Raw genomic sequence first — 72,089 nt, 5'->3', positions numbered from 1 at the left:
TATATACATCTTACAGCTACATCTTTGCACTATTTTTCTACATAGTCTCCATAGCGATTGAGGCACTTATCGTATCTCTTCACAAGCTTTGAAATTCCTTCTGCATAAAAATCACCCGCTTGTGCCTGGAGCCAGCCTGTGACCGCATCTTTGAGCTCTTCGTCGTCATCAAACCGCTGTGACCCGAGCCATTTCTTCAAATGCATGAAGAGGTGATAATCACTTGGCGCCAGGTCTGGGCTGTAAGGTGGATGGTTGATAACGTCCCACTTGAAGGACTCAAGAAGGGCCGTTGTTCTGCGAGCAGAGTGAGGACGGGCGTTATCGAGCAAAAAAACGATACCGGAAGTCAGCATACCACGGCGTTTGTTCTGTATAGCCCGTCGTAACTTTTTTATTGTTTCACAGTACACGTCTTGATTAATGGTCGTACCACGTTCCATGAATTCAACCAACAACACCCCTTTGGCATCCCAAAACACAGTTGCCATCAGTTTTCTGGCAGAAAAATCTTGCGAGGCTTTTCTTGGTTTGGTAGGCGAATTTGAATGTGCCCACATCTTTGATTGTTCTTTTGTCTCAGGGTTCACGTACTTAATCCAGGTTTCGTCACCGGTCACGATTCTGTTTAACAATGGTTCTCCTTCGTCCTCATAACGTGACAGAAAGTCTAATGCAGAGGCCATTCTTTGAGTTTTGTGGTGGTCGGTAAGAATTTTGGGCACCCATCGTGCACAGAACTTACGGTAACCCAATCTTGCTGTCACTGTCTCGTACAAGAGAGTCTTAGAAATCTGTGGAAAACCAGTAGACAACTCCGACATTGAGAAACGTCGATTTTCACGAACTTTTGCATCAACTGTCTGAACGAGTTCGTCAGTCACCAATGATGGTCTACCACTCCTCTCTTCATCATGAACGTTTTCTCGTCCACTTTTAAATAAACGTACCCATTCACGGACAACTCCTTCACTCATAACTCTTGGTCCGTACACGGCACAAAGCTCACGATGAATAGCTGCTGCAGAATATCCTTTGGCTGTAAAAAACCTTATGACAGCACGCACTTCACATTTGGCGGGGTTTTCTATTGCAGCACACATTTCAAACTGCCACAAAAACTAAACTAGCGCAGGTACGACGTTCACTCGACCACGGCTTAATGCCGAGTGACCTGTTGAGTGCGTGAACGCGCAGATGGCGTCGCTACTCCCCCCACAACCCGCACTGTGACCAATCGGAGGTTACTTTCTGAACCGCCCTCGTATTTCGTACCACATTCACATTCAATACTGTATACGCCCGGAGTCTGCAGTCCTAGGTGGTCTTTGACTGAGCCAAGTATGTCCTTAATTTTACTTGGGGCATGAAAAATTGTCTTGATGTTGTGTTTCTCCAGAATGCGGGCAATCTTGGCTGTTGGCGGTCCCGCGTATGGTAGAAATGCCAGGTATCTGGTCTCATCTTCTTCTTCTGGTGTGTCTACCTTCCTGCTCTTGTGTAGGGCGCGCGAGATTTGCGTCTCATTATAACCGTTGCTGCGGAAGGTCTTCCTTAGGTGTTGTAACTCTGCAGGTAGGCTGTCATCATCACAGATAGACTTGGCCCTGTGCACAAGTGTGTTAAGCACTGAGTTGCGTTGTGCTGGGTGGTGGCAACTCTGTGCATGAAGGTATAAATCCGTATGTGTCTTCTTCCTATACACAGCGTGACCCAAGGTGCCATCAGGGTGCCTCTTGATTAGAATGTCAAGGAAGGGCAAGCTTCCGTTTTCTTCCACCTCCATGGTGAATTGTATGTTGCTGTGTATGCTGTTGAGATGTCGCAGGAAGTCTTGCAGGTTCTCTCTGCCATGTGGCCACACGACAAAAGTGTCATCCACATATCTGTAAAAGGCTTTAGGTTTCAATGGGGCGGTGTCCAAGGCTATGTCTTCAAAGTGCTCCATGTAAAGATTAGCGATGCCTGGAGCTAAGGGGGACCCCATGGCTACACCATCCACTTGTTCATAAAATTTGCCTCCACACTTGAAGTAGGTGTTTGTTAACACCTGCCGGAACAGCTTTATTGTGTCCTCACTAAAGCGGCGCTAGGGAGTCTTCCAGCGGTACACGTGTGAAGAGTGCCTTGGTCAGACAGAAAAATCGGCGGTAGCGGAACATAGCCTTAACGAAGGACACACCTTCCTCTTTGAGGGTACGAAGAAGCTGTGTGACGCTAAAGGATTTTGGGATTCAGTTTTCAAAGAGGCTGTAGAAATTCGGTTGAACAGCAACCTGATCAATCGAGACACTGGTTTCCAACTTAGTACAGCTTGGAATCCCGCAATAACTAAAATTAGAAGAGAACGCTCCGGCACGAAGACGGTAGCGGCCACAGACGTATTAGGAACCGGCAGGGACTCGACGCCCGGTCCGCGCCGCGAACCCCCCACCACTGGCGCGGCGGCCGATTCCGCAGGTACCTGATTGGTCGGCGCCCGGAATCAGTCACTGGTCCAGGAGCCGTTATAGGACCGCGCAACACAGCATCTCAGGTGTGCAGTGCTACAGGTGCCAGCAGTTGGGGCACGTGGCGGGTGTCTGCCGGAATGCAGTCGCGTGTTTAAAATGCGCGGCGGCACACGACACCCGTAGCTGCCCCAAACCACGTGGAGCGGCCAGCAGATGCGCGAACTGCGGCGGTCCACACGCCGCCAACTCGCGCAGCTGCAGCTACCGCCGGCAGCACACCACAGCAAGCTCTGAGGTGCCTGCCGCCGAGTCGGCCGCACTGCCTCCCCGCTCCGGCGAGGGGCGCGCGTCGTGCCGCGTCGAAGCGGCAACCGACCAAGCGCTGGCCGACTTACAAGCTGCCATCGCGGCCGAAAGGGCCGCAACTAAGGACGAACTGGTGGCTGTCCACCGACAGCTTCAACAGCTGCGGGAGGAGCTGCGGCTTCTCAAGAAGGCGCCGCCTGTGCCAGCTCCCCCCGCCCCTGTGAAGCAGCCATCGCGGGTGGATGCCGCCACCCAGACGTCCACCCCGACGTCCACCGACTCGCCTCCTGCAGCAATGCAGGCAGCGACTCGCATGGAAGTGGACGTCGGGACGCCTGCACCGTCTTCTGGCCTGGAGACGGATGCAGAAGAAGAACAAACTGATGACGACTTGCCGCCCGCTTCTTCGCACGATGAAGAAGAAGCGGCAACCGACGAAGGACTGCCCCTCCCGCTCCCTGACGAGCGGAGCGTGCAGCCCTTCCTGAAGAAGATCGTGGCGTCGCTGAAGGACGGGACGTACCCTCACGGGGACAACCCGTACCCCTTCACGCCGGCGCACGCGAAGCCACCTCTTCCGCACGTACCGTGCGACCATCACCACAGGCGTGGCTTGTTGTGCGAGGCCGTAACACGGAAGGAGCTGAAACTGCTGAACAGCCGCCCCATCTTCACCCCCTCGGACTGGGACCACATCACTGAGGTCACAGTGAAGTGGGTGAATGAAGAGTGGCGCACCGGCAGGCGGCAGCCTGCCCCAGAAGACCTACCAGCAATAAACTACTTCGCTAGTCTACACTAGCGAAGTAGCCAGAGGCCAATTCGAACGAGAGGCCACCACACACCACCAGAGCTGACAACGGAGGAATAGCAGCACTGCTGCTTAGCCTCCCCCTACTCCAGACAGAGGATGTCTGCGATTTAGCGAGTTCGAGTTCATCTCGACACTTCGCTTGAAGATGATGGGTACGAAACCCTTCGAAACGTTGCGAGAAGACGACGCCTTTACTCGGCTGATCACCCGAGAAGATTTCACGAATGGAATACGCCGAGAAAGTCTCAAATCACATTTAATGAACGTGTTAAAAGGGAAGTTGAGGCATTACGAAAGCAAGTCAAACAAATCGAAGGCGAAATTATAGGAAAAGACAGTAGAAGAAATTTAGAATCACAGATACCAGAGGGGTTTGAAGAAAATAATTTGTTTCATTTACGGGATGCAACAAGAGAGCGCCAGGCGCGTGAACTTGACAATAATCGACATTCGGACTGGGACAGATGCGGTAGGTCTTTGTCGCCACGAGGCGAAAACGTTGACTATAAACTCTTCTTGACTGTTCGGAAGATTAAGATCTTTCGCAATTCTAAGAATGACATACATCCATGTTCATGGTTAGATCAATTTATGTACGCACTTCCGCCAAATTTGCCACTAAGTCACAAACTGAAATTTATGTGCAGCTATTAATGTCCTCAGGGGATTCACTACACTAAGTGAATATGTGCCGTAGCGTTCACAGGGCCCCAAGCTGTAGTGGTGCTATTTCCCTTTTAGTTTTCTGCACCGCTGCCTACTCTTTCACTATTCTTTGCATCTATAATAACAACTCTTCTACTATCCATCTATTTACACAGTAGGTAAAGAATAACCGGATTTGACTGTTTTACCCAAAAGTGACTTTGGAAATTACCGTTTAGACTTACTATATTTTCTACAGCATTCATTCGTAATTTAAACGAAATTTTACCCGATTATCTTCGTGACAATATTACTTCATATGTTGACGATATTCTTATTGCTAAACGTTCTTGGAGTGAGCATAACAAAATTTTGGATTCATTAATACGTATTTTAGCAAGAGTTGCCATTACAGAGAACTTGGAAAAATCTGAATTTGGTCGTTCACAGGTGAAATTTCTCGGTCGCATTATTTCTACAGACGGTATTCTTCCTGATCCAGAGAAGCTAGACGCAATTCTTAATTATGCTGTTCCTACCACAAAACGTGATGTTCATAGTTTCCTTGGTGTCCGTAATTTTCTTAGACGCTTTGTTAGATTGGATGATTTGGCCACACCTCGTTTACACATTTCAGTTATGCACACTTTGGTCCCAGAAAATGCTTTCATAAATTACGAGAAAATTGCTACTTCAGTAATATGGAAAAACGTATTCGTTCTGTTCTTGCCAAATGCAAATTATGTCAAAAGGCTAAGCCGCCAACTGTTTCTCACAGAGCACCGTTGTTTCCTATCATTCCAGCGAAATTAAAGGACATGGCTGCAGTCGATTTGTTCGGTCCAGTGGTTCGTTCTACTAATGGTTTTGCGTACATTTTCGTAGCGCTGGAATTGACATCAAAATATGTGTGTTTTACACCTTTACGCAAAGCAACAGCTCGTTCAGTATCTAATGCTTTCATCAAACATTTTCTTAAAGAAGTTCGTCATGTTGATAAAGTTATATCAGATAATGGATCTCAGTTTCGCTCTAAAATTTGGCTTCGTACTCTACGGCGTCGTAAGATTAAACCAATTTTTATTTCACTTTTTCACCCTCAATCTAGTGCTTCAGAGAGATGGATGAAGGAAATCAATAAATTGTGCCGTCTTTATTGTCATCAGAATCACAGAACTTGGGATCAGTATCTTCATATTTTTCAAAACATTCTGAATGAACTTCCTAATGACTCAACTTCTTTACCGCCTCTATTGATATTAAAAAAACAAAGCACCGTCAATTCGCATTTCTGAAATTGTTCCTTTTCTGCCTTCACGGAAACTGCGGCATTCTGAAGTTGTCAACCTGGCTCTACAAAATATTGCATCTGCGGCTGCTAGAAGAGAGAAATCAGCTAAACGTCCTGGTCGTTTAAAAACTTTGTCAGTTGGTCAAAAGGTATTAATTAAGTCCCACCGTTTGTCTCACAAAGGAAAGGGATTGTGTCGCAAATTTTTTCTGCTTTATAACGGTCCATATAGAATTCGCAAAATTATTCATGATAACACTATTGAAGTAGAAACTCTTAAATCTCGGCGCTCTAAGGGAATACATCACATATCTAACGTTAAAATTTTTGTGGAATGAGATACTTTTGAGAAACCAACAGTTATACGTAAACATGCGGAGAGTACAAGGATACCGCGCTGTGTTTTGGCGGCGGCACATACTCAAAGCAACAGTCAATCTGCGCGCCGCACAAGGCAGTCGTTAACCGCAAACAATCACTTTCTAAGTCACGCGTCTACAGCTGATCGAGCGCTCAGTGCGAATGCACTGACAGACGTAAACAAATACACAGTCTAATTTCTCCGACTAAATTCTGTATAAAGCTATGGTGACTTTATAAATTATGTTATTAACGTTCAGTATTTTTCAGGATACGGTTGTATAAAATATTTAAGACCTTCAGGTAAATTCTGTGTGTGTCCGACGTTAAGAGGACTTGCTATCGAGAAAATTTCAGGAAGAATGTAATTTCGAAGAAAAAAGTAATAAACTAGAAAAAGGTAACTGTTAATTGAGTTTATTTTTCAGGTAACATAGTTCCACTTAGGTACGTACTTTAGACGTAATTTGCTGCTTGCGATTACGTGACTCATACTTTGTGCTAAATTTCATGTTCTATGAATTTACTTGTGAAGCGACGTGCTTGCGTACAGTAACTGATTTTGACAATGATTGATTAATGAATAGGGTTGTTACTTGTGTATATTATGCATCGCTTGGCTGCACTGCTTTTTCACTGATGTTATATTTTTTTATTATGTGCCTGCTGTGCTTATTTATTTAAATTGTAATTGTCAACTGATTAATTGTGCTGACTGTGGTTATGTATGTAAGTTATACTTTGTGATTTATCTGCTTGCGCCTTCATGTTTACTTATTAAGATGACACACGAACATTTATTTGCTTATGCTGATATGATGCTAATGACCTGTTTATTGTGTAAGGTATATATTTGCTGCTTTGCGTATGGATTGCATATTTACACATTTCTGTTTATGTTGTCATAACTACTCTTCAATTTAGAATATAGCAATGCTGATGTACAGTGTACGAACATAGAGTTTAGGTTACACTATAGTATTAATTATTGTTCGCTTGGCAGAGCCTCGTTGTTCTCTACTGGTGTATTTACTCGCTATTGCATGTTTTGCTTACGCTCAGTGCCTTATATTTTTTAAGATAAGAAAATGAACTGCTATAATTCGACGAACGACATTAGTACAAGAAACTTCATAGAAGTCACATGAGCTTAAGGTTTTATGGAAGCTGTATAAATTTATGCTAATAGGAAGGAAGCTAACGACATGACATACCAACACTAGGTTTAGACCATTGACAGTTATTACACTGCATTTTTCGTGAGTAATTGAAATAGGAAGTGACACTTGACACAAGAAATACTCCACATGTTTGCTTCTGTTTGCCATAATTTTTGAAGTGGTGTACACACTGTGAAATATTATGATCATTAACACTCCGTAATCGTACTTAATTACTGAAAGTTCTTTGAACTAAAGGCTGTTAGAGGTCATGTATGCATTTCTTTTATTTAAGGATGGACAAGGAACCAAAATGTATCTTATAATTTATAATGAGTAGAAAATTTGGGTCAGATGGATTACACAGAGGTTGTGTGTGTTGACACTGTGTCTTCGGATTGTATGGGATGATGAACTGAAGTTTGCACTAGGATTTTGTCTGTACTTGTTCGAGGAGACTGACTAGAGGAAAGAGTTGTTATGGAAGTGAAATGATATTGGTAATAAGGTTTATATGTATCGACGTATTGAAGAGGTATTATTGAAGTATTGAGATTATGTGATGCTGATGATTATTGGAGTTTTGGTGGATAAGAGGTAAAGTAAGTGAGGAGCATATTTTTTTGTTGGTCTATATGGAACAAGGAGGATGAAGATGGCAGACTAGAACACTCAAGTAGAAAGAAGATTGTCTACACACACACACTTTGTTAAATCACTTAGCAGTATAAATTTTTTTTTGGAGAGAGGAAGTAATTGCATATCTTGGCTCACTGACAGTTGTTCAGCAACCGTACATTTGATCTGGCTTGGCAAACATTGGTCTTGACATGATGACTATGACGTTGACTAACTATTATACATTGCTGCCACTACTACTTGATACACATGATGAACATAAAATTTTGACAGAATTGCATTTACACAGTTAACACTATTCAATTACACAGTAGCACTAAATGTGGATGAAAGATGAGTGAGTGTGTTTTTTGTGTTTTCCTTTTATAATCCCAGAGAAGTGATCCCAACCTATCTCCTAAATATTATTTTACTTGTTTGTTGTGGCTTGCACTGACACCCATAAATATTATAGGTTTACTGCTATTTGTGTATTGTAATAGTTAATATGACAACTACCTGATATTATTTGTGCGTTTATTATGATTTGTATGTTTAGTGTAAGAGCATTGATAATAATTTTGTTAATTGTGTGTGCACTCAAACTATTGCTCATGACTGAACTGTCTCATTAGTGATAGTGAATATTATGGACTGTTACCTGCACTTGTTCAACATAATGGGTGCCACTTGGAAATGTTTAATTTGTGCTAATGAACTTTGAGTAACTGACTAATTAGTGATAGGGAATATTAAGGACTGTTATTTGCACTTTTTCTACATGATTGGTGCCACTAGAACATGTTTAATTTCTGCTGGTGAACTGTGTGATTAGTGATAGTGAATATTATGGACTGTTACTTGCACTTTTTCTACATGATTCGTGCCACTAGGACATGTTTAATTTCTGCTGATGAACAGTGTGATTAGTGAAAGTGAATATTATGGACTGCGGTCAGCACCTGTTCAACACTGCTGGGTGCCACTGATGGACTGCTTCTACTGAAATGAAGTCACTTGTTGGTGTCTGCACCTATTCAACATTACTGGGTGCCACTGATGGACTGTTTCTACTGAAAAAATGTCACTTGTTGGTTTTTGCACCTGTTGACCATTGCTGGGTGCTACTGCTGGAACTGTCAACTGCTTATTCCTGAGCTATGGAAAGCGTTTATGTGAATATTTGTATAAACTGATTTTTTGTGTATTACTGTTTGTGAAAAGTTATGAGACTCTTACCTGCACATATTCGTCATTGATGACGCTATTGATTGAACTGTTTAACCACATAATACTTGTGTAAACTATTATGTAAAGTCACATGTATGAAAGAATTTGTATTGCTTACTGTATTTTATATATTAGGTTATTGAAAGTTCAGTGCAAAGCCAAAATTTTATCTAGTTATATGATATTTACGCATTAATATTATCTTTTATTTTTGTCTGTATTTTTTTGACGAATTTGGTGGTATTTTCACCACCAATGCTGGCAAAAATACCATCAAATTCTAGCCCGTGGAGGAAGGGCATATGAAAGGTGGCTACACTGAGCCACAGCGCCAGAGATCGCGCTAGAGAGTATTGTTCCGCCGCCTCCACTGGCAGTGATTATTGAGATGTCGTAGTGGGCAGTGCTTGTCGAGGACTCGTAGTAGTCAGTGTGTGTTGAGATGTGCTAGTGGGCAGTGTTTGTCGAGATGTTGTTCCATGTTTTATGCAGTTGTTTGATGGGCTGGACAGCAGATGGTTCGAATGGAAATATTGTAATGATCAGAGTGCTTTTCGTCAATATATATGAAGGTAAAATATTCCGTGTTTTTTTTTTTTTCATTATTTCAGTGTCTTAAATAATGCGTCATTACACGTTCAGTCAATAAAGCATCTGGCTTGTGTTCTTGGATTAGAGTGTAATTCTGGTTCTCTTGAGTAATTATGGTATTTTTATTTTCTTTAATTAATTCAGTATAAATGATATTTAAAATTTCTTGTGTTATTGAAGAAGAACCGTGCCAGATGCGTACGTTGAGTCATACTTCCACACACAGAACAGTTACACTTGTGCTTTGGTTTCGTAGGTTTTATAGTTGCTGGGGACTTAATTAATTAATTGTGTTAATGAAAATTTCCATTTCATTCTTTGTTGTTGTTCTATGCAGTCAGATTGCGTAATAATACTAGTCAGGGCCAACCGTTTACGAGACTTCGTAATCGGACAGACAGCTATTAAATCAAAAAATTAAAATTATTTGCATTTTATATTAATTAAGCCCCCATGCAACGTACCAGCGATGCAATATTTTAACCTAATGTAAACTCTGTTATTCGACTATTACGAACTCAGATTTCATATTAGTACATGTTTTTCTTTCCATTATGAACTGTACTTTAAGCTCTCTGTAGGGTTTTAATTCTAACAATTTGGATAGGCATCACTGTTCATTTATAACGTTGCAGATGCATCTGAAGATTGGTCACAGGTCCCGAAAGCGAATTTTACTTTATTTCTAGGAAAAAAAAACACTTAACAGCTTGTCATTCATGATAAATATCAGCAGTTGTGGATGTCCCGTCAAGATAAGCTTGTGGTTTTCGAAGGCCTATTTTGCGTACGAGCATATGCCAATGAATTCTATCCAGCGGGCTTTGTGCAGAAAGAAGGTGCTTATAAATCACCCAGTGTTAGCGTGCCTGCAAAAACGTTTGTGAACAAAGAGTTCATTTAACCCGCGACAGTAAATCGTGCTGTCCAGTAGCTACAAGCCCTTGGGGCATTTGGCAGTCCCATAAAAGCGCAATTGTGCGTGCGAGGCCCTCTGTGTTACACGCAATTCAGGTTGCGCTGGAAGGAGGACAAACAGAAGCGACGAACAGTGCAGGCGGCAATACATCCGACGCAATGGCGTTCATTTGGTGTCGCAGGGAATTAGTGGCAAATAGTGGCCGACAATGCTCATTTTATTGCAGGCGACAATTAGGCGGCCAAACGGTTTCAGTGCGCCTGCTGGCATGCGTGCGGCTTGCTCGCGTAGCACACGGCCTTCAGACCTGCCTGCTATACACCTGCGCCGGGGCGGGAGGTAATTGCCAGAGCTACAGACAGGCGGCGCCACATTCGCGAGACAGAGAGAGAGAGAGAGAGAGAGAGAGAGAGAGAGAGGGGTGGAATAGGGGGGGGAGGCAGGAAGAGAGGGAAGGGGTCCTCGAGCACGGCACTCGAGCAGCCAAAGTGTGCGCCAATGCGCGATTGCACGGGCGCTGAACTTGTGTCGCGCCATCAAAGCGCTGGCTCTCCCCTGCGGCTTGGGAAAGGTACCGTGCAAACCTCAGGATTCACCTCTCCTCTCGCTACCTCAGTCAAGCACCCGGGGACCTCGTACGCTACAGGCTGTGCAGTTTCACACTGGTTCCCGTAACTCGAGGAAAAAGTCAGGAAAAAATGGATTTGTTACGTAGTGATCACTTTATGTATGTGACAGATTCGTTACTTTATTCAGCTGCTGTATCTACAATGTTGGCAATAAAATCTGCGACACCCAGAAGATTAGCGAAAAGCGAAGAACGAAATTTTATTAATTGGTCGTATATACTACACTTTACACCCAAAAAGTTCCGAGAATTATTTTACACTACTGGACATTAAAATTGCTACACCACGAAAATGACGTGCTACAGACGCGAAATTTAAACGACAGGAAGCAGATGCTGTGATATGCAAATGATTAGCTTTTCAGGGCATTCACACAAAGTTGGCGCCGGTGGCGACACCTACAACGTGCTCACATGAGGAAAGTTTCCAACCGATTTCTCATACACAAACAGCAGTTGACCGGCGTTACCTGGTGAAAAGTTGTTGTGATGCCCCGTGTAAGGAGGAGAAATGCGTACCATCATGTTTCCGACTTTGATAAAGGTCGCGTTGTAGCCTATCTCGATTGCGGTTTATCGTATCGCAACCAATGAGAGCCAATGACTGTTAGCAGAATATGGAATCGGTGGGTTCAGGAGGGTAATACGGAACGCCGTGCTGGATCCCAAAGACCTCGTATCGCTAGCAGTCGAGATGACAGGCATCTTATCCGCAAGGCTGTAACGGATCGTGCAGCCACGTCTCGATCCCTGAGTCAACAGATGGGGACGTTTACTAGACAACAGCCATCTGCACGAACAGTTCGACGACGTTTGCAGCAGCATGGACTATCAGCTCGGAGACCATGGCTGCGGTTACCCTTGACGCTGCATCACAGACAGGAGCGCCTGCGATGGTGTACTCAACGACGAACCCGGGTGCACGAATAGCAAAACGTCATTTTTTCGGATGAATCCAGGTTCTGTTTGCAGCATCATGATGGTCGCATCCGTGTTCGGCGACATCGCGGTGAACGCACATTGGCAGCGTGTATTCGTCATCGCCATACTGGCGTATCACCCGGCGTGATGGTATGGGGTGCCATTGGTTACATGTCTCGGTCACCTCTTGTTCGCATTGACGGCACTTTGAACAGTGGACGTTACATTTCAGATGTGTTACGACCCGTGGCTCTACCTTTCATTCGATCCCTGCGAAACACTGCAGTTCAGCCGGATAATGCAGGACCGCATGTTGCAGGTCCTGTACGGGCCTTTCTGGATAAAGAAAATGTTCGACTGCTGCCCTGGCCACCACATTCTTCGGATCTCTCACCAACTGAAAACGTCTGGTCAATGGTGGCCGAGCAACTGGCTAGTCACAATACGCCAGTCACTACTCTTGATGAACTGTGGTATCGTGTTGAAGCTGCATGGGCAGCTGTACCTGTACACGGCATCCTAGCTCTGTTTGACTCAATACCTAGGCGTACCAAGGCCGTTATTACGGCCAGAGGTGGTTGTGCTGGGTACTGATTTCTCAGGATCTATGCACCTAAATTGTGTGAAAATGTAATCACATGTCAGTTTTAGTATAATATATTTGTCCAATGAATACCCGTTTATCAACTGCATTTCTTCTTGGTGTAGCAATTCTAATGGCCAGTAGTGTATTTCTGTCGTATAAGCGACTTCAGCGCAGCAGTTACGGCGGCAACTTTAACTACTGTAAACAGCAGATGTACATTCGACAAGTTGTGAGCAGGTAGTGTTAACGAGGAGAACACGGCTAGTGCCACAATCCGATTTCCCAGAAGCTTCGCTCAGTGGAAGGGGGGTCAAAATAAGCGAACACGTTTCTCTACTTATCCGTAGATGCCGAATGTTTCTGGGAAACATATAATTTTGTGTCACACATGTTCAGAAATTTGAAACTTCTTAGCGAGTTTAAACTGTGTAAAAGACCAGGACTCCACCGTAAATCTTCCTTCTCATGGCCAGTGCTCTTATCGTGAAGCTATCCAGGTGCGAACCGCTACCTGCACTCAGACCTTCACTTCTGACAGCATCCCTGTCCCTCGAAAACCGTGGCCTGGTCAGGTGAGTCCCGTAGGAGGAATGGATGTTGCCAACGAATAGCTCATGCTGAATTAATCTTTCACTCCGCCCCTGAGTGTCTTCCTTTATCATTTCTACTAGAAGGTCAAATATGTGTGCCATCCGGATTCGAGCCTAGAATCCTGCGTTTCGCGATTAAGACAGTGTAATGAGTGGCAGGACAAAGTTGTACTTGGACCTACTAAATGGCACTCTCGGTGCAATGTTCACCTGCCCGCAGTTGTTAAAGCGGCCGCCTCAGTCTGAAGCACGACATATGCGAGCAGCCCGTAGTGGCTCGCTTTCCACACGTTTTACTTTAAACTGTGACTAAAGCTGTTTCGCTTTATATTTATATTATAAGTGATGTGTAAGTACTGCTTCTTTTTATACTGTTAATAAGATTTCAAAGTGTATTTCTATGCCTTTACATCAGCAAAATGTTAGCATGTCTGCTGTTGTCATATAAAACTTTGCCTGTTGAGTTCAAGTACTAAATACTGTTCATTTTAACATTCAGCTGTCTATATTTTAAATGTTAAGTAGCCTACTTGTGTTTACGGCTACGAGATGGCACTCTTTGTGTCATGTTAACCTGCCCGCACTTGTTAACGCGGGCGCCTCAGTCCGTTGCTACCTGTGGCTTTAGCCCGCAGCTCGTGGTCGTGCGGTAGCGTTCTCGCTTCCCACGCCCGGGTTCCCGGGTTCGATTCCCGGCGGGGTCAGGGATTTTCTCTGCCTCGTGATGGCTGGGTGTTGTGTGTTGTCCTTCGGTTAGTTAGGTTTAAGTAGTTCAAAGTTCTAGGGGACTTATGACCACAGCAGTTGAGTCCCATAGTGCTCAGAGCCATTTGAACCATTTTTGAACCTGTGGCTTTACGGATATGAACATTCCATAGTGGCTCGCCTTCATGCATTCTTTTCAAAACAATTTTGTGACTAAAGCCCTTCTGGCCTGTTATTTATTTTATACGTGACATATAGGTACTATTTCTGTCTTGTATTGTTAGTCAGTACTTACATTCTTATATAAAAGAATTTCTTTTCCTATAAATTTGTAATTATGTTATAGGCCACTTTAAACATTTAAATTCTGATGAAAGCACTCTTAGAAGTGTTGAAACCTGGTTGTTAAAAGTAAAAGTTGTGACCGAGGGCTCATTTGTTTCAACTTTATAAACGGTCACTGAATCAAGCAGCCGTGTCTAAAACCTTGCGATACGTGACCTTGTTGCGACTGAATATTATCGGAGCATTAACATCTGGAGCTGAAAGCTTGGGTCAAGATTCGCTCAAAGTCATAGTAATCAGACTACACTCTCCCCACAGAATTTACAGGAAAATAATCAAAATTAAGGAACCTCGGAACACTCTGACACAGATAAGTCTGAAAGAGGACGGACTAACTGATTCTACAACTAAATTTCTCATCCTGATACCTGACCCCAAATACGAGCAAGACGCTCTTACATAGCGACTGATCACTTACCAATCCGGAGACCAAATGCCTGTCATGGTGAATGTCGAGAAAACTGCTCCCCGCTCAAATAAGTGGTGGTGTGGGGGAGACCGGATCTGGTGTCTGTGACCAACAACGAGACGCCAAAATTGCAGCTCACTGTATATCTTTGACTTATCCCCTAGTCTCCGCCCTTTGAAAAACTTGACCATGAAGTCAGGTTCGCAGTAGTTCTGCGTTACTCATACGTGTGTGGTTACATCCCGCGAACATTCAAACTTACGATGCACCCACAGTCATTCATGAAGGTACGGAGAAGAGCGATACAAGGATCAGGATAGATGCTTAGAAATACGTACATGTGCTGCTTGACGCCGAACAGTTAAAATACACAGAAAGAAACTCAGTACTGAATATACGCACGTGGCTTCGCATGACTTCATGAATGAAGCGGTACACGTGATCCCGTTTCAATTTCATTTGCGAGAAGTTTCAAAACAACACGTACTCTGTTGCAGATTAGAGTTTCATTCTGATTCGAAACTTGTTTCATCATTAAAACCTGTTTTCAAAGACATTTATTCACAAAGAACAATGATATGAAACTTTTAACTGGCGAAAGGAGAACATATAAAAATTCGCCAGATGTAGCACGCGAAAGAAAATACAAACATCTAAAAACTGAAACTGGCAGAAGGTGCAAAACCGCTAAGCAGGAATTTCAAGACGGCAAATGCGTGCATTTGCTCCAGAAGCATGTGTAACTAGCGGAAAGATAAATAGTACCTATATGAAGATTAAGGGAACTTTTGGAAAGAACAGAAGAAGCAGTAAGAAAATCAATAGTTCAGATGGCAAGTCAGTACTATGAAAGAAGGGAAAGCAGGCAAGTGGAAGGAATGTATAGAGGGGCTCTACAAGTGAAATAAATTTGAAGACGAGATTAAAGAAAGGGAAGAAGAAGTAGATGAAGATAAAGTGCGAGATATGACAATGCGAGAAGAATCTGAAGGAAAAGGACATTAGGTTTAACAGCCTGTTGGAAAAGAATTTGAGAGTGTAGTGAAGATACTATTGTCTGTGTTTCGTGTCGTGAGATCAGCAGCCAACCGCATCGCGAAATGGTTACGGACACACTTGTGAAACTGTGCCAATTATCAAAGGCAGAACTGAATTTCAACTGATCGAGGCGCTGGTCAATGAACCGCGTGAGTGAACAGCACGACAACAGGTCGCAAGGTATCCCAAACATTCCAGTGGTGATTGAAGTGGTAACCGTAGCTTATAACTGTGCACTACTGAAACAGTTTGTGAACAGGGCAGCACACATTCGTGCGTTTCCTGATAGAATATGCATTATGTGATCAAAAATACAATTAGGTGACAGAGGTTATGGGACAACTCGTTTTTTTCTGCCGTAGTGCAGCAAATCGACGTGACAGGGAATCAACAAGTCGTTGGAAGTCTCCTGCAAAAATATTAATCCATGCTGCCTCTTGTAGCCTCCCATAACTGCGTAAGTGTTCCCGGTGCTAGATTTTGTGGACGAACTGCACTGTCGATTACGTCCCTTCGATGGGATTCATGTCGAGCGATCTGGGTGGCTAAATCATTCGCTCGAAATGTGCAGGAAGTTCATCAAACCAATCACGGAATTGGCGCATTGTTGTCCGTAAGAATTCCATCGTTCTTTGGGAACATGAGGTCCTAGTAGCCGAACATAAGCATTTCCAGTCAATTACCGGTCAAGGATCAATCCCTTTCATGTAAACACAGCCCACACCATTACAGATCCATCACCAGCTTGCACAGTGCCTTGTAGATATCTTGGGTCCGTGGATTCAAGAGGTCTGCACCATACTCGAACCCTACCACCATCTCTTACCCACTGAAATCGGGACTCATCTGACCAGGCCGCGGTTTTCAAGTCGTTTAGGATCCAACCGACATGGTCACGAGCCCTTGAGAGGCGTTGCAGGCGATGTCGTCCTGTTAGTACAGAAACGTCGGTCGTCTGCTGCCACAGCCAATTAACGTCAAATTCGCCGCCCTATCCTAACAGATACGTTCGTCCCACACTGATTTCAGCGGTTACTTCACGCAATCTGTTAGCACCCGGAATTGTGAATTTCCTGATGATTTCCGAAATGGATTATCCCATGCGTCTAGCTCCAGTTGCCTTCTCGCGTTCCAAGTCTGTTAATTCCCGTGGACATAAACACGTCGGACATGACAGCCCGGCCATTGCATTGCCCTTTTATACGTTGCGTATGTGGTATTACCGCCCTCCAAATATGTGCATATCGCTGTCCATGACTTTTGTCATGTGCCCAAGAGAACTGTTCATGATGTGATCCTACAGTGGAAAGGTGAAGGCACGAGAATAGCTAAACCTAGACAAGGCAGACCTCACGTACTGAGGCACATGGACCATCGAGCATTGCGGGAAGCGGTTGTAAAAGTATGAAATCAACAGTAGGAAACACTCGTGAGCTCCAAAGTGATGCTAGCAGTCAGGCCGACACATGGGCTGCCCACAGAGGTTTAAAACGAATCAGGTACAGTGGTCAAGCACCTTCCCATAGGCCACACATTTCTGTAATCAATGCTAAGCGACGCTTGAAGTGGTGTAAAGAACGACGGCACTGGACACTAGCTAACTGCAAACGAGTGATGAACCATGCTACACCCTGTAGCACTCCTTCAATTGTAGTGCCAACAACAAAGTACAGATGAAACAATTACCGTATGGAAGTGCTGCGTATAGTGGAAGAGTAGTTCGGAGACGATGACTGTATCAGCATGATAATGCACCGTCATTAACTAGCATGTGTGAGACAACGGTTTGTGGAGAACAACATTCCCGATTTTTTTTTATTTATTTGTTTCACACGTCTAGTTCTGTAAGACCAAACGAACAAATTTCCACGGTCAGGGAACGTGTCAACAGGTGAGCTTAAACAGAAAAGTAATTACTGGATTTCTTCTAAATCTGGGGAATAAGCTGATATTGTTAAAAAGAAACGACAGTAAAGAAGGTATACTTTGAGAGGCCAATGTCGGTATACCCAGGGGTCGAAAAGAGGTTCGCAAACTTACATCATTTATTGCCCGAACCGCCAGTTTCTGAGAATGGACTGGCCTGTCCGAAGTCACCACCTACACCCAATGAAACACCCTTTGGGTGGAATGAAACGTCATCTTCAGTCCAGACGCCAGTGCCCAACATCACTACCATCTCTGGTTTCATCACTTGGGGAAGAGTGGTGGACTGCCATTCCTCCACAGACATTTAGACGCCTCCCTAAAAGTTTCCCTAGCAGAGTTCAATGCGTCACAAAGGCGAAGGGTGGACACATCCGATCACCTTTGATCCGAAAATGTACGTCGATCTTTTACAGATACTTCTGGTCCTCATTACGTGTATGCTGCCCTCACCAGCAGTTAATTAAACATTTATAGAACATGATTTGTAGTCGTTGTACGTAGCAAGAGGAAGGAAAGCGCTGAGGGAAGAACAGGATCGTTTCGTTGAGGCACACGGTCGTTACATATAATGTTGAGTTTGCCTGTGTGTGAGCTAAGTGTTTTGAAAGACGCATAAAAACTTTCATTTGTAAATACAAGTCCGCTTAAAACGTTTATCTGGAGTGTGCTCCAAACTCAACTTTATTGCTTTTCTTATCGAGTCGGGGCATTGAATGTCATAAGCTTGAACGTGGTAGGGAAGCTAGAAAATCTCAAAAGGGAAATGCAAAGGCTCAATCTAGATATAGTAGGAGTCAGTGAAGTGAAGTGGAAGGAAGACAAGGATTTCTGGTCAGATGAGTATAGGGTGATATCAACAGCAGCAGAAAATGGTATAACAGAGGTAGGATTCGTTATGAATAGGAAGGTAGGGCAGAGAGTATGTTACTGTGAACAGTTCAGCGATAGGGTTATTCTTATCACAATCGACAGCAAACCAACACCGACAATGATAGTTCAGGTATACATGCCGACGTCGCAAGCCGAAGATGGAGATGGAGAAAGTGTATGGGGATACTGAAAGGGTAAAACAGTATGTAAAGGGAGATGACAAACTAACAGTCATGAGGGGCTGGAAGGTGACAGGGGAATATGGCCTTGGGACAAGAAATGAAGAAGCCAAGAGGATATAATAAGAGCCGCGCGGGATTAGCCGAGCGTCTGAGGCGCTGCAGTCATGGACTGTGCGGCTGGTCCTGGCGGAGGTTCGAGTCCTGTAATAAACTTCACCTACTAATAGCGAATAATCTGTTCAAGAATCAGTAGAGGACGAGGTATACTTGGAAAAGGCTGAATGATACGGGAAGATTTCTGTTAGATTACATCATGGTCAGACAGAGATTCCGAAATTTGATACTGGATTGTAAGGTGTATCCAGAAGCAGATATAGACACAGATCACAAAAAAGTAGTGATGAATAGTAGGCTGAAGTTTAAGACATTAATTAGGAAGAATCAATACGCAAAGAAGTGGGATACGGAAGTACTAAGGAATGACGAGGTACGCTTGAAGAAGGCTATAGGTACAGCGATAAGGAATAGCTCAGTAGGCAGCACAGTTGAAGAGCAATGGACATCGCTAACAAGGTCATCACAGAAGTTAGGAAGGAAAACATAGGTACAAGGAAGGTAGCTGCAGGGAAACAACGGGTAACAGAAGAAATACTTCAATTGATCGATGAAAGGAGCAAGTACAAAAATGTTCTTGGAGACTCAGGAATACAGTAATACAAGTCGCTGAGGAATGAAATAAATAGGAAGTGCAGGGAAGCTAAGACGAAATGGCTGCATGAAAAATGAGAAGAAATGGAAAAGGAAATGATTGTCAGTAGGACAGACTCAGGATAGTCAAAACAACCTTCGATGACATTAAAAGCAAGGGTGGTAACATTAAGAGTGCGAGGGAATTCCCCTGTTAAATGCAGACGAGAGAGTGCGTAGGTGGAAAGAATACACCGAAGCCTCTATGGGGCGGAAGATTTGTCTGATGTGATAGAAGAAGAAACAGGAGTCGATTTAGAAGAGATAGGGGACCCGGTGTTAGAATCAGAATTTAAAAGAGCTTTGGAGGATTTAAGATCAAATAAAGCAGAGACGAGTAATATACAATATGTACAAGAGCCAAGAGGATATAATAAGAGCGGCGCGGGATTAGCCGAGCGGTCTGAGGCGCTGCAGTCATGGACTGTGCGGCTGATCCTGGAGGAGGTTCGAGTCCTCCCTCGGGCACAGGTGTGTGTGTTTGTCCTTACGATAATTTAGGTTAAGTAGTGTTTAAGCTTAGGGACTGATGACCTTAGCAGTTAAGTGCCATAAGATTTCACAAACATTTTTTTGATATAGTAAGAGTGGACGACAATGAACGATATGCTCGGATTAAAAGAGTGCAAGACAGGTGTGTAGTCTTTCACCCCCACTGTTCAATCTGTACATTTAAGGAGCAGTGATGGAAATAAAATAAAGGTTCAGGAATGGGATTAAAATTAAAGGTGAAAGGCTATCAATGATTCAATTAAAAGTCCAACTAGAAAAGTTTGTAGGATAATGAAAAGCATTATTGATATTGGGTGTCTTAATTTAATAAAATTAATATTTATTACGTTTGATAGTGATATAATTACTATTTTGATCATTTCAGGGATTACTTTATTAAAAATATCGGTTTTGGGGACCGATGATGGAAAGCTGATGACATGGTTAACCTGAGAGAAAGTGAAGAAGAATTACATGATCTGCTGAATGCAATGAACAGTTTAATGAGTATACTAGAGGTTGAAAACACCGCTACAGTTGTAAAGTTCTTTTATTATGACACGACCAGTTTCGAGCTCTTATAAGTAGTAACTTGGTGCTGTGATCCCCGAGCTCCGCAGTGGACGTGTACATGGCGTTGGTGTGCTACCTACGAGCGCAGAACACGCTGGTATGGTAAGGAATTCCTCCAACAGGATTGTTTCTATTGAGTATACACTCCTGGAAACTGAAATAAGAACACCGTGAATTCATTGTCCCAGGAAGGGGAAACTTTATTGACACATTTCTGGGGTCAGATACATCACATGATCACACTGACAGAACCACAGGCACATAGACACAGGCAACAGAGCATGCACAATGTCGGCACTAGTACAGTGTATATCCACCTTTCGCAGCAATGCAGGCTGCTATTCTCCCATGGAGACGATCGTAGAGATGCTGGATGTAGTCCTGTGGAACGGCTTGCCATGCCATTTCCACCTGGCGCCTCAGTTGGACCAGCGTTCGTGCTGGACGTGCAGACCGCGTGAGACGACGCTTCATCCAGTCCCAAACATGCTCAATGGGGGACAGATCCGGAGATCTTGCTGGCCAGGGTAGTTGACTTACACCTTCTAGAGCACGTTGGGTGGCACGGGATACATGCGGACGTGCATTGTCCTGTTGGAACAGACGTTCCCTTGCCGGTCTAGGAATGGTAGAACGATGGGTTCGATGACGGTTTGGATGTACCGTGCACTATTCAGTGTCCCCTCGACGATCACCAGTGGTGTACGGCCATTGTAGGAGATCGCTCCCCACACCATGATGCCGGGTGTTGGCCCTGTGTGCCTCGGTCGTATGCAGTCCTGATTGTGGCGCTCACCTGCACGGCGCCAAACACGCATACGACCATCATTGGCACCAAGGCAGAAGCGACTCTCATCGCTGAAGACGACGCGTTTCCATTCGTCCCTCCATTCACGCCTGTCGCGACACCACTGGAGGCGGACTGCACGATGTTGGGGCGTGAGCGGAAGTCGGCCTAACGGTGTGCGGGACCGTAGCCCAGCTTCATGGAGACGGTTGCGAATGGTCCTCGCCGATACCCCAGGAGCAACAGTGTCCCTAATTTGCTGGGAAGTGGCGGTGCGGTCCCCTACGGCACTGCGTAGGATCCTACGGTCTTGGCGTGCATCCGTGCGTCGCTGCGGTCCGGTCCCAGGTCGACGGGCACGTGCATCTTCCGCCGACCACTGGCGACAACATCGATGTACTGTGGAGACCTCACGCCCCACGTGTTGAGCAATTCGGCGGTACGTCCACCCGGCCTCCCGCATGCCCACTATACGCCCTCGCTCAAAGTCCGTCAACTGCACATACGGTTCACGTCCACGCTGTCGCGGCATGCTACCAGTGTTAAAGACTGCGATGGAGCTCTGTATGCCACGGCAAACTGGCTGACACTGACGGCGGCGGTGCACAAATGCTGCGCAGCTAGCGCCATTCGACGGCCAACACCGCGGTTCCTGGTGTGTCCGCTGTGCCGTGCGTGTGATCATTGCTTGTACAGCCCTCTCGCAGTGTCCGGAGCAAGTATGGTGGGACTGACACACCGGTGTCAATGTGTTCTTTTTTCCATTTCCAGGAGTGTAGAATATGAACTGAGAGTAAATCGAAGAAAAACGAAAGTAATGAGTAGGAGCAGAAATGAGAACAGCGAGAATCTTAACATCAGGATTGATGGTCACGAAGTAGATGAAGTAAAGGAATTCTACCATCTAGGCAGCAAAATAACCAATGAAGAACGGAGCAAGGAGGACGTACGACGTAGACTAGCACTTGGAAATAGTGCATTCCTGGCTAAGGGAAGTCTACTAGTAGCAAGTGTAGGCCTTAATTTGAGAAAGAAATTTCTGAGAATGTGCGTTTGGAGGACAGCATTGTATGGTAGTTAAACATGGACTGTGGGAAAACCGGAATAGAAGAGAGTCGATGAATTTGAGATGTGGTACTACAGATGAATGTTGAAAATTAGCCGGCCTGGTATGGGAAGGAATGAGGAGGTTCTGCGCAGAATGAGAGAAGAAAGGGGTATGTGGAAAACACTGACAATGAAAAGGGACAGGATGATAGGACATCTTTTACGACGTCAGGGAATAACTTCCATGGTACTAGACAGAGAGCTGTAGAGGACAAAAACTGTACAGGAAGACAGACATTGGAATACACCCAGCAAACAACTGAATACGTGGGTTGCAAGTGCTACTCGGAGATGAAGAGTGACTATAATTTTAGTCTTTATTCCATGTTTGTCCCTCTTCACCTGTGCCGCTACCACTATTCTGTGTTCCGTTTCACAAAGTCACTGGTCGGCTGTGCTCGCTGCTGCCTGTACTCTTTATGCAGTGCTGGGCATAATCTGTCTCCACTGTCGTTGGGATAGGACCACAAAGTCTGGTCTATAAGTAATTGTGCTATGTCGTCGTGTGGGTATGACATTCGCCTTTCCTGTGACCAAAGATCACAGTCAGCCTGCGAGGTGCCGGGGCTAGCAGTGTATTTAACACTAAATTCTTCTAGAATCTTCATATATAAAGGATGCCCTAAGCCCCCCCCCCCCCTATTCTAACTCTGACTTTTTGCTGTTGCACATGGATTAAAAATAAACACGACCTGACTGTAATCGACCCTGCAAGTGGAGTAGAAAAGAGTTTGGAACCTGCAATAATATAATTTGATAAGTAAGTTAAATAAAGGAAAGTTTCATTAACGTAATGAGAAATGGTAGGGTTGCTCTACCGATTAACAGAATGATATGATTTACTATAACTCAAAATAATAAACAAAACCACATGAAACACTTACAATATATCAAATTGGCTCAAATTGGATATTCAAATAAATGCTGTGAAGGTGAAGTTGTCCCTAAACTAGATTGTGACATTTATGACGATGGGGTATGTGGAGCCAATTCCTTGCAACTCAAATCTTAAGAGAGACACACAGCCAACCTAGCATTAATTGCTGCTACACTAGTGAGAACTCAGACAATGAACACCCAAGACAGATCAAAGTTAGAAAAGACAAACAGGCGCGCTCTGCTGAGCTCGGATTATCACATAGCAAAATTGCCTGCTTTGCTGGTGCTGCGGATGTACATTACCAAGCTGTCTTCTTAACTGCACGGACACGATCTGGCATACCGGAGGCGATGGCTGGTTGCTTCGACGTCCCGTCGTGGTGATGATAATGTCGCGAGTATAGCCCGAAACAAATTATCCTGGCCTGGTTGTTCCACACTAAAGACTTCCTAGCAATACAAATGCGCCTCTGAGGGAGACGAAGAAGGCTCACCACACAATCACTGACGGTACAGTGGTTGATTTTAATATGCGAAGTCACACAGTAACTCTGATACAGTCAACTTTAGCCAAAACTGCTCAAGACAGTCAACATAGGCCTCTTGTCCGCAGAACGCTCAATTGCCAACTGTACTCGGAAAGTTATGTTGAAGTCGAAACTTCAGCAACTTCGTCAAACAGTTACAATTAAATAAAAGTATATTAGACAGCCAACAGAAGGCAGGCTGTCCAGAGCAGCGAGAGCTGAGTCTTGTAACCTACTCCGACCGAAAGGCGAGAGCCGACCTCCACAAGAGCACCCGTACAAACCGAACACAGAACATTCCCGCCCCCACGACAGTGGCCGTGGTTAACCGTTCCAATGAGCAACTCGAAAATCGGCGGAAATTCCACTCCATTGCTGGAGCACTACCATTCCACCAATGGAGATTCTTGGCGCCAATTTCTGCGCCGATTTTGCTACGTCACGGAGCTATGCCCTGAGCAAGCCAATCACAGATACGATTTTGCAGAAAGCGCGGGAATTTGCCCGCCAAAACTGCCTGGGTACACAAGTCATTCCCACGCCTCGCTGGTAGCCCACCAGAAAGTGTTTTCGCTAAGTTTCTGCGAAGTAACGGAACCTCTAGCCCAGCCGCTACTTCAGGCCCCTGCGGGCGTGTCTTTTGACAATGTCGGCGTCTGTAAAGCATTCATTCAACTCCCTCACACCTGTCGGCTTACCCTTTCAAGATCAGCGGAGCCCGCCTGTCACCGGACCACCTGGGTGACGAGAGACACTGCGTGGGAAGTCCGCGTGTGAAGGAAAAGCAACTTTTCACCGCATGCAATTAGAGAGGAAAATCGTAAGATAGAAATATGAGAGGGGGCTCATGCCACCTCTCAAGCCTCCTGACTGAGGTTTACACACAGCAAACGTGTTCACGGTTAAGAAATGAATCAAGCCCCGGCTGGTATGGACATGTTTAGTTCTCAAAAGCTCCGTGTTATTGGGGGAAGAATAGGTACACCCTTCGGGCCTTTTCGCAGTTGTCCCACTCAGTTTCTCATGAGTTCTCTCTACACGTTCTGACCTCTCTCGTAGACTATATTTCCTCCTCCAAGACGTCTTCCACTGTGTCTGTACTGCACGTTTTCAGCGAATATGCCGCCGCGCCGTAATAAATAAATATGTCTATTGAGTGCACCACGAGCACCAGGCACAGTGGCACTTGTTTTCAGTGGCGTCAAATGCTCGGGAGCGATACAATGGTGGCCTCCACTCTCCTCACCTATAGCGGTAGAAAGACGTTTCTTCGCGAGGTTTATGTCTGACCTGTCTGAGCCACTGAAAGGAACCAGGGTACCATGAAGAGTCTTCCAACTATAGACACAATCAACAGGTTACGAAGAAAATGATCTTGCCGTCACGGAGGCTGAAGTCCAGCACGTGGCAGTCAGGCACCTGCAAGTGAAGTGATTATGCCAGACAATTCGGTAAATTGAAAGTGGAGGGAGGAGAAAGGAAAGGAAAGAATTGATGATATGAGCTGCATCGGAACTTTATGCGGAATCAGCGGCGACGAGAGACACTGGGCACGCCGGCCGTTGTGACCAATCGGTTCTAGGCACTTCAGTCTGGAACCGCGCGACCGCTACGGTCGCAGGTTCAAATCCTGCCTCGGGCATGGATGCGTGTGATGTCCTTAGGTTAGTTAGGTTTAAGTAGTTCTAAGTTCTAGGGAACTGACGACCTCAGATATTAAGTTCAAATGGCTCTGAGCACTAAGGGACTTAACTTCTGAGGTCATCAGTCCCCTAGAATTTAGAACTACTTAAACCTAACTAACCTAAGGACATCACATACATCCATGCCCGAGGCAGGATTCGAACCTGCGACCGCAGCGGTCGCGTGGTTCACAGACTGTAGCGCCAAGAACCGTTCAGCCACTCCGGCCGGCAATGTTAAGTCCCACAGTGCTCAGAGCTGTTTGAACCATTTGAAAATGTGCACCAGACAGCGACTGGATCCCTGGATCGCGTGCTTACTATGCAGTTGCGTTGATCTCAGCACCACCCGGACACAGTGCTTATCGCAGATGCGCTGCCTACCTCGGTATGTTCCCAGGCCGACTCACACTACCACCTAGTGCGACCTATCCGTAATCCCTGTCCATGTTCTCTATGCTTGTTAAGTTTTACATTCCCGCTAGAGGTCGAACATAATTGGCATCAGCACTGACGGTTGTGGATTCATTGCTCATCGAGGCGAATCAATTATATGAATGCGTGGTCTCTGTTCTTTCGGACATGTTCTAAAGAACAGACACCACGCATCCGAATAACGCCGCAGGTAAATTTACTACAGCACGGGGAAGTGGCGGATTTCTACCCTATCGCCTACAAAGTGGCCGAGTCCTCTTATGGAGGCAGGCACAGCGCACGTGTCCTCACCGGCGGCTGCAGCTCGGGGCTTCTCTGTGCAGCTGGCCGGCCAAACAGGCCGCAGGTGTCGGGCAAACAGCGCTCGCTAATTACCCCGTTGTGGGGACGGGCCACGTGTTTTGCCTGACCGGCCCCGGGCAGGCCTGGGCTGGGGTAATAACGCCTCCCGGGGTGGCGCTGCCATCTACATTACCCCCACTGGGCGACAGCTGCCGGCACACAGCTGGGTGGCTTCCTGGCGTCCTACTGCTCTGCAGTGCATTCTAGGTTCGTATACCACAATTACTGTCCTCGTATCCACGTATCCAGTAATCTATCGAAAACGCCCATGACTTGAACAAACCCGAATACAGATTTATTTATTTATTTTTGTTCGATTCGGCCGGGTACGAATTTCTCCCTTGTGCCACCCTCTACATCTCAAAGTAGCACTTGCACCCTCAGTCCTTAACCATTCGTTGGATATGTTCCAGTCTCTGCCTTCCCTTCAGTTTTCACGGTCTACAGGTCGCTCTACTAGTACCACGGAGGCTATTCCCTCATGTCTTCTCACATGACCTACCACTACTGCCCTAAAGTATTGCACGCCCTTGATTTCAATGATGTTCTTTTTGTTAGTTACACCCCTTCATGCATGAATGTATTTATCTTTTTCTTGGAGGGGGGGGGGGGGCTTGAGACAATGCCTAGTAACAATGTGATCTCATACTGCCGATAATGGTCTCAGAAAGTGATTGTGTTAATTGAGGTTTGGCGTTCGGTAGCTCTGGTCAGAAAGTTTTGCTGGATGACTTAAATTTTCTTCCTATATGAGTGGTGCATTTATTGTCATGGTGAAAACTCAAGAATTAATCCCTAGAAAGTAAAAGTGCATCGAGATTTTACACAGCGAGGGCCTAAACAAGACCGAAATTGCGAAGAAGATTAACTGTTCGAGGTTAGCTGTGAGTCAAAATCTGCAGAAGTTGACGGCCAAGGGAAATATGGAAAACTTACTAGGTATATATTCTCCCCGGGAGGACAGAATACTTCGTTGACTAAATCGGGAAATCACGAGTGATACTTCAGTTGAACTGGCGAAAGCATGGCAAGAGGGAATAGCACATGATTTCAGCTCATCAGTTATTAGGAAAAGGCTCTATGCAATGGGAATGAAGGCTAGAGTTGCCAAAATGAAGATATTTTTAACTGCTGCAATGAAAGAAAAAGAGACTGGCATGGGCCAGCCTGTACGTTAACTAGACGTAAGAGCAATGGAAAATAGTGGTATTTTCAGCTGAAAGCCGATTTTGTATGATCACAGCTCGTCAGATTTGAACCCAGTGAAAGGATAGAGCCTGGCTGCCTTGTGCGAACCATGAAACATGCTCCATCGATAATGGTCTGGGGAGCAATGAAATAAGAAGACGTTGGAATGCTGCTGTTTGTTCAATGAAAAATGAACAGAGATCAATACGAAGCTGTCGTTCGGTACTCTCTGGCGTTCACTGCGCGTGATGCATTACTGGATGTACAGTGTATTTTCAAACAGGATCAGGCTCCACACATGAAAAAAGAGGCTTTTGGTTATTTTATCTTTTTAATATAATTTCCAAGGTTACTGCTGTTACATGTCGTCCAAATCTACCATTTCACACCCGTCCTTTCACGACTGAATCGAGTATCAGGAAACTCCCATGGCCGGGAGATTCGCCAGACATTAATGCAATTGAGAATTTGTGCCGACTGGTTGGGAAAGGAGCTCAGAAGAAGAAGCCTGCAACAAAACAGGAGCTTTTGACGGTGACTGTGAAACTGTAGCTCCATGAAATTAATATCAGTACCATTCGGAAATTGATCGACTTCATGTCTGTCAGAGTGAAGGCTGTTGGAAGGGCCAAAGGGGAGGAGAGGGAGTCCAACAAAATACTAAGTTCATTTGAAGTATGACTGCTGAATAATGCACTTGTGATATACCATATTCTACACTCTGACCAAATTAAAGGGAAATGTCATTAAAGTATGTAATATTTAACTTGGATATCGTCAGTGACGTGACATGTCACTATACAGATATATGCATATTGTTGACATATTTGCTCGACTATTAGAAACAATGTCGTCCTTCATTATGAAGTACCTTCTTACTCGTAGACTGTCCTTCTTTCATCAGTATTTGAAATTTGAAAGACAAATGGGTTTTTAGAACTTTTGTACCAAAATTCTCAAAATTTTGTACCGATATGCAAGTGTATAATCATCTCCCCTCCTCTTGTCACTGTTTTCGACTTGTTCCTTTCTTCCTCGACTGTGTAGACAACGTCTTCATTCCTGTTTCTCAATATTCGTCTGTAGCACCACATCTCAAACACTTCGACTCTCCTCTTTTCCGGTTTCCCGCAATCTATTCGCTTCCATACAATCCTTTGCTCCAAACGTAATTTCCTCATCAGTTTCTTCCTGACATTAAGGCGAATGTTTGCTACTTGTAAACTTCTCTTGACCTCTTTGCTTGTGCTAATCTGCTTTTTATGTCTTCCTTGCTTTGTCCAGCATGCATTTTTCGCATCCAAGGTAGCAGAACTGCTTTACTTCATCTATTGTGCCCAAAATTAATGTTCAGTTCCTCGCTACTGTCATTTCTTCTTCTCCTTATTCCTTTATTTCTTCTTCGATTTATATTCAGTCGATGACTGTGTACTCGTTAGGCTGTTCAGGCCACTCAACATGTCCTATAAGTCTTCTTCACTTTCATTCAGGATGTCAACATCATTGACATCCTTTCACACTGAATTATAATCCCAGCCTTTAACCTTTATTTTATTTCCGTCACTTCTTCTTCGATGTAGAGACTGAACAGTAGGGGCGAAGGACTGCATCCCTGTCTTACACCATTTTTAACCCGAGCACTTCGTTCTTGGCCTTCCATTTCTATTGTTCCTTCTTGGTTCTTATACATGTTATTAGTCTTTCGCTAAAGCTTACTCCTAGTTTTCTCAGAATTTCGGTGATCTCGGGCCATTTTACATTGTTCAAAGCGTTTTTTCCATGTCGATAAATCCTGCGAATATGTCTTGATTTTCCTTGTCTTGCTTCCATTATCAATCGCAATGCCAGAACGGCCAATGTAAGAACTGGAACCCTTCTAAAATCCAAATCGATCATGCTCTAATCAATCCTCAGTTTTCTTTCCTATTCGCTTACGTGATTGTTGTCAAAAATTTCTGCAATAGCCATAGATAAAATGTGAAACAAATCCACCAGAATTATATCAGAGATATTCGTTAATTTCCCCTGTTTTCTTCAAGTCCCCTTACACAGGGCTTACCTTCTTAAGCTTCAGTAGCTACTTGCGTATATTGATACACCGCTTGTTCAACTGCATCCACTATCAACCTTCTGGACGGTTGTCAGCAATGCGTCGTGCCACTTTTCGTACGTATAGCGATCGAAACTTTTCTTTTGCAACTTTGTCATCTGATCTGTGAGAGACACTGAAAGGTGCCTGTATGTTCTGCAAAATTTCATACACTTAACGATGTTTAAGTATGACTCCCTCGCAGCAGTCAGTTAACCGTTGTACACGTGTCCATAAAGTATCTACGGATGTCTCGTAGTCTTTAGCTTTGTCAAGCTAGCTTCATGGGTGGGAACATACGGAAGTCTGATGAAGCCCAACGACTTAAACCGGTTGTCGAAATGCAGTTGTTGGACACCTCAAAAGACCCTCACACTTAGCGCCTTGCATAACACTTTGGCTGCAGAGTGGAAAACACAGTCAAAGACAAAATAAATAAATAAATAAAACAAATAAAATACACTCCTGGAAATTGAAATAAGAACACCGTGAATTCATTGTCCCAGGAAGGGGAAACTTTATTGACACATTCCTGGGGTCAGATACATCACATGATCACACTGACAGAACCACAGGCACATAGACACAGGCAACAGAGCATGCACAATGTCGGCACTAGTACAGTGTATATCCACCTTTCGCAGCAATGCAGGCTGCTATTCTCCCATGGAGACGATCGTAGAGATGCTGGATGTAGTCCTGTGGAACGGCTTGCCATGCCATTTCCACCTGGCGCCTCAGTTGGACCAGCGTTCGTGCTGGACGTGCAGACCGCGTGAGACGACGCTTCATCCAGTACCAAACATGCTCAATGGGGGACAGATCCGGAGATCTTGCTGGCCAGGGTAGTTGACTTACACCTTCTAGAGCACGTTGGGTGGCACGGGATACATGCGGACGTGCATTGTCCTGTTGGAACAGCAAGTTCCATTGCCGGTCTAGGAATGGTACAACGATGGGTTCGATGCCGGTTGGATGTACCGTGCACTATTCAGTGTCCCCTCGACGATCACCACTGGTGTACGGCCAGTGTAGGAGAACGCTCCCCACACCATGATGCCGGGTGTTGGCCCTGTGTGCCTCGGTCGTATGCAGTCCTGATTGTGGCGCTCACCTGCACGGCGCCAAACACGCATACGACCATCATTGGCACCAAGGCAGAAGCGACTCTCATCGCTGAAGACGACACGTCTCCATTCGTCCCTCCATTCACGCCTCTCGCGACAGCACTGGAGGCGGGCTGCACGATGTTGGGGCGTGAGCGGAAGACGGCCTAACGGTGTGCGGGACCGTAGCCCAGCTTCATGGAGACGGTTGCGAATGGTCCTCGCCGATACCCCAGGAGCAACAGTGTCCCTAATTTGCTGGGAAGTGGCGGTGCGGTCCCCTACGGCACTGCGTAGGATCCTACGGTCTTGGCGTGCATCCGTGCGTCGCTGCGGTCCGGTCCCAGGTCGACGGGCACGTGCACCTTCCGCCGACCACTGGCGACAACATCGATGTACTGTGGAGACCTCACGCCCCACGTGTTGAGCAATTCGGCGGTACGTCCACCCGGCCTCCCGCATGCCCACTATACGCCCTCGCTCAAAGTCCGTCAACTGCACATACGGTTCACGTCCACGCTGTCGCGGCATGCTACCATTGTTAAAGACTGCGATGGAGCTCCGTATGCCACGGCAAACTGGCTGACACTGACGGCGGCGGTGCACAAATGCTGCGCAGCTAGCGCCATTCGACGGCCAACACCGCGGGTCCTGGTGTGTCCGCTGTGCCGTGCGTGTGATCATTGCTTGTACAGCCCTCTCGCAGTGTCCGGAGCAAGTATGGTGGGTCTGACACACCGGTGTCAATGTGTTCTTTTTTCCATTTCCAGGAGTGTAGCTAACTACGAAGGAATTATCCGAATGGGACCGGAAACTGTAGATGTGATTTACATGTGCAGACAAAAATGATTACAATTTCAGAAAAATTGGACGATTTATTCAAGAGAAACAGTTTCACAAACTGAGCAAGTTAACAGCGTGTTGGTCCAGTTCTGGCCCTTGTGGACGCAGATATTTGGCTTTGTATTCATTGTTGAAGGATGTCGTGCCAAATTCAGTCCAATTGGAGAGTTCAAAATCCCGAGATGGTTGGAGGGCCCTGTTCATACTGCTCCAAACTTTCTCAGTTGGTGAGGGATCCGGCAGTCTTGGTGGCCAATGCAGGGTTTGGTAAGCACGAAGACGAACAGCAGAAACTCTCGCCGTGTGCGGGCGGGCATTATCTTGCTGAAAAGTAAGTCCCGCGATAGCTTACCATAAAGGGTAACAAAATTGGGTGCAGAGTATCGTCGACAGATCGTTGTGCCGTAAGGGTGCCGCAGACGGGCGCCAAATGAGTCCTGCTATAAAATGAAATGGCTCTACAGACCCTCACTCATGACGATCGGGCCGTATGGCGGGCGACACTCATGTTGGCATCCCACCATTGACCGTAGCGTCTCCAGAAACGTTCTCGGCCTGGAGTCGCATTCACTGGAGTAGGATTGTCTTATGTCGCAAGTCCCCTTTCTAACTGATATCCGATGACCAGAGAGGAATGTCTCACAGGTCACATCAATAAATAAAACTGGAACTAGAAGTAATCAGCTGATTTATAGACCCATATTATTGTCATCGATTTGCAGTAGGATTTCGGAAGTTATACTATGTTCGGACAGCATAAAATACCTCTGAGAAAATGATCTAATGACACATAACCAGCACGGATTCAGAAGAAATCACATTTATGAAACACATCTGAGTCTTTACTCGCATGAAGAAATGAGTGCTATCGACTGGGCATTTCAAGTAAACTGCATGCATATGGAATTTCACTTCGTGATAATACTCGTTGCAGTACTCGGTGACAACTGGTTTTCTATATTTATAAACTATAGAGCGCAGCAATCAGTCGTCCTCTTTCTGCAGGTTTTATTTGGCAAATCCATATTTCGGCTAGTGCCTAGGCATTATCAATACACTATTTTCTAGTCTCGATGCATTTTAGTTCCCTGTTGTTCGTGCGTCAGTCACAGTTCTTTGAATTCAAAGGAGTGTGACTGACGCCCGAACAATAGGGAACTGACATGCATCGAGAATATTAAGTAGTGCATTGCAAATGGCTAGGCACTAGCCGAAATCAGGATGTGCCAAATAAAACCTGCAAAAAAAGGACGACTGATTGCTCCACTCTATAAGTTATAAATCACATCACAATGGCTGAGTGCACCCACTTTCCTAATGGAAGGTAACCTGATGAGCTGGTTTTCTTCAAATGGCTCTGAGCACTATGGGACTCAACTGCTGTGGTCATCAGTCCCCTAGAACTTAGAACTACTTAAACCTAACTAACCTAAGGACATCACACACATCCATGCCCGAGGCAGGATTCGAACCTGCGACCGCAGCAGTCGCACGGTTCCGGACTGCGCGCCTAGAACCGCGAGACCACCGCGGCCGGCGGCTGGTTTTCTGTTTGTTTTAGCAGTGTGCGTCGCTGATGTGCCTTGCAGCTCTGCTGGACGCTTCTGACAGCCTGTCGCACGTAAGAAATGTCGCATTCGCGTGGAATGCAGTGCACACACATCCGGCTTTCGGAAACCTAGATCGTACTTAATATTACAAAGAAGAATTTTCATCTTTGTTGACGGGAGCGAAATAATCTTGACGCCATATTTACGTAAGAGCCTAACGGTCTTTCCAAATGTGTGTGTGTGAAATGTGTGTGAAATCTTATGGGACTTAACTGCTAAGGTCATCAGTCCCTAAGCTTACACACTACTTGACCTAAATTATCCTAAGGACAAACACACACACCCATGCCCGAGGGAGGACTCGAACCTCCGCCGGGACGAGCCGCACAGTCCATGACTGCAGCGCCCTAGACCTCTCGGCTAATCCCACGCGGCCGGTCTTTCCAAATACTAATCCAGGTAGACATGCGATTCTTGGTTTCCCTAGAGTAGACGTTGCGGTCAAAATCGGCAACCTAAGAAAGAAGTTGAGAATAATAGAGAAAGCTGGGGATTGCAGTTATAGAGTGCACACAATCTGGAATACGCGGCACTGATGGATCTATGGAATATATTTGTCCCTCTCCGTGGTACCCGCGAGAAAGCTTCAGTTCAATGGTGACAAGATACAGTTTAGAACTTATTCACATCATATCCTCGTAATATTCATATCTGATATCGTGCACACGTATTGTTTTATCAACGGATCACGGATTTGCGTCCACTGCAGATTCAGAAAGTGTCTTAGATCATCTTATATACAAAAATCAGTGTTTGTTCGTATTTTATGCGCTGCTATAATGTTCATGAGATTGCGATAAAACTTATTGTCTGCACTTGTACGAAGGCACAGTGCAATTAACTTACAGTAGGTGCCGCGTGTGACATGCCTACAAGTGTATCTGAAAGAGCTTGGAAGCAGTGATAGGTCTGAATGTAACAGAAACGAATATATCAGCGTTTTATCGTGTCTTATGCATTTCGAAGCCGATAAATGTGAGTTTCATCTACTCTAAGGTTTCCAGAGGAAATAGTAATTTTTCAGTTTTTTCAGTGAATCGACGAGTGGTATTTTGGTTATACAAGCGTGTATCTTGTTAACTGTTTTGCCATAAAACAGGACTCCCCAACGCTTCACTTGATAGACCCAACAGTGCAGTACGTAGAAATAAGCGACTTCGAGCAGCTCAAACAAACGAAGAACAAGTCAGCAATGAAGCAGATCGTTTACGAAATGCGCACTCACGTGCCTCAGCATCTCAAGATCGGCATGCAGCAAGAATCGAATGAAAACGTGTACTTGCTACTCGATCACGTGCTTAGCAATCACAAGATCAACATGGAGCAAGAAATGAAGCAGATCGTTTACGAATCGCTTAATCACGTGCATCACAATCAGAAGACCGACATGCTGCAGCAATCGAAAGAAAACGTTTATTTGCCACCCAATCACGTGCACCGGAGTCAGAAGACAAACATTCAATGAGAATTCAAGAAGACGTTCACGAGATGCTCGATCTCGACGAACAGTATATCAAATTGATGTTAACTACGGTTACAGTTTCCATTCCAATGCAAATATCGGCAAGATCGATAAGGTGTGTGGGCATTGTGGTTTACTTAAATTCAACGATGAAACACTACGAGCCGGCAGCTGTGGCCGAGCGGTTCTAGGCGCTTCAGTCCGGAACCTTGCTGCTGGTACGGTCGCAGGTTCGAATCCTGCCTCGGACATGGATGTTTGTGACGTCCTTAGGTTAGTTATGTTTAAGTAATTCCAAATCTAAGGGACTGATGACCTCAGATGTTAAGTCCCATAGTGCTTAGAGCCATTTGAACATTTCTGAGACACCACTAACGTGCTGCGCGAAGGGCAAAATTAAATTGCTGACATTGCGTCCAACATCTGATCCACTGTTGTCATTGCTTTCGGGTGACTCGCCTGATTCCAAACACTTTCAGTGTTTCAAATGACACCTTTTGGAACCGAAAAGTTTTCCAAGGCCATTACATGCCTACTTTCAAAATTCAAGAACAAACAAATCACTGCGTTGGATTCATTTCTACCCGTTTCCGACGCTGAACATAAATTTCTACAAATTTACTTTATGGGTGACGACGATGCACAAGTTGATCAACGCTGCGATGCAATTCCAGGCACAAAATGTCACGTTATATCCTAATTTTCAAAAACATATTTCCAGCAACATTGTATCGATAAAATTATTCAAATTTCAGTTGACAATTTACCGGCGGAAAGTTACGCAATTCAGATATGTGCCGACAAAACACCACTCGGACAGCATGCCGGACGCTACAGCGCACCTACAGTCAATGAAGGTGCGATTGTCATTGTTGTTGATGAACGTGATACGCGCTATAAACTTCTTCAGTGACGCAATAATACAATCTAACGTGTCGCGGAAACCCATCGATCATACAATGTGCTGCTGTATCCTATAAATCATTATATTTCTTTTTTTTTGAGGGAGTACGGCTGGACGGATATCACTTATTATTATGCAAACTGATCCAATTACAATTACAATTATTTTAAAATTCTGGATCTTTATTTTAAAATTCTGGATCTTTATTTTATTTTAACAAGTGAAAATATTGTTTTCTTCTTAGCTTTCAAACATTCGTAAGTGTAATTTACATTTTTTCTGTCTTTCATTTTCTTTATTCTTACAGCGAACAACTCAATAAAAAAAGTATCAGCCATGAATTATTATTCATACTACGTAATGATACATCAAAATGCCGTAAACTATTTCATCAATACATGGTAGACACGTATGCTGTAATATTATTGGGTTTCGGGTACTCTGTATATAAAATATTTGTCATAAAATAGGACAACCATCGAGCTGTAGTTGGTAAAATGTTACGCATCACAGCGCAAATGTTAGGAAAATAAATATTTTTGTAATGTGCGTCCACACAAAGACGCGAGTCCAGCATTAACTGCTTCAGATAAACACTATGACCCGTCGAGAACAGATACGCAAATAATCCTAATAAGATACGAAACATATGAACCATAAAAAGTTTTGTCATTTGTTATGAATGGTTCTAGAGACTTGGTTACTTTTACTGTTTCGATGCTGACGTGTTAATAAGTGCAGTGTAGTATCGCTACAAGTTTTATATAATAGTTGTGTACCAGTAATGTAAATTTTCGAACGAACGCTTCGGTAAACAGTGCAACGCCATGAAATATTCACGCGCACGCACGGAGAATTAATTTTGAGAAAATATTGGACGTACAAGAAAGGACATTGTCGTAGCACGGAATGTGCGTAAGAAGTGCAAACTGTAAGTTTTATATTTCATAGTTATTTTTTCATGCTTAGTGGTATGGGATATTTCAGACTGTACTGAGGTGTTATAATGAAATCCCTTTCTTTATTCTTTTCTTTGAGTAACATCAGTGTTTTTCCGTTGTACGCAAACTATATTACAGGGCAGCTCTTTACAGCGGTATCTTGGGGTACCATAACCCACTTTCCTTCATCCATTTCTCTTTCAATATTCAGCTAGGTCCCTTAGGCATTTATATCGAAAAATCAGACTGCGTGAAGGCAATTCGGGTTAAATGTCAGGTTCAAATCACCTTCGCGCAATCAAACACTATTCTTCCTGGACATAATCGAGGCCCGACGCAACGCAGTTCACAAAATCTGCTCTCTCTCTCTCCAACCTGCACTAAAATCAGTGAAGAAATTACCGTGAGTACATGATCTAGTATAATTATCATCGTCATACCACATTACATACAACTTATAAAAATATATTCATATATATATATATAAACTAGAATGCTAAAACTGAATCCGAAAGTTTTTTATTCAGTCACTTACATCAAACATCGTTTCGTTCAGAAGAATACATTCATTTACGAAATGTAACTGTAAACGATGGGAATGTTTCCGACATTTACAAAATCGTCATCCTCCAAAGACCTTCAATGGCAGCCCACGGCATACACGTGAATATGTACAAGATGCCATAACACATGTGCATTCATATGGCCGTCCCAACTTTTTCATCACATTTACATGCAGTGGGACGAGATAAAAGAGCTTCTATTGCCCGGTCAGCGTCGATCCGATCAACACGATTTAACTGCACGAGTATTCAAGCAAAATCTTACTAAATTGAAGCAACACATTTATGATGAAACTCGCTGCTGGATGGATGCGATTGAACAGCAAAAGGGCGAACTCCCACATGCTCATATTCTCACACAGCGCAAAACGAAAATACACGTAGCTTGAATCGATGTCATTTCTGCCGAAACTCCTAATTCTGAAGAAGATCCACTGCTGTTTGATACTGTGGCGAAGAACATGGGGCATGGACCACGCTGAGTAATGCAACCACAATTTCCTTGCATAGAAGATAACAAATGCACGACAAAAGTGTCCCACATACATAGTTCACGAAACACGCACTGGTGATGACGGATATCCACAACAAACATGACGAAAAACTGAAGATGGAGCTCATACAACAAACAGAATGAGAAATGTTGTTGAAATCGAAACAGATAGATTGTGCCACATTCTCCTTTGTTATCGAAAACATTTAAGCTCATATCAACGTCTAATATTGTCATTCCGTCTAATTGATCAAATATATTTGTAAATACGTCAACAAAGGCAGCTAGACGGCAGAGTTCAGTATTGATAGACCTGATGCGCGCGAAGTTGAAGTGAGTCTATTTCAAAAAGGTCGATATATCAGCAGCAACGAGTCTGTTTGGCGTTTTTAGAGTTTCCCAATTTACAGTCGCGATCCCAATGTAGTTCATTCCAGTGTTTATCCTGAAAATGGACACAAAGCCTACTTCACGTCAGACACACCACGAAATGTTGCTGATGAAACAGTGCACACAACACGTACAGCATTTTTTGCGTTTTGTGAAGAAGATGTATTTGCAAAGACATTATTGTAAGCAGAAGTTCAAAATGGAATTCTACGGCCAAGAAATTCAAACGACGTAATCAAGGCATGCGTGCTGAAGCCTATCAAAATCTGTATTCTTCTGGCACATTGGATCGTATTTACACAGTACATCAAAGTTATGTCGAGTGTTATCAACTGATAAAACTGTTGGATAATGTCAAATGTCCTACTTCATTTGCAAATTTGAGAAGGGTTAATGGCATCGAATGCCAGGCGGACAGAGTAGCTTGCCAAAATCTTCATTTACTCGAAATGACCAATATTGGGAAGCAACATGCCAGCTGTCAATTGTGACAAATTCGAACATTAAATGCCATCATTTTGACAACATGTTCGCCATCGAACACGAAAGATTTGTTGAGAAAATTCAGAGAGGATTTGACAGAAGACTTTTGCACCGTATTCGAACCGTTAGCAATGACAGTTCTATCGATTTTTCGATTTTCAATCAAGTTCTGATCGAAATCTAGACACATCAACAGCAAAGTACTCGTTCACAAAGGCTTGACGGGGCCAGAACGTTCTGCAATTGATCTTTACGACAGAGATTTAGTGAGAGAACACCAGTAGAATGCTAATGATTTGCTTTAAAGCAAACGAACAACTTTTACTTGCGGAACAAAAATTGGCCTACGACACTATTACATATTCCATCTCAAATGGTAGACGTGGTCCGTTCTTTCTTGGTGCTCCTGGTAGCAGTGGAAAAAAGTCCTCAGAAGTTTCCTGTTGGCTCAAATTCGATCTCAAAATGGAACTGCATTACCTCTTGCTTCATGGGATATTGCAGCTACATTACTAAATGATCGACGAACAGTACATTCGGCGCTCAAATTGCCATTGGATATGCATTTCTCGGAAGCTCCAACATGTAACATTTCAAAAGTATCTGGCGTGGCTAAAGCTATGAAACTTTGCAACGTCATTTTCTGAGACGAATGTACCATGGCTCATAAGTAATCGCTTGAAGCGCTTGAGCGAACTATCAAGGATTTACGATCAAATGTATAATCGTTCGCTGGCGCTCTCATTTTATTATTTGGCGACTTTCGACTAACTATTCCAGTGACACCTACATCAACACCAGCTGGTCAGTTCAATGCTTGTCCCAAAGCATCGCATCTTTTGAGACAGGTGCGGAAACTCACTCCAAAGATCAATATGCGCTTGCACTGGCAGCGCGATGAGTCGGCAGCCACGTTTTCAAAATAGCTATTGAACATTGATGAAGGAAAAGTACCAGCTGATGCTACCACAAAATATTATTTGATATTCGTGAACTTTTACATCAATGTGCCATCCATCGAACAGCTCATGCACAAAGTTTTTCCTCAAATTGTCACCAATTGTAAAAGTCATAAACAAGCTTTGTGAAAGTGCCGTTTTGGCAGCAAAAAATACAAACAATGCAATCGACCACGCAGTTGAAGAACAAACTGCAGGAGATTCTGTTACCTAAAAATCGATTGACAGCGTCATGAATGCGGACAAAGTCGTTAAAAATCCAATCGAGTTTTTAAATTCGTTGAATCTGCCTGGTGTGCTACCGCACAAACGGTCATTCAAAGTCGGCGTGCCAATTATTCTCTTGTGGAACATTAATCCAGCCCGACTGTGTAATGGAACAAGACTCGCTGTGGAGAAACATGCCGAATGTCATCGAGGCAACTACTCTTAACAGAAAGTTGAAACGAGGAGAAGTTCTCATTCCATGCCTTCACATCACTCCCACCGACGTCTGCGGCTCGTGCTCTTGCGGTAGTGTTCTCGCTTCCCGCGCAAGGGGTCTCGGGTTCGATTACCGGCGGGTTCGGGGATTTTCTCTGCCTCGAGATGACTTTGTGTTGTGTGTCTGTCATCATCATTTCATCCTCATTCACTCGCAAGTCGCCGTAGTGGCGTTAAACTTGTGGAGCGGTGGCCGAACCGCCCCGCGAGGGGTCTGCCGGCCACCAATGCCATACGCTCGTTATTATTCGTTATTACTCCCACCGACTTGCCATTTAATTTCAAACGACTGGAGTTCCCATTCGACTCGCATTGTCAAAGACTATTGAGCCGTGGGGGAGTCGCCGGCGCCACTGATTCTCTGATCTAGTAGGGACTGTAATCCCATTCGTTCTTGCATGCGCGTTTTCTCTTTGGTTTTCCTCTTATGGACACTATTTAAGCGCGGCACTTCTGGCTGTGGTTGCCTGTTGCTTGGGCATATGTTGTATTAGCGAGTCTTGGAGTGACCGTTACGGATGACCGTTGGTTGCTCGCGGAGCTGTGTTATGATGTGAGGAATGTGTCGGCGGCGGGCTGGTGGCGATGAACACCAATGCACTAGCAAGTGTGTATATTGGACTACCTCATGCTAGATGCCTATGTATGCTACGTGGATTCTCGTCTTTTGCTGCTACTAACGGTGGGAATCTGCTATTTTTTTGAAGTTGTGTTTTGTGATCAATCTGAAAGTAATTTGCGTTCATAGAAGGAAACAATGATTTGTATGTGTTTATCCCCGCCTTGGCGGGAATAAGGAATCCACTGCTAGTTCCAGTATATGTTCAGTAGTGGTGTTAAGAGTGTCAAACATTGCTCTGTGACGGGAGCACTAAGCGTGAGTAATGTGAAGGCTGCATGAGTCATTCTAGGATAGTGCGCAGGCCATGTTTAGTGGTAAGACAGTTACTTGAGTATCGTATGATTTATTGTGTGGTCTCCGTTTGCAGGGGCCGTGACTTTGGTGTCTTATATTATGGGTTTTTGTGCCCTTGGTTCGGCAGGCCGTTAACTTCTCCAGACTTTATGCTTATTATTGCGGTCTGCCTTAAGAGTAAAGAATTATGAGCTGTAAGAAGTGTATAATTTTCCATGCTATTTGTTTGACATCTTGCATGTGTTACGGGTATTAAATTTGAAGAGGACGGGGGGGGGGGGGGGGCATAACGCCGAAATAAGAGGGTTTGTGCTGTGCCTTTGGTTTGGTTGACTGTCTTCAGTGTTACAGTGTGCTACGAGCGGCGGGCACAATCAGTCCCGGATTGATCAATACAGGGGGCGGCGCCTCGATTGAAATATGTTCTGACGGCGTTAGCTCGGCCACCTACGTCTTGCTCACGCTCGGCGCTACTTGGCTGTATCCTGTCAAAGTCGCTGCTCGCCTCAGTAGTTGACAGAAGTTGAGTATTCTGTCTCCTAATTATTGGAGATTCCTCTCGTTAATGTGTTCGGGCTGCGCCAAGGTGCGCCCCTTGTTCCTAGTAGTTTGGTCACTCTTGTACTAGGGTGTCGCCGCTGTTGCGTGGAACTTAAACTGACTCTTACGGTAACTGTCCTTTCTCCCTAAATATTGTTGTTATACTTGACGGTGATTTCACGAGTGAGTTTAGTGGAATAAGTCACTATATAATTGGTGGCATTCCATTGTTCTATCATCTGTTCATTGGTCTAAGGTTCCCGTTGGAGAATTTGCTCTTTTACTTAAAATTTCTTATTCAATATTCTGTACTGTTGCTTGTTTTACTAATGGGGATTTGGTCCCGGTAAATTCCGGTTTAACTTATGGGCAATTCTGCTTATCATCTATGTTTATCTGGGGCTATTTGTTATTTATTTAAAAGGAAGGATCTTTACTTAACTTGTTTCATTCCATATACTCTTGTAAAGACAAAATAAGGTTTTTAATTATATTTGTTATTGGTGGCTATTGGAAGGCCGGTTTTGTAAAATATTTTGTAAAATTGTTTTTGCGGATAGGTATAATAAATCTTTGTGAACTACAAGCGTCTGTTTGCGTTTCCTTGTGATTGCCCTTTGTGACTGGTTTTAGGATTGTAAATTTCACGTTGCAACTATCAACAGGGCATAAAGTCAGTCACTTAAATTGTGTGGACTGAATCGAGAAAAAGTCATGTGTTTCATATAGTCAGTTGTATGTTGCATACTCAAAGTGTCGGACAGCCAAGAAATTTGTTTTTGCTGAATACGGAAAAACAAAAACATTGCCTACCGTAAAGCACTTGAATAATAATGTCAACAAAATAAAATTAATAGCATTTATATTTTTGCTTATATATCGTTCAATTTCAATAAATGTATTCATTATCGACAGTAAAGTAGATATGGTTTCTGTCATTTCTAATCAAACAAGATAACTCTCAAATTTCAAACGATATTTCCACAACTATTTCTTCTGCGGCAGCAACGCGCCGGGTACCAGGAATAAAAGCGCAGTACACAAGTCAGAGTTTACACAATGGTAATCACTTTCTGGATTTTACACTGATTGCAATACACATTTTAATCTAAACGTTTTACCCGTGCTCCCACACGCGAGAGTCATCTCACCGATCATGCTGTCACGGTAATAGTATCCCTCACTCGTCAGCAATCCTATCACTCGATTGTCCACTATCGACATTTGAAACAGACTCTCTTATCGGAACGTTACATAAAGATAAATTAAAACACTCATGCACAGGTCTATTTATTTGTAATATTTGAATGTAACATTATTTAATATAATGAATAAAAACAAATAATAAAATGAGAAATGAATATTTATTTCTGCTCTTTTGTGATATACTTTTACAGGGTCTCACACAGATGACCAATATTGTTAAGATGAGACGAACAAGTGAACTGCAGCCAGTCTTCTTTGCACAACAATAGCACGTTCCCAGTATACTGGCAAAGAACCAATGTCCGCCAGCCGCCTTGTCTACGACTGAGTCTATGTGCTCATTCCTTTTCATATCCCTACAGATTCTTTCATCAAGGCATTTGTGCGACCCTGCTGATTCCAGTTGTATTCACAGACGTTGTGGACATAGTATACTCCGTTTCTCGGTTTTGTGAAGCACACAGTTTTACATCTCTGCACATGTTAAACAAGCTGCCCATCGTAACGCCCCTTTGTAACCTTATCAAGGTCTGAATGGATACTGAAGGACTAGTCAAAATAATCTTAACGAAATATGACAGTTCATGTAGTAATTCCCTTGCGTAGACCGAAGAGCCAAACAAACTGGTACACTGGTACACCTGCCTAATATTGTGCAGGGCCCCTGCGAGCACGTCGTAACATGGACTCGACTAATGTCTGAAGTAATGCTGGAAGGAACTGAAACCATGAATCCTGCAGGGCTCTCCATAAATCCGTAAGAGCACGAACTGGTGGAGATCTCTGTTGTTGATAATTCTTCCAGGTTGTATGGCCGTGGTCCATGGAATACTTCTATTCCTAACGTTTCGACCAATACTACGTTGGACATCCTCAGAGGTATGGCTGGTCCTGTTGAGTCCTGCCGACTGATGAGTCGGGCGTCGGAGAGCGGCCTAAATGCCGAGGAAAGTGGGCGTGGTCTAGCTTGCACATAGTAGCAGAGAGAGAACTAGTCAAAGATAAAATGTAACTATCGATAATGGTCCGTCATAGATAAAAATCACTTATCGATTCTGTAACGCCAGGCCAAAGGACAAGGATGGTACACAATAATGGAAGAACACGGTGTCTTTTCCTTTCATTAGTAAGGTTACAGATCGAATCGTATTCAAACCTAGGAGAAAAATAGGACAAGTACTTCGTTCTGTTAAAGATAGAAGGCCAGCATTATCAACTAGCGGTGTGTATAAAATTCCTTGTACCTGTGGCAAGGTCTATATTGGTACGACGAAAAGAAGTGTGAATACGAGGGTAAAGGAGCATAAAAGTCTTTGCCGACTGGGAAAAATAGATAAATCGGCCGTTGCGGAACATGCACTTCAGTCCGATGACCATGTACTTAAGTTTTCTGAAACCACAGTTTTAAGTGCTACCACGAACTATTATCCACGACTGTATAGGGAGGCTATTGAAATTTATAAACATGAAGGTAATTTTAATAGAAAAGAAGTGGCCTTGAAATTAAGCGAGACATGCACAGTGGCGTTACAGAAGTGATAAGTGATTTTCATCTATGACGGACTATTATCGATAGTTACATTTTATCTTTGACTAGTTTTCTCTCTGCTACTGTGTGCAAGCTAGACCGCGCCCACTTTCCTCGGTATTCAGGCCGCTCTCCGACGCCCGACTCGTCAGGACTCAACAGGACCAGCCATACCTCTGAAGATGTCCAATGTAGTATTGGACGAAACGTTAGGAATGGACGCCATGGAACACGGCCATATAACCCGGAAGAATTATCAACAACAGTACCACCCGGTCGTGAAAGCCTTCACTGTGTGGTGGCGATCTCTGCTGAACAGCACGTTGTAAGGCATCCCAGATATGTTCAGTAATGTTCATGTCTGGGGAATTTGATGGCTAGAGGAAGTGTTTAAACCCAGAAGAGTATTCCGGGAGACGCTCTGTATCAACTCCGGAAGTGTGAGGTGTAGCATTGTCCTGCTGGAATTGCCCAAGTCCGTTGGAATGCAAAATGAACATCAATAGATGCAGGTGATCAGACAGGATACTTACATACTTGTCCCCTGATAGAATCGTATCTAGACGTATCAGGGATCCCGTATCCATTACAGTCTGGAGCCGAGCGACCGCTACGGTCGCAGGTTCGAATCCTGCCTCGGGCATGGATGTGTGTGATGTCCTTAGGTTAGTTAGGTTTAAGTAGTTCTAAGTTCTAGGCGACTGATGACCTCAGAAGTTAAGTCACATAGTGCTCACAGCCATTTTGATCCTGTATCATTCCAACTGCATACGCCCCACACCATTACAGAACCTCCATCAGCTTTTACAGTCCCCCACTGACATACAGGGTCCATGGGTTCATGACATTGTCTCCATACCCGTACACGTCCAACCGCTCGACACAATCTGAAACGAGACTTGTCCGACCAGACAACATATTTCCAGTCATCAACAGTCCAATGTCGGTGTTGACGGGCCCAGGCTTGGCGTAAAGCTTTGTGTCGTGCAGTCATTAAGGTTACACGACTGGGCCATCAGCTCCGAAAGCCCATATCGATGATGTTTCGTTGAATGGTTCGCACGCTGACACTTTTTGAAGGCCCAGCATTGAAACCTGCAGCAATATCCGAAAGGGTTGCACTTCTGTCACATTAAAGGATTCTCTTCAGTCGTCGATGGTCCCGTTCTTGCAGGATCTTTTCCGGCTGCAGCGATGTCGGAGATTTGATGTTTTATCGGATTCCTGATATTCACGGTACACGCGTGAAATGGTCGTACGGGAAAATCTTCACTTCATCGCTACCTCGGGTATGCTGTGAGCTATCCCTGGAGCGCCGATTATAGCACCACGTTCAAACTCACTTAAATCTTGATAACCTGCCATTGTAGCAGCAGTAAGTGAGCTAACAACTGCGCCCCACATTTGTAATCTTATATAGGCGTTGCCGACCACGACGCCGTGTTCTACCTGTTTATAAATCACTGTATTTGCATACTCAAGCCTATACCAGTTTCTTTAAGGCTTCAGAGTATATTGTTCTGTTTTATATTATATCTTCAATGGAACACTGCATGTATAACTAGATGAAATATTACGTGTTGGATTAAGTCAGCTATGACTAGAGCCCAATAAAAGAAAGAGAAAAAGTGGTTAGTAGAGAGCGTCTAAGTTCTTTGTTCTCGAGAAATTAAATATTAATTTACGACCATCAAATCATTTTTTCAAACTGCGTAGTTTAGGATCGTTTACGGTCCTCTTAAATCTAACACTAGAGATTGTGGATACCCTTGATATGAAAAGTATAGTGAGCCGCACATGTTACAGTTTTTAAGATACAGATTCAAACATACGAGGGAGGATCGGAAAGTAACCACAGTAATTTTTTCTCCCCTGGTATTGCAGCTGGAATTTTGAAATTTCACGACGACGTACTTTAAAGTTTGCCCTATAGAGTAGCAAGAACTAAGAAACAAACATGGCCCGCGTTACACTGTCGTCAACTTGTGAAGAGCAGCGAAGTGTAGTTCGATATTTGTGGGCCAAAGGGCATAAATTAGTCATTCCCCACGCTCCGTGAGGTCAGTAACAGCTGTAAACCCGTAGAATGTTGGAGCCATTGAGGCAGCAATGATGTGTGCAAGTACGAACCTTGTCGCAGCAGTTCAACATTTCCTATGGTGATGTACGATGTTGCTCACAACACGTTGAAATTTCGTAAAGTTAGTGCTCGCTGGGTGCCTAAGAACCTGACGGACAACCAAAATGGTCAGTGAAAGATGACAAACTTGGATGAGTTGACGCGCTACACCGCAGAAGGGCATGACTTTCAGAAAGGTATCGTCACTGGTGATGATTCGTGGACATGCCACTATACACCCGAACTCAAGTAGGTCTCTATGGAGTGCAAACGTGCTGGTTCCCCAGAATGAAAAAAGATTCAGTGACTCAGTCTGCTAGGAAAGTGCCTGTGACAATGTTCTGGGACATGCACGATGTATTATTTGACTTCGCTACACAAGGGGCCGCTGTGAATGCAGCAGCCTGCACTAAAACTTTGGTTTAGTGCGACGTGCCCTTCGGGACAAACGCCACAACATTAATGCTGGCGGTGTCCGACTTCTTCATGACAACCCCCGCTCCCACGTTGCTGCTCCTGTTCGAGAGAAAGTCGCCAAATTTGAGTGGGAGGTTCTCCGGCATCCACCGGACCTTGCACCTCAAACTTTCATCTGTTTGGTCCCATGAAGAAATTCCTGGCCGGCCAACGCTTTGGGAGAAACGCGGAAGCGAATTCAGCAGTCCGTAGACGGATTTACTCCTGCCAAACGGACTTTTACGAAAGGGGTATACTGAAATTGTTACCACGATGGGACTAAGTAGAAATGCTGAGTTGCTATTTTTTTGTTTCGTTACCTATTAAACCTTTAGGTAGCAAAATTACTGTGCGTTACTTTCTAGTCTCCCCTCGTATCAACCGGAACATATCTTACTAAATTAAAGAAGAAATTATCATCATGAAAGTAACGAACAAAGAAAGAAAAAATTATACCATCTCTGTCGTGTTCTCGAATGACATTTTGTTGATAATTAACAGCAAACTGGAAGTAAAATGAATGAAGCAAAGAACTAGTCTCATAATTTGTGCACAGTTGTCATCATCGTGTGGAATGAAACGTACTAGGCTCCTCCATGTAATTCAATAGCAATGAAAACGCCATCTACTAATGTGGCATGGCGTTAGGCCTAACTGGTAACATACATACGTTAATCTCTGTATCAAGCCCTGTGTTTACTCATTACCCCATTAAAAATAAAGTTTTATAAATCATGTCAGCCAACATCGTGTTGCAAATTGTTCCGCAAATAAACCCGTAAGTTAATACAGAGGTAACATATATTTACGGAAATGCATAATTAATGTCCGGGAGTTGCAGCAAATTTGTGTTCACATGTCATCCAACAAAATGCAGTGTAAACAAACGGTACCAGCGAAGCTCCGAAGCTCGATTTCATGCAGTTCAGTTGCGGCTGTTTGTGACGCCTACAAAGCACATGTGCGCTGAAAATTGATATCCACAAAAAGAAAACTGTCTCTATCGTTTCAGAAAGTGGAAGCAACAAATAACTAATAATGCAAGATTTTAATGTACGTATTAAAACAATGTCTGAGCTTCACTCGAATCCTTGTGCTGTAACGATACTGAACTCTGCACGCAATGATAGGAGAGAAATAGATATGGCAAAATGCTGGTGAAACTAGGATATGCGAAAGACACGAGAATCAAGATGACTATTTTAAATGTCCGTGTTGATCACAAAAACCTTTACACTTCGCTATAACCGGTTTCGGCTACTACCATCTTCAGATCAAAAATGTTCTGTTCTAGGTATCGAGTTCAAATTATACGTTTAGGGACATAGCAAGTGGACTTACGATGTGAATTCATGTACAATTTGACGTTGATACCTACAAGAGAATATTTTAGGGTCTGAAGATGGCAGTAGTCGAAACCGGTTACAGCGAAGTGTAAAAGTTAGTGTGATCAAGACGGACCTTAGTGCCACAATATGACCACAGACTCATTTTCAGACGTCACGTCTTCAATTGATAATCAAGATGATTTCTCCAGTATTAGCGTTCAGCCTATTCTCTCTCTCCGTCTTTTACAAGTATATCAATTTTCTGAAGTAGTGTTATGTGTGATGCAACTCTGAAAAAAAAAATAATAATAATAATCCTGTAGCTGTGTCATTCATGATTTAAATAATAAAACACAGAAACTATCGCAATTTTTTAAATGCACAGCACCATTCGGATCCAGAATTTATTTTCATTATTAAGTGCAAATATTAGGCAGGTATTTAACTCATTTCGGTGAAATCGTCGATAGCTGAGTCGATAGCTTATCAGTCCAGTGATCTCAAAATCGCTGGTTCGATTTTCGCCAGTAGTAACATATTTTTACTTTTACTTCAGTTTACTTTTTATTACCAAATTAAAATGTTCATTAACCAGCTCTGAATCATAATTTTTTAGCAAAAAGAGAACGTTTACTTTTTAATTATATCACTATGGAATTAAACTAAAATTTGATACAAACGAAACCAACAATTTAGTACGTCAATAATACTTCACATCTTTTAGAAAGAAAGTAGTACACTCCCGGAAATGGAAAAAAGAACACATTGACACCGGTGTGTCAGACCCACCATACTTGCTCCGGACACTGCGAGAGGGCTGTACAAGCAATGATCACACGCACGGCACAGCGGACACACCAGGAACCGCGGTGTTGGCCGTCGAATGGCGCTAGCTGCGCAGCATTTGTGCACCGCCGCCGTCGGTGTCAGCCAGTTTGCCGTGGCATACGGAGCTCCATCGCAGTCTTTAACACTGGTAGCATGCCGCGACAGCGTGGACGTGAACCGTATGTGCAGTTGACGGACTTTGAGCGAGGGCGTATAGTGGGCATGCGGGAGGCCGGGTGGACGTACCGCCGAATTGCTCAACACGTGGGGCGTGATGTCTCCACAGTACATCGATGTTGTCGCCAGTGGTCGGCGGAAGGTGCACGTGCCCGTCGACCTGGGACCGGACCGCAGCGACGCACGGATGCACGCCAAGACCGTAGGATCCTACGCAGTGCCGTAGGGGACCGCACTGCCACTTCCCAGCAAATTAGGGACACTGTTGCTCCTGGGGTATCGGCGAGGACCATTCGCAACCGTCTCCATGAAGCTGGGCTACGGTCCCGCACACCGTTAGGCCGTCTTCCGCTCACGCCCCAACATCGTGCAGCCCGCCTCCAGTGGTGTCGCGACAGGCGTGAATGGAGGGACGAATGGAGACGTGTCGTCTTCAGCGATGAGAGTCGCTTCTGCCTTGGTGCCAATGATGGTCGTATGCGTGTTTGGCGCCGTGCAGGTGAGCGCCACAATCAGGACTGCATACGACCGAGGCACACAGGGCCAACACCCGGCATCATGGTGTGGGGAGCTATCTCCTACACTGGCCATACACCACTGGTGATCGTCGAGGGGACACTGAATAGTGCACGGTACATCCAAACCGTCATCGAACCCATCGTTCTACCATTCCTAGACCGGCAAGGGAACTTGCTGTTCCAACAGGACAATGCACGTCCGCATGTATCCCGTGCCACCCAACGTGCTCTAGAAGGTGTAAGTCAACTACCCTGGCCAGCAAGATCTCCGGATCTGTCCCCCATTGAGCATGTTTGGGACTGGATGAAGCGTCGTCTCACGCGGTCTGCACGTCCAGCACGAACGCTGGTCCAACTGAGGCGCCAGGTGGAAATGGCATGGCAAGCCGTTCCACAGGACTACATCCAGCATCTCTACGATCGTCTCCATGGGAGAATAGCAGCCTGCATTGCTACGAAAGGTGGATATACACTGTACTAGTGCCGACATTGTGCATGCTCTGTTGCCTGTGTCTATGTGCCTGTGGTTCTGTCAGTGTGATCATGTGATGTATCTGACCCCAGGAATGTGTCAATAAAGTTTCCCCTTCCTGGGACAATGAATTCACGGTGTTCTTATTTTAATTTCCAGGAGTGTGTTTTGTTTTCTGTTTGAGGTTTCACATGTTTTTACAAATTTTAATATCCTATGAATACTGACATTTTCATGACATTAGTAATTAAAAATTAAAAGATGGGGCTCTATTTTAAAAAGGATAGCATTCGTTAATTAACATTCCCATGATAATAAATAAAGGATTATAATAAAAGTATGCAAAAAGTTGCTACTTCCGAGACTCAACCTAACAATTCGTTAATGTACTACTCACATAGCTACCGGAGATTTCATTCAGATAAGTCCAATGCAGTGTACCTAACAGTGGTGGGTAATCTTTTGTTTTAGCTTTGTTGCAATGTAACGAATCAACTTCGTCACTCTATATGGCTGTCTCGACATTAAAATACTCTAGAAACACTACATCTGCCTTATAATACCAGAACAAGAGGAATAGAAGGAAGAAAGATCGGAGAAACTGCTACGTGTGTAACTACAAATGTGCGAACTGAACATGATGAGAGGTTGATGTTTTCAGACTCTACCTGTATGCTGGTCGCCATGTAGATCATTCTCTTTGCAATACCCCATTATATTTGAGGCTAAAGTATATTCTATGATTCTATAAAAAATTGACGTCGACATGTTGATGTTATAAATAAGGTAGTATCTGGCTGCAAGGAAGGTTTTAATTTCCTTAATACATTTTCGACTTCGGGACATTCAGTTCCATTTTCAGATGGTCCTTGTGTGTATACAGGTTGTCCTTGTCAGGCGCATTTTCTCTGATGATCAGCAGATATTTGTACCTTAGTTTGTGAAATGTGTAGGTGGAGTCAGCCAAAATGAATACTGCTCATCTCTTTCATGCGGCGCCCAATGCCAATGGAAAATGTCATTTGGTTTCCCATCACACACACAATTATTTTTAAAGCGGAATTTTTTGTGCCCATTCGACATAGCGGACCCAAATTAGTCCCGTACTTAATTTGCTTTTTCAATAAGTATTAATAGGGACAGTGAAACACGAAGAAAAGGCAGTATTCCAGCATCGACTGAGCAGCACTGCAGCATGGCCGTAGCAGTCATCGCAGGGCAGGGCAGTACTTTGCAGCTGGAGTACTAATTATTCTTCCTGTTTTACTGTACTTGTTAATCGACAGTGCAATAAAGAAACTGACAACCATCCGTAAAGACAGAAGCTAATTTACTTATAGTTTCAACTCATCACAGAACTGATTAGTTGGAACGGATGTAAAGGATATTGCACGATAGTTTTGTGGACGACATCTGCCACCCTTCATGTCGACAGGTTTGGGCAGAACTTACTTCCAAGCATTGGGCACAGTTTTTGTTAGATGGGTTTGTGGTTTCTTTTCCTTTTTTTGTTTTCGAGTTATCAGTCTTCTAACTGGTTTGATGTGGCCCGTCATGAATTTCTCTCATCTGCCAACCTTTTAATCTCATAATGACACTTACAGCCTACATCCTCATTTATTTGCTGGCTGTCTTCCTGTACACTGTTATGGAAATTATTCCGTGATGTCTTAACAGATGTCCCACCACCGTGTCCCTTGTTCTTGTCAGTGTTTTCCATATATGCTTTTACTCTCCTTTTCTCCGGAGAAGCTCGTCATTCCTTATATTATCAGTCCGTCTAATTTTCAACATTGTTCTGTAGCACCACATCTTAAATGCTTCGATTCTCTTCCTTTCAGGTTTTCCCACGGTCCATGTTTCACCGCCATACAATGCTATTCTTCAAACGTACATTCTCCGAAATTTCTTCCTCAAAATAAGGTCTATTTTGATACTAGTGGACCTTTTGCCAGGAATTATAGTTCACTTCTGATGTCCTCCTTGCTCCATCCATCATGGGTTATTTTGCTACCTGGGTAGCAGTATTCTTTAACGTTGTCTACACCACGATCATCGGTTAGGACGTTATGTTTCTTGCTATTCTCATTTCCGTGGCGTCTCGTTACTTTCGTCTTTCTTCGATTTAGTCTCAATCCATATTCGGTATTCATTAGGCTGTTCATTCCATTCAACAGACCCTGTAATACTTTTTCATTTTCACTCAGGGTAGCAATGTCATCAGCGAAACTTTCACCTTGAATTATAGTTCAACTTCTGAACCCAACTCTTATTTCCGTCAATGCTTCGTCGATGAACAAATCGAATAGTATAGGCGAAATACTACATACCTGTCTTACAATCTTCTTAATACGACCACTTCATTCTTGGTCTTCCACTCTTATTGTTCAGCCTTTGCTCTTGTACGTATTGTATATTACCAATCTTTCCCTATAGCTTACCCCCATTTTGCTCAGCTTATCGAACATCTTACGCCATTTTACACTGTCGAACGCTTTTTCCAGGTTGACTAATCCTATGAATTTATCTTTAGTCTTGCTTCCATTATCAACCAAGATGTCAGAATTGCTCCTCTGGTGCCTTTACCTTTCCTATAGCTAAAATAACCATCTAGCACATCGACAATTTTCTTTTCCGTTCCTCTGTAAATCATTCTTGTCATCAACTAGGAAACATGAGCTGTTAAGCTGATGGTGCGATCATTCTTGCATTTCTCTGCTGTTGCTATCTTCGGAATTGTGTGGACTATGTTTTTCAGAAAGTCAGATGGTATGTTGCTAGACTCGTACATTGTACACACCAAAGTGAGTAGCCGTTTTGTTGCGACCTCCCCCCAATGACTTTAGAAATTCTGATGGAATGTTACTTATCCCTTCTGCGTTACTCAATCTTAAGTCCTCCAAAGAACTTTTAAATTCTGACTGCAGCATTGTATCACCTATCTCTTTCCTGTCGACTCCTGTTACTTCTTCTCTCACGTTCATCAGCCAAGTCCTTCCCCTCATAGAGGCCTTCATTGTATTCCTTGCACCAACCGGCTCTCTCCTCTGCATTTAACAGTGGTATTCCCATTAAACTAATAATATTACCGCTCTTCCTTTTAGTTCCAGGGAAGGCTGTTTTGACTTTCCTACATCCTTAGTCACTGTTTCCAACAGTCATTTATTTTTTGATTCCTTCACATTTTTCACGCACCCAATTCGCCTTAGCTTCACTGCACTTTCTATTTATTTCATTCCTTTCAGACTTTTATTTCTCTCTTCCTGAATTTTCCTGAACATTTTCGTACCTCCTTCTTCCATCGATCTACTGAAGTATTTGTTCTGTTACCCATGGTTTCTTCGCAGTTACCTTGCTTGTACCTACGTTTTTCTTTCCAACTTCTGTCGTTGCCCTTATTACAGGCATCAATTCCTCTTCTACTGAACTACTTCTTGAGCTATTCCTGATAATAGTACCTCTGCTTCAGGTAACTTCGAGCATATCTCTTCATTCCTTAGTACTTCGTATCTCACTTCTTTGCAAAGTGATTCTTCCCGACGAGTCTCTTAAGCTACAGCTTACTCTTTGTCGCTACCAAATTGTGATCAGCGTCTACTTATGGTCCCGGATACAATCCAGTATCTGATTCCGGAATCTCTGCCTGACCATGAAATCTCCTGGCCTTTGCCGAGTATTCCTCCTCTTTTGATTCTTGAACTGATTATTCGCTATTACTAGCTGAAGTTTATTGCAGGATTCCATTAGTCTTTCTCCTCTCTCATTCCTAGCACCAAACCCATATTACCCCGTAAAACTTTCTTCTACTCCTTCCCCTGCAATCACATTCCAATTCCCCATGACTATTAGATTTTCATCTCCCTCATCTTACTGTATTACCCGATCAATATCCTCACAGACTTTCTCTGTCTCCTTATATTCGGCTGCGACATCGGCATGTATACCTGACCTATCTTTTTTGGTGTTGGTTTGCTGTTGATTCTGATGAGAACAATTGCGTCACTGAATTGCTCACAGTAACTCGTCTGTGCCCTACCTTCACATTTATAACGAATACCACGCCAGTTATATCATTTTCTGCTGCTGTTGATGTTATCCTACACTCACCTCACCAAAAATCTTTGACTTCTTCCCATTTCTCTTTACTGACCCCCATTACATCTAGACTGAGCCTTTGCATTTCCTTTTTACGATTTTATAACTTCCCTACCACGTTGAAACTTGTGTCATTCCACGCCCCGACTCGTAGAACGTATAGTTCGTCAGTTATTGAGTCTTTTTTTCATGGTCACTCCCCCTTGACAGTCCCTTCCAGGAGATCCGAATGGGGGACTAGCCCGGAATCTTTTGCCAATGGTAAGACCATCATGACATTTCTTTCAATTCCAGAACGCATGTCCTTTGGATACACATTATGGGTCTTTAACGCTGTGATTTCTATCGAATTCTGCATCCTCAGGCCATTGATCATTGCCGATCCTTCCGTCTTCAGCTACAGTTCCTCACCCCAAGGGCAAGATGGTGCCCTGAACCTCTGTCCCATCTCCCGCCATTGTTGACAACGCCGTTGACTGAATGAGGGTGACATACAACAGACGTCATAAGCGGTGGCGGGATTCGAACGCAGGACCGAGGACGTTTTTATTAATAATCAATGACGCTAGCTCTAGACCACGTGTGCGGTATATTGTGGAGATATTAACTTAGTAGAAAATTCAGTATAGAATCTGGTAGGCATAACGTCGTGAACTGGAGCTTTGTTCAATTTTAAGAACTGTAGCTGTTTCTCAGTGTCAGTGCCAGTGACAATATATATTTCATTCGTCTTTGCATTACTTTTATCCATTTAAAAACTGGACAGTTTGAAATTACAGGTTATCTTGATACTTTGTAGTGTTAAATAATTTGTAATGGAAGGAGAGCATCGAGAAACTACGCAGCCGGATGGAATATGGAATAAGTGAGAGGTAGCGAATAAGAGGAAGGAGGAAGACAGATATGAAATGGAGAAGGTGGAAAGATAGATAGATAGATAGAGAGAGAGAGAGAGAGAGAGAGAGAATCAAGGAAGTTGACACGCCTCGCCTTGATTCGCACTCTTCATTTGATATGCACTGTTTGCGAAAACGACGCACAGTAACTCAATTTGAGTGGTGGCAGAAGGCGTAATCAAGGGTCTTGAGAGCAGCTCCCGGTGCATGAATAATTCAGCTGCCGTGTGAACGCCATAAACTACGTCTCTGACGAGAAATTCTTCCGGAAATCTTCGCACATCTCTAACGAAACTCTTACTTTCTGCGTGGGAAGAGCACCTGACTTGTGTGGTAATTGTGTAGGGTACTTTCCCGAAAATTAAGATCTATCACCGTGACGCCCAATTTCGCAAAAGTGTTTTAATTTTGAGATTTTTGTAACGTAATACTGGCTTCTCTCTCGTCACTGTCTCTTTGTATCCTGCCCAACTATTACTCGTGTGACGTTTGAGAGTCCCTTCGTCTCGTCGACGGTCTTGAGACGACATGTGGTTGCCAAGGATGTTTCTTTAAATCAAATTATACAAATAAAAGCACTTACTGTAAGAGATGCGGTGTTACTCCTGGTAGTATGAGATCATTGTTGTGGTGAATTTCATGGACGAGACTGATTCAGAGGCAGGATGAAATCAGATTTCTATCTTGGGTGTTTGCATCTATTTGCAAACCTTATCGCATGTCAATTTGACATATGGGGGCAGAAAGCTTTGAATTTTTTTTATAAAGAGGTTTCATTTCTTGTGGGTGATCTGGCTACCGTATCTGTCAAAAATGTGTTTGTTGTGGTTTTTTAAGACAACTGACGATTTAAATCAGCTGAATCTGTGATGACACGTAATGTGGTTTATCTTGGCCTGCTCACCGGGTACGAAGTATCCTCTGATTTGCACACTTGTACAGAAGATCCGGCTTCAGATTCATAATGGCAGCGCCGTTTTGCAGTATCTGGGTGGTACAACGATCAAATTAATGTTGCACATTGCCAAAACTTTAATATTGTTGTTTTCCAGAAATAAGTTACGATATCAACACAGTGGTTTACTTTTAATGTAATTGTAGCGGAACGGTGCATGTTTCTACCTTAAGGCAGCAGTATGTGCTGTATATAGCAACAGTGCCACCTGTAAACAATGAAGCACCTCTGCTGTGTGTCATTGGGAGAGTTGTGTTGCTTCAGGATCGTTCGGACAGCAATAACGTTCTATCAAAGGCTCCGTATAGTCACTGCAGTGGAGCAGAGAATGACACAGGTGGGCACCTGAGCGAATGTCGCTGTGTCTGAAAGTTATGTCTGTAGAATCTGGAACAACTTTCTAGCGACAGGATTAGTTGAGTATCGTCACGGAAGTGGCCGCGGAAGAAACACATCATATGTACAGACCGATATCTGTGTCCAACAGCAAGCAGAAGCCCTCAGCACAATGTTACATGTCTACAGTGGCAGTTCTAAACAGCTAAGAAGAGCAGATGGCAACACAAAGCATACAAAACAGGCTCTTTGATGGATTACGTACCAGAAGACCTTTCAAGGTTCTTCCTCTAAATCAGGTTGAGAGAGGGCCTTGTTCCACATGGACAGGAAACCACTGTTTGTGGACAAGGCAGCATTGGTACACAACGGTCTATTGGGATGTGATCGGTATCACTCCCTACCCTGACAATACTGATATTCGTGTGTGGAGCCAACGAGGACAACATTTACATTCATTGTATCTTAGACCGCCACGCTTATAAAGGCGATTCAGTCACGTTTTTGGGAGGAATCATGTATGGCTGCAGGGCGCCCTATGTGCTAATGCATGGGGGGATGATTAGTGTCAAGAATAGGAGCGACTTCCTTGCACGCAGTGTGACCCTATTTGGTGAGCGTATTGAGCGGGATTTGCGTTAATGGGCAGCAATGCGCGTCCCCATCGTCTCAATGTTGCAAGCGCCTTCCTGGTGGATAATGGAATTCAATCGTATGGAATGGTCTCCGTATTCTCCAGATCTCGGCTGCAATGGGGCTGCATGGCCCATGTGGGGTGGGGCGGTTTGCGATCGTCCTGGCCGGGGCGCCCGTGTCGGGGATGGGGCGATTTCGCGCGGGTATGGTATATGCCATGCCTCAATGAAAGGTGCCCCAAGTACGAGGAGGGGCAACTCTTTAATAAACAGTTTGTTATGCAAAATGACAGTGAGAAGAAACTGTAGTGTTTGCAGTGGACTCTGTTGATCTTTTTCTTTGTGTTTATTGACTGGACATGTGTTTATCTCCTTTATTTTTGTTTCCTTTGGACTGTACTTGTAGATTTGTTTCCGGTTATGTCCATTATTGACAACTATCAGCCTGTAGATACAAGTTGAAACTCCTTTATTACGTTTTTACTTGGACTGAAATAACCGAGAAGGTGAAACTTCTTAGTTAAATTTTTACTTAATCTGCTGAATGCTTACTCAATGTTCTTAAACTGCTGAGTGAAACTGAACGTACTGTCTCTTTACTTGTCGGTATCATTTCAACATTGACTTACAGAATTTGCCCTGAAAAATACAACTCAAACTTATTCATTTATTACCCACAATATACAAGCGCAGGGCAATCTGACTATTAACTATCACAAAAGAATGGCCCTGAATTAGAAGAAATCCTAACAATAACCTATACGTTTCTTAAGTCATCTCACAGAAGATCTGCATTCAACGAAATACAGCGATGCAGCAAGCGCCAATAAAGCCAGCTCTATAAAAGATTCTAACTACAGTAGGCTCTGTCTCCTAATAGGCATACAGTTATGAAAGGAAAGATTTTGTTGCAGAGCAAACAATGTATTTAGCAGATATTACCTTGATCATGTGACAACCAGTTACAAAAAAAATTATATAATCGTCCATACTTTTAAATCTCTATGACGGACACGCCCAGATCGTCCGCTCGCGCTAACACTTCAGACCCCTAACCTCCGTCACTGCTGGCTTTCTCTTCCAACTGCGACTCCGACCAGCCACACAGTCTCTTAAAGAGGTGGCATAGCGCTGTTACAGTTATTAATGCAGTCTATCGCGCTGCCAACACACGCACATATAAACACGCTACTTACAAAGTCAGTGTGAGTAGACTTCCTATAAACGGCTTGTCCTAGCGCACCAGCAACTTTCCTCCTCACCAACAGAAGGGAAGACAGGCCATTCTTTTGCAACTTCACTACGAAACAAATATTCGGGTGGATTGAATTCAGCTGTTCTTAAAAAGTGGTTTAAATTTTCACTGCCATGAGGCCAAACACAAAAAATGTCGTCTTCATATCTGAAAAAACACGCAGGTTTAAAAGCCTCCTATTCCAAGACAGGTTCCCCGACGCAAATTGGTAATAATAGGTGACAATGCGCTTCCCATCGCAGATCTGTCTGTCTGCTCGTGGTATTGTTCATTGAATGAAAAGTAAGTGGAAGTCAGCACATGTCGAAATAGCTTCGTTAATTCAGCACCAAACCTAACCACAGTCAACCGTAACGAACGAGACACAGAAAAAAGAGTGAAGAGACGGGCCACATCAGAATTTACTATAATATCAGAGAAATTCAAACGTATTCCCTCTAAACGACGTTGGCCGGCCGCGGTGGTCTCGCGGTTCTAGGCGCGCAGTCCGGAACCGTGCTACTGCTACGGTCGCGGGTTCGAATCCTGCCTCGGGCATGGCTGTGTGTGATGTCCTTAGGTTAGTTAGCTTTAAGTAGGTCTAAGTTCTAGGGGTCTGATGACCACAGCAGTTGAGTCCCATAGTGCTCAGAGCCATTTGCCATCTAAACGACGTAAGAAATCCGCCGAGTTCTTAATGTGTTGCTCGCACCGACGTACTACAAGGCTTAACTGAATAGCAAGGTGTTTTCCTACACGATACGTCGAAGCACCAATGTTACTCATAATCGGACGAAGAGAAACCCCTTCCCTGTTGACTTTAGGAAGGCCATATAACATAGAGTAAACAGACTCTTGATAATCTCCTGCGACAATGACCTTTTCTTCGGGAGGCTATTAGTCTTTCCCTAAATATAATTTTTATGGCCATACTCCATGTTAATGTCCACTTAGTGGTGTGTGTAGTGTCGAGGAATCCTGCATATGCGGTTCACTAGACAAACGATCAAACTAGTCGTATTAATGAAGTTTATTACAAAAAGAAAATTACAACAATCTACGTTGGCAATTACACAGATGTGTCATAAGCAAAGGGCGACGTAAAAAATAATCAATCTCGATCAGTACAGACACGTATTATGTTCGAGTATAATTACTTTTCTAGAGCCTAGAAATCTACTCTGTAGAAATCAGCATGGGTTTCGAAAAAGCCGATCGTGTGAAACCCAGCTCGCGCTATTCGTCCACGGAACTCAGAGGCCCATAGACACGGGTTCCCAGGTAGATGCCGTGTTTCTTGACTTCCGCAAGGCGCTCGATACAGTTCCCAGCATAGTTTAATGAACAAAGTAAGAGCATATGGACTATCAGACCAATTGTGTGATTGGATTGAAGAGTTCCTAGATGGCAGAACGCAGCATGTCATTCTCAATGGACAGAAGTCTTCCGAAGTAAGGGCTGCAGCAGGGGAGTGTCGCAGGACCGTTGCTATTCACAATATACATAAATGACCTTGTGGATAACATCGGAAGTTCACTGAGGCTTTTTGCGGATGATGCTGTGGTATATCGAGAGGTAGTAACAATGGAAAATTGTACTGAAATGCAGGAGGATCTGCAGCGAATTGACGCATGGTGCAGGGAATGGCAATTGAATCTCAATGTAGACAAGTGTAATGTGCTGCGAATACATAGAAAGAAAGATCCTTTATCATTTACCTACAATACAGCAGGTCAGCAATTGGAAGCAGTTAATTCTATAAATTATATGGGAGTAGACATTAGGATTGATATAAAATGGAATGATCATATAAAGTTGATCTTCGGTAAAGCAGATGCCAGACTGAGATTCATTGGAAGAATCCTAAGGAAATGCAAGCCGAAAACAAAGGAAGTAGGTTACAAAAAAGTGGTTCATATGGCTCTGAGCACTTAACTTCTGAAGTCATCAGTTCCCTAGAACTTACAACTACTTAAACCTAACTAACCTAAGGACATCACATACCTCCAGCCTGCGGCAGGATTCGAACATGCGACCGTAGCGGTCGCGTGGTTCCAGACTGTAGCGATTAGAACCGCGCAGCCACCCCGGCAGGCGACGTAGGTTACAGTACACTTGTTTGCCCACTACTTAAATATTGCTCAGCAGTGTGGGATCCGTACCAGATAGGGTTGATAGAAGAGAGAGAAGATCCAACGGAGAGCAGCGCGCTTCGTTACAGGATCATTTAGTAATCGCGAAAGCGTTAAGAAGATGACAGATAGACTCCAATGGAAGACTTTGCAGCAGAGAGGCTCAGTAGCTCGGTACGGGCTTTTGTTGAAGTTTCGAGAACATACCTTCACCGAAGAGTCAAGCAGTATATTGCTCCCTCGTACGTATATCTCGCGAAGAGACCATGAGGATAAAATCAGAGAGATTAGGGCCCACACAGAGGCATACCGACAATCTTTCTTTCCACGAACAATACGAGACTGGAATAGAAGGGAGAACCAATAGAGGCACTCAAAGTACCCTCCGCCAGGTGGCTTGCGGAGTATGGAGGCAGATGCAGATGTAGATCCCAAGTCTGTGCTACATAGAGTATACAAGCGAAGTGCCTAGCGTTGACGCTGCTATCGAAGTCGCTAAGCTTGAAGCTGCCATTGAACTGGACCGTCACCAGTCGGTCGCGGTGCTTATGCCCTCTTCACATAGTGGCCGCCGCTGGCGGTTTGTCGCCATGGAGGGAAGTGAAGTCAGCGTGCGATTGGCTAACTTCTTCTCACAGCCTTCTCTTCCCTGTCGTTCTCGACTAGCGTGCCGGCGCTTGGCTTTACGCCATAACAGAGTTTCTATCCTCTGTCATATAGCATATGTGGCCTAGATACACTAACAGAAATGGAAAGTATTACGCTAAGAAGGGCAAGTTCGATATTTATCAACCTTTATGAAAACATTCATAACAATCGCGTACTACATAGTTCACCTTTCAGTCCATCCGAAATTTACGTTTATTGTTGTTGTTGTTGTGGTCTTCAGTCCTGATACTGGTTTGATGCAACTCTCCTGTGCAAGCTACTTCATCTCCCAGTACCTAATGCAACCTACATCCTTCTGAATCTGCTTGGTGTATTAATCTCTTGGTCTCCCTCTACGATTTTTACCCTCCACGCTGCCCTCCAATGCTAAATTGGTGATCCCTTGATGCCTCAGAACATGGCCTACCAATCGATCCCTTGTTCTAGTCAAGTTGTGCCACCAACTTCTTTTCTCCCCAATCCTATTCTGTATCTCCTCATTAGTTATGTGATCTACCCATCTAATCTTCAGCATTCTTCTGTAGCACCACATTTCGAAAGCTTCTATTCTCTTCTGGTCTAAGCTATCTATCGTCCATGTTTCACTTCCATACATGGCTACACTCCATACAAATAGTTTCAGAAACGACTTCCTGACACTTAAATCTATACTCGATGTTAACAAATTTCTCTTCTTCAGAAACGCTTTCCTTGCCATTGCCAGTCTACATTTTATATCGTCTCTACTTCGACCACCATCAGTTATTTTACTCCCCAAATAGCAAAACTCCTTTACTGCTTTAAATGTCTCATTTCCTAATCTAATACCCTCAGCATCTCCCGACTTAATTCGACTACATTCCATTACCCTCGTTTTGCTTTTGTTGATGTTCATCCTATATCCTCCTTTCAAGACGCTATCCATTCCGTTCAACTGCTCTTCCAAGTCCTTTGCTGTCTCTGACAGAATTACAAAGTCATCGGCGAACCTCACGGTTTTTAATTCTTCTCCATGGATTTTAATACCTACTCCGAATTTTTCTTTTGTTTCCTTTACTGCTTGCTCAATATACAGATTGAATAACATCGGGGATAGGCTACAACCCTGTATCACTCCCTTCCCAACCACTGCTTCCCTTTCATACCCCTCGACTCTTATAACTGCCATCTGGTTTCTGCACAAATTGTAAATAGCCTTTCGCTCCCTGTATTTTACCCCTGCCACCTTCCGAATCTGAAAGAGGGTATTCCAGCAAACATTGTCAAAAGCTTTCTCTAAGTCTACAAATGCTAGAAACGTAGGTTTGCCTTTCCTTAATCTAGCTTCCAAGATAAGTCGTAGGGTCAGTAATGCCTCACGTGTTCCAATATTTCTACGGAATCCAAACTGATCTTCCCCAAGGTCGGCTTCTACTAGTTTTACCATTCGTCTGTAAAGAATTCGCGTTAGTGTTTTGCAGCTGTGGCTTATTAAACTGATTGTCCGGTAATTTTCACATGTGTCAACACCTGCTTTCTTTGGGATTGGAATTATTATATTCTTCTTGAAGTCTGAGGGTATTTCGCCTGTCTCGTACATCTTGCTCACCAGATGGTAGAGTTTTGTCAGGACTGGCTCTCACAAGGCTGTCAGTAGTTCTAATGGAATGTTATCTACTCCCGGGGCCTTGTTTCGACTCAGGTCTTTCAGTGCTTTGTCAAACTCTTCACGTTTATTAGCGGAAGGAATTAGTTGTGAGTTCCAAAGAGCTGCCAGCAGCTCAGTGTTTGACTGTGTGGAGTTGAAAGTAATGGGGTACAATGGTCGAGCAGATTCCTATAAGCCATAAATTTCTGTAGTCAATGCTAAGTGACTCGAGATGGAAGTAATTGTCTTCTCTCCCCGTTTTCCCGTATTTCAGAACTCACTTGCTGCGCTCCAGACGTACATTCTTAGAAACATTTTCGTCAAAAATTGGCTCTGAGCACTATGGGACTTAACTTCTGAGGTCATCAGTCCCCTAGAACTTAGAACTACTTAGACCTAACTAACCTAAGAACATCACACACATTCATGCCCAAGGCAGAATTCGAACCTGCGACCGTAGCGGTCGTGCGGTTCCAGCTTGTAGCGCTAGAACCGCTCGGCCACTCCCGCCGGCACATTTTCCTCAAATTAAGATTGATATTTCATACTTCTTTTGGCCATCAATGCGGTCTTTTTTCTCTGCTAGGCTCCTTTTTCGGTTCTCTTTTCTTCATTCGTGATGAGTTAATTCGCTTGTAAGGTACCCATCTCCTTCCGTTCGTCTACTTCGTGGTCCTCTACTTTACTGCTAAGTTTATCGTGAATCTCTTTTATGCTGCTCCTAATTACATTTGCGTTTCTTCAGTTTAGACCGAATCAAGACTATGTTTTCATGAAACTATTCATTTCATTCAGGTGTTCCTGTAATTATTCCTCACTTCCACCGAGTATGTTCTGGCGTAACGTCACGCACCAGCACGACGGTTAGGAACGTAACAGCAGAGAGGGCTGTGAGACGACATCAGCCAATAGTACGCTGACGGACCCCTCTCTAGGACGACACCGGCACACCAGCGGCATCTACACGAAGAGGGCATAAGCGCCGGGGCCGGAGCCCAGTTGAAGACTAGCCGTTCTACGTGATCTTTAGCAGCGACTTCTGAAGTGTGTTGTTTCACTTCTATATAGTGAAGAGACTTCTTAATTGTCTGTCGCCATTTGCTTGCGACACTTCTGTAAATTCACAGCGTTAAGTATTGTCATTTATTTTTCTACAATAAAAATTAATTAATAGGATTTGCTTGAGTTGTTGTCCAGTGATCCGAGAAGCAGTTTTTCTAGGCACCCCATATTTGAAGATTAGGCGGGATACAAAAGAGTGCGCCCAATGGCAACGTCATTAGTGAATTTATCATAGACTAGCTGAGAAACTTGGTGTTGTCCATGTATTTATTTATAGCTGTGTCCTACATTTCGTATGTATGGAATTTGTTTTTGGCATATATAGTTTCTTTGTATAAAGCGTTGGAAGTGTATTATTGTTGACATGAACGCAGAGCTTGTTCTCTTCCGTAACACGGGAGAGAACCAACCGACACTAAGATCAACGCCCTCTACATCTGGCCTGATCGTTTGTTTACGGTCATGGCATAACACAAGCTCACAAGGAATTGTACACTTTAAAAGGATATCATAAACTGTTAGCAATAAGCGGGATTGTGGGTATAAAAGCTCACTCCCATCAAAACTGTTGGAGAAAGGTAACTTTAAGCCTCTGTGAGTGAAGTGTTCTGAGAAGCCAAGTAATGCGTGGCGCTCTCGACCAGAATTCCGTCACCCCTCACTTTTGGAAAGAGTTTCCAAAGAACAAGTTAAAGCCTGTTGTTCGTGATCCGCAGTAAATCTCGACGACCACACCGTCCTCAGTCTTTTAGCCATTCTGTTGTATTCAGAAAGACCCGAGCGTTTTCTAGGCATTTCTATTCATAAACGGAGCGAAATCAAAATGTAATGAGTAGGTACCCAAACCACAAAGACAACTTAATAATATCGTTTTCCAAGCGAAGAATATAGATGAAACCTATCGAAAGAAGCAGAGTGAAATAATAAAATTCGTACATCTTAGCCAAAAAAATTCATTGTTAGTTGGTATTTGCAAAGACAAGATTGCGGCGCTTGATTCTGTCACTGACGTATAAACTTCCGGAAATATTTCTGTATCCGAGGTAAAAAAAAATTCCTAGGAAATAAGTGAAATACAAACAAAACCACTCGAAAGAAGCAAAGCAATGTCGGTAATGTTTTAAAACATATAGAAAAAATTAATAAATCCGTACATCCTAGCCAAATAAATTCGCCTTTCGTTTGCATTTGTAAACATAAGACCTTGGCACTTAATTCTGCCATTGATGTAAAATTCCGCAAATACTTGTGGCAATCAGGTAAAAAGCCAACAGTCCCATCTATTGGTTACTTGTTGTAATAATACCGTCATAATTAAACATGCAACCTACTAAGCTGAGTAGAGCTTTTAAAAATGGTACAAATGGCTCTGAGCACTGTGGGACTTAACTGCTGAGGTCATCAGTCCCCTAGAACTTAGAACTACTTAAACCTAACTAACCTAAGGACATCACACAAATCCATGCCCGAGGCAGGATTCGGACCAGCGACCGTAGCGGCCGCGCGGTCCCAGACTGTAGCGCCTAGAACCGCTCGGCCACACCGGCCGGCCAGTAGAGCTTTTAGATAAATCTTAAAAGTATATATATCTTTTTTCATGCTCTAATTTTGATGGAATAAATCATATATTTTGCTCCAAGCTATGCTCAAATTACCTGCGAAAACCACATGAAAACTCGTCAAGCAGTTTCGGATATTAGCATGTTTAAAGAGACACGACGGTTTTACTATTTTATTATTAGTATTGATACCCTTCCACTTTGAATTGTAATCTCTTTCCTGGACGTTTTTTCTGTTGCTCACTTGTATGAGTTTTCGTAAGCATATTGTTAGTACTTACATTCAAAGTTTAGTTTCGTTCCTGAGGTTGCAGTGGTGTTTTAGTATTTATATATAAGCTTCTCTAATTCTGTTCAAAATGGTTCAAATGGCTCTGAGCAATATGGGACTTAACTGCTGAGGTCATCAGTCCTGTAGAACTTAGAACTACTTAAACCTAACTAACCTAAGGACATCACACACATCCATGCCGGATGCAGGATTCGGACCAGCGACCGTAGCGGCCACGCGGTCCCAGACTGTAGCGCCTAGAACCGCTCGGCCACACCGGCCGGCTCTAATTCTGTCTTTTGTGTTAATTTTGGCAACACTTACCTGATGATGATTACTCGAAACGCGTCATAAGTAATTTATCGGTTAAGACGTTTCAAAAGAATTACTACGTGCCAAGACTGAAAAGTGTACCACCCGTTACCGCACCTTTCCCCATAGTACCCGCTTCTCTTTAGAAATTACACCTTTTTTATGAGAATTTAGAACTCTTTGGATCGTTTCAGTCGGCTGAACGCTTCTTCTATCCTATGAATGTTGATCTGAACCTCGCGCTCAGTATCATGCGCAGCGTCGGTTGTGCCTCTCTGGAGACCTTACCTTTCCTAAAACCTCAGGTCCTCCTAGGCCATACAGCGTTAGAAAATCTCGGGAATCCGTCTGCACTGTTTCAGAGGTATAGCAGCCCGCTGTGTGACTCACGTTTTGCTATTGTTTTTGAAGACACGAGCCGTTAATGATAGGTATATCTCTTTTTCTGTTTTTTTTCTGTCATTTCTTTCTCTTTCTTAGACTAAGTATTAATATCTTGAATGGTGTTTCATAGCTGTGTTTGGTAATAATGTTAAAATGTAACTGCAATTTATTTCTTTTTCTCGAATCGATAAACATTTTTTTATTGTTACTTGAATATAACAGTCTATTCTCTTTTGTTTATTTTCTCCGCATTTATAGTATTAACTGCGAAGTCAAAAACTGTGTAAATCGTGCGGCGGGGCAGGGTCGGTCGGTCATTCTTTCGTTTCCTTAGTCCCTCTCTGCCACTTTCAGCGAACTGTTGACCTACTTCTATATACAGGGTGTTTCAAAAATGACCGGTATATTTGAAACGGCAATAAAAACTAAACGAGCAGCGATAGAAATACACCGTTTGTTGCAATATGCTTGGGACAACAGTACATTTTCAGGCAGACAAACTTTCGAAATTACAGTAGTTACAATTTTCAACAACAGATGGCGCTGCGGTCTGGGAAACTCTATAGTACGATATTTTCCACATATCCACCATGCGTAGCAATAATATGGCGTAGTCTCTGAATGAAGTTACCCGAAACCTTTGACAACGTGTCTGGCGGAATGGCTTCACATGCAGATGAGATGTACTGCTTCAGCTGTTCAATTGTTTCGGGATTCTGGCGGTACACCTGGTCTTTCAAGTGTCCCCACAGAAAGAAGTCACTGCGGTTCACGTCTGGCGAATAGGGAGGCCAATCCACGCCGCCTCCTGTATGTTTCGGATAGCCCAAAGCAATCACACGATCATCGAAATATTCATTCAGGAAATTAAAGACGTCGGCCGTGCGATGTGGCCGGGCACCATCTTGCATAAACCACGAGCTGTTCGCAGTGTCGTCTAAGGCAGTTTGTACCGCCACAAATTCACGAAGAATGTCCAGATAGCGTGATGCAGTAATCGTTTCGGATCTGAAAAATGGGCCAATGATTCCTTTGGAAGAAATGGCGGCCCAGACCAGTACTTTTTGAGGATGCAGGGACGATGGGACTGCAACATGGGGCTTTTCGGTTCCCCATATGCGCCAGTTCTGTTTATTGACGAAGCCGTCCAGGTAAAAATAAGCTTCGTCAGTAAACCAAATGCTGCCCACATGCATATCGCCGTCATCAATCCTGTGCACTATAGCGTTAGCGAATGTCTCTCGTGCAGCAATGGTAGCGGCGCTGAGGGTTTGCCGCGTTTGAATTTTGTATGGATAGAGGTGTAAACTCTGGCGCATGAGACGATACGTGGACGTTGGCGTCATTTGGACCGCAGCTGCAACACGGCGAACGGAAACCCGAGGCCGCTGTTGGATCACCTGCTGCACTAGCTGCGCGTTGCCCTCTGTGGTTGCCGTACGCGGTCGCCCTACCTTTCCAGCACGTTCATCCGTCACGTTCCCAGTCCGTTGAAATTTTGCAAACAGATCCTTTATTGTATCGCTTTTCGGTCCTTTGGTTACATTAAACCTCCGTTGAAAACTTCGTCTTGTTGCAACAACACTGTGTTCTAGGCGGTGGAATTCCAACACCAGAAAAATCCTCTGTTCTAAGGAATAAACCATGTTGTCTACAGCACACTTGCACGTTGTGAACAGCACACGCTTACAGCAGAAAGACGACGTACAGAATGGCGCACCCACAGACTGCGTTGTCTTCTATATCTTTCACATCACTTGCAGCGCCATCTGTTGTTGAAAATTGTAACTACTGTAATTTCGAAAGTTTGTCCGCCTGAAAATGTACTGTTGTCCCAAGCATATTGCAACAAACGGTGTATTTCTATCGCTGCTCGTTTAGTTTTTATTGCCGTTTCAAATATACCGGTCATTTTTGAAACACCCTGTATGTTCCTTCTGACGTCCCTTCACTCTGCAGTAGTAGATACACGCTAGGCAGTGTAAAGCAGCGTTGATGAAACCACTTCGTAAAACCTACTACACAGAGGCCACGTAACTCAAGTTGCAAATCAGTTCCTGTAAGTTCATTTTCACAAATTTCGGGCGGTAGGAGAATGCAGTTTAATTTGCAGTAAGCATTTGAAAAATTCTACTAACGTCTTTTTATTCATAAGAAAGCACATGGAATGGCTATCAAGTCCGTATTTACTACGCTAATACTCTATTATTCAAAGTTCACTGTCTGTCCAACATATTTCACAAGTAAAAATAGCAAGAATTCCTGCAAATCCGACACGATTAATTTTAAGATCTAACAGTCACTGACACACCACTATTAGAGAGTTGAACATTCGGTTGTTTCAGTGGTGCTCTATATTAAAAGTGCTTCAAAGTATTCCATAAAGAACACGGAACATGCCACGCAGAATTGTCTCTAACAGATCACACGCTTATAAAACTTACTCTAATTAGTTCCAGAACATCACAATTTCCTAAAAATGTTCGTAACTTAAGCCGCTTTAGTCACATGTTCTGTCTGAAATGATCTCACTAGCTCTTCATTTTACATATTATTTTCGCTGAGACGCCTAGCGTGGTGTGACTCGGAAGCAGGTTAGCGAGCGACTCTCTGGATGCTTCTCTCCTCTCTGCGTATCTAATTATCTGCACGCGGGAACCGCTTAATTCTGATTGGCTATTGATCTGAATGACCAATCAGAATGATCCTTCCAGATCATTCTCGCGGCAAAAATTGCCTTAGCCGACCGCTAATCAGATAGTCATTTACGTCATTACAATTTCAATTTTTAATATACTGTTTAATGAAATATAACGGAATGCAAAATATTCTTTAAATTAATATAGAAACTTATTGAGCTTCAGACTTTTATTCTGTCTGCTCTCTTACAAAAGCAAGCACATACAAACATGCGTAATCTACATCGTGGTTGCAACACAATTTTCCCACGGTTCAGTTTTATAAGGTTTTACATAAAATGACATTAAGTTTTAACGTATGTCCCGCATACACTCTCTCATTCATTCCCAAGTATTCACACAACAAAAGAAGAAGAAAATAATAATGTTGAATGATTTTCATACTACGTAATGTAGAGTAACAAAATTTTTGAAAAGAAAATTCCCGTTAAGTGATTTTATATACTGTGAGCTTTATGACTTCAGATGATAATTAAACACCTTTGGTTATTGTTCGTAACTGAGTTTTGAAACATAAGTGTCGGTTTTGGTACATTTAAGTAATTTTCTCAATCTCCGTAATATAATACACTGCTGGCCATTTAAATTGCTACACCACGAAGATGACGTGCCACATACGAGAAATTTAACCGACAGGAAGAAGATGCTGTGATATGCAAATGATAGCTTTTCAGAGCATTCACACAAGGTTGACGCCGGTGGCGACACCTACAACGTGCTGACATGAGGAAAGTTTCCAACCGATTTCTCATACACAAACAGCAATTGACCAGCGTTGCCTGGAGAAACGTTGTTGTGATGCCTCGTGTAAGGAGGAGAAATGAGTACCATCACGTTTCCGACTTTGATAAAGGTAGGACTGCAGTCTATCGCGATTGCGGTTTATCGTATCGCGACATTGCTGCTCGCGTTGGTCGAGATCAAATTACTGTTAGCAGATTATGGAATCGGTGGGTTCAGAAGGGTAATACGGAACGCCGTGCTGGATCCCAACGGCCTCGTATCACTAGCAGTCGAGATGACAGGCATCTTATCCGCATGGCTGTAACGGATCGTGCAACCACGTCTCGATCCCTGAGTCAACAGATGAGGACGTTTGCGAGACAACAACCATCTGCACGAACAGTTCGACGACGTTTGCAGGAGCATGGACTATCACCTCGGAGACCATGGCTGCGGTTACCCTTGACGCTGCATCACAGACAGGAGCGCCTGCGATAGTGTACTCAACGACAAATCTGAGTGCACGAATGACAAAACGTCATTGTTTCGGATGAATCGAGGTTCTGTTTACAGCATCATGATGGTCGCACCCGTGTTGGCGTCATCGCGGTGAACGCACATTGGAAGCGTGTATTCGTCATCGCCATACTAGCGTATCACCCGGCGTGATGGTATGGGGTGCCGTTGGTTACACGTCTCGGTCGCTTCTTGTTCGCATTGACGACACTTTTAACAGTGGACGTTACATTTCAGATGTGTTACCACCCGTGGCTCTACCCTTCATTCGATCCCTGCGAAACCATAAATTACAGCAGGATAATGCACGACCGCATGTTGAAGGTCCTGTACGGGCCTTTCTGGACACAGAAAATGTTCGACTGCTGCCCTGGCCAGCACATTCTCCAGATCTCTCACCAATTGAAAACGTCTGGTCAATGGTGGCCGAGAAACTGGCTCGTCACAATACGCCAGTCACTACTCTTGATGAACTGTGGTATCGTGTTGAAGCTTCATGGGCAGCTGTACCTGTACACGCCATCCAAGCTCTGTTTGGCTCAATGCCCAGGCTTATCAAGGCCGTTATTACGACCAGAGGTGGTTGTCCTGGGTACTGATTTCTCAGGATCTATGCACCCAAATTGCGTGAAAATGTAATCACATGTCAGTTCTAGTATAATATATTTGTCCAATGAGTATCCGTTTATCATCTGCATTTCTTCTTGGTGTAGCAGTTTTAATGGCCAGTAGTGTAGATAAAAATCTGACATTTTAACAGGATCCCTTCCTTAATGCCTAAAGATTGCGTACCAAGTTTGAACAAAATCTAATGATGATTACTATGGTTTATTTCGATTCGTAGGGGGAATGAATTTGCGTACTGACTGAATGTCACTTGAGAACGCTCACACGGCTGGTAGCATCAGCTGCGCAGTGACTAAGAGCAAAGAAAAAAGGTAGCCATCCTGAAGCCACCGAGCTACACGGCTGCATGCCTTACTGCATCGAATGTTATCTCGTAATAACTTGCTACGTTACAATCGTAGGCATGAAAGCACCTAGGCCGAAATCGAGAGTGGCAGTGGAACAGCGATGCAGAGTGAGGGAGTGTTTGTGAGAGTATGTGCGACAATACGGCGAGACGCGCACTGTTGATTTGATGCAAAAACTTACGGAGACAGTGACTCTTGGAACTTAACAACTGACGATTGGGATTACCATCGCACTGCGTAATGAAAGCTGAAGTGATCATTATGAGCCGGCATCTCGTGGTCGCGCGGTAGCGTTCTCGCTTCCCACGCCCGGGTTCCCGGGGTCGATTCCCGGCGGTGTCAGGGATTTTCTCTGCCTCGTGATGGCTGGGTGTTGTGTGCTGTCCTTAGGTTAGTTAGGTTTAAGTAGTTCTAAGTTCTAGGGGACTGATGACCATAGATGTTAAGTCCCATAGTGCTCAGAGCCATTTTTTGATCATTATGAACCGAAAGATCGTACGGTTTGATTATTACTAAACGGACAGTGTCTCAATCGGTATTGACAATGCTTACGCGAGTAGGCATTATACAGGGTCGGGCAAATAAAACTGGTCCGAAGAACAGGGTTCCAGGGTACAAAGAAACACAGCTGAGGAAAGGAAATGCAGTACTAATCTGACTATAGCAGATGTTAAAAGTGACCACCATTCAGCCGGCCGCAGTGGCCGAGCGGTTCTAGGCGCTGCAGTCTGGAACCGCGCGACCGCCTTGGACATGGATGTGTGTGATGTCCTTAGGTTAGTTAGGTTTATGTAGTTCTAAGTTCTAGGGGACTGATTACCTCAGAAGTTAACTCCGAAACTGCTCAGCGCCATTTGAACCACCATTCATCTCTTGGCACTTTTGGGCCCTGTCAGCAAGTTGCTGAAGGCGGATGGAAGCTGGACTGCTGGAATTGCTGCAGTCTTCTCACAGATTCTGCTGCAATTCTTGAAGACTGTGAAGGTTGTTGCGACACACATTAGTCTTGAGGGCTCCCCACACAATCGAACGCTGACATATCAAGTGACCTGGGTGACCAGCTAGGGCCACTGCCAGATTGACCTCTGCTAAAACTCTGTCAGGAGTGAAGACTGTGTAAGTGTACTCCAATGTTCGACCGGCTGGATGGCCAGTTGCTCCATCCTGTAGGAAGTAACTGTAGGTCTTTTCCTCCTCCATTAACGCTGGCAAAATGGTTTTAAGTCCGTGCCACTTTTATTTGCCTCACACTGTAGTTATCGCTACTG

This window comes from Schistocerca nitens, chromosome 2, assembly GCF_023898315.1.
Source record: "Schistocerca nitens isolate TAMUIC-IGC-003100 chromosome 2, iqSchNite1.1, whole genome shotgun sequence".
In the NCBI taxonomy this organism is placed as follows: Eukaryota; Metazoa; Arthropoda; class Insecta; order Orthoptera; family Acrididae; genus Schistocerca; species Schistocerca nitens.
The sequence above is the reverse complement of the archived record's forward strand: the minus strand, read 5'-3'. Positions refer to the sequence as shown.